This window comes from Patagioenas fasciata, chromosome 3, assembly GCF_037038585.1.
Source record: "Patagioenas fasciata isolate bPatFas1 chromosome 3, bPatFas1.hap1, whole genome shotgun sequence".
Taxonomy (NCBI): domain Eukaryota; kingdom Metazoa; phylum Chordata; class Aves; order Columbiformes; family Columbidae; genus Patagioenas; species Patagioenas fasciata.
Window position 1 is genome coordinate 8,698,417 of NC_092522.1, and position 72,089 is coordinate 8,770,505.

At 42.2% G+C, this 72,089-nt stretch overlaps 1 long non-coding RNA gene across 9 annotated transcripts; it reads left to right on the forward strand.

Annotated features, from left to right (window-relative positions):
• Nucleotides 1–13,925: 13,925 nt before the first annotated feature.
• Nucleotides 13,926–57,000, forward strand: LOC136100209 (uncharacterized). Of its 9 annotated transcripts, XR_011738104.1 has the most exons (11): nucleotides 13,926–14,037; nucleotides 21,900–22,025; nucleotides 33,482–33,628; nucleotides 37,701–37,961; nucleotides 38,603–38,787; nucleotides 40,106–44,085; nucleotides 44,758–44,926; nucleotides 47,427–48,244; nucleotides 48,758–48,871; nucleotides 49,821–50,265; nucleotides 56,872–57,000. It is a non-coding gene; the product is annotated as an uncharacterized lncRNA (long non-coding RNA). The 9 variants fall into 9 exon arrangements; XR_011738107.1 differs by lacking the exons at nucleotides 48,758–48,871; nucleotides 49,821–50,265; nucleotides 56,872–57,000 and having other exon boundaries at nucleotides 40,106–43,327; nucleotides 43,745–44,085; nucleotides 47,427–48,627; XR_011738106.1 differs by lacking the exons at nucleotides 48,758–48,871; nucleotides 49,821–50,265; nucleotides 56,872–57,000 and having other exon boundaries at nucleotides 40,106–42,035; nucleotides 43,161–44,085; nucleotides 47,427–48,627.
• The last annotated feature ends 15,089 nt before the right edge of the window (nucleotides 57,001–72,089 follow it).

A 72,089-nucleotide genomic window follows, 5' to 3' on the forward strand; every position in this document is an offset into this window, starting at 1 on the left:
TTTTTTTTAATGTGGTCTTATGCTTAAAAGACATTTATCTGCTTGTCGATGTCCTGCCTTGGGAGTTTTTGAGCGCTTTGTCTTTCCACGTGACAGTCACCTGCCACTTACCCGAATTACCCACAGATAATCAGGAGGGAAGTGGGACTCTAACTTAGCTGACAGTATAGATATAGCCTGTATTTATCTTGTGGATGAGCTTCACTGGGGGATGAAATATCCTCAGCACCAAGCAGGATGATGCTCGTGGGTGCTGAACTACTGTATGAGCCACTGAAAAGGAAAGAAGGTCCTGAGGAAACAGGAAATGTGGATGTTTGTGTCATATAGAGAGAATTGAACCTGGCCTGCGTGCCAGATGATATCCTTCCATCTGGAGAAGCTGAAGATGCTGAGAGCAAGGATGGAAGGAAGGGGACCATACCCCAGTTAGATCTAGGCACAATATGTAGCCGAATGAAATAAAATATTTCTTGAAAAATGATTGATGAAGACTAGAGCTCATAACTCCTGGGGTAATTTTGTCACTTTTATCTTCAGGGTGGAGATCACTACATGCCAGGCTGCATTCCTTCATAGCATCTGAATCATTCTTATTGTCTCCACAAGCTGAAAATGAGAAACAGACTGGCAGGAAAGTTAAAATTTTCAAGGTGGAAAGAGCAGGGAATAGCCTGATTTTTATTTTTTTTTTTAAGCTTGAAAGTTCCTCTTGCATTTTTGCAGACAGTAATAGATTAGATTTTATGAATCCTCTATTTAAAACAAGACTAGAGTTTTGTGTATTTTGAAGAGAAATAAGAGCACCTGAAAAAAGGGCTTGGTCCGGTGCCGTCTCTAGCCAGCCTGGCTTTCTGTGAGCTGTGCAGGGAAGAAATATTTCCAAGGCACCAGTCGTTGCCATATCCTGTATGCAAAAGATTCCATAAATGTCTGAAAACAGATGGAATGCAACTTTGGAGGAATAAATGGATTTTTAATTTTCTGAACATTTTGGATTCCATCTGGTTGAAGTAACTAAGTGACCTAGTAGAATACTTTTACCTTTCCTGTATAATAGATAGAAACACAGCTTGCATTGCTATTCACTGACACGTTCCCTGTTAATACACGGGCTTTACTTGCTCATACTTTTGCTTACTTTTAACTCTTCTGATTGCGTGTCAAGGGACACCTGATGCATCTCTTCTTGCCTGTCAGATCCAAATGTTGGCCCTCCCTCAATTCATGATTTAGCCTGGCAGCTTGCGCTCTGACCCACCTGCCTGAGCCCCCTGACATTAGCAGGAGCCTAAACAGATAACATACCTTAGATTTATGTCCTTTTATTTTGTTGTTGTTGTTGCAAGCATTGGCACATGTTGAAAAAAAATGTTGATTTTCTGTCCTATTTAAAGGCAGGGAATGAGGAGTAGAGTCTTTATGTACAGGTATTATACCAATAACATGGATTATGACTGTTTACTGCTCTTTTGGTTACTGCCATTTAGAATGCCATTAAACAAATAAGAATAAATACGTGTGTGTTTTCAAACAGGAAGTATTTCTCTATGAATACAGAATACATGCAACTTGAACTTACAAGAAAGAAGTCATAAAGTATACTACTCTACATAAAAAATGAGAGACCTAGGTTTATGGAAAATACACTGTTTTTGTGCCTACCTCAGAGACAGCTGAAAACCGATTTATTTGCCCTCCTTGAGAGAGAAGGTGGGTCTTTTGAATCACTAATATTAAGCCTCTACTTACTAGCTGAACTATTTATGGAGCTGATTATTTATGATTGCCGTTTAGAAAGTTCTACCGAGAATAACGATTTCCATACTGTTAAGTTCATAAACAACAGCTAGTAGGATATTGACAATGTTTGGTATTAGTTTTCATACTTTTTGGCACTTTGGAACATTTCTCAGGGCTCTTGCTATGCATATAGGTGAAACAAAGGATGGGGAATAAGAGCTTGTGTTTTTGTTTTTTGGGGTTTCTTTGGTGTTTTTTTAAGGGACATTAGTGAGACTGTTTTCCACTTCTGGAAGTAAATATATTTGCATTTCATTAAAAGCCCTTGCATTTGAGGACCACAAGTTTCAGTCTAACACAAAGCCTGAAATCACTGAAAGATTTCACTTTCGCCTGGCACATTAATGCTATGTAAAATGTGTGTTTGCTCAGTCCTTAATAGGACAAAATGTAGCATTTCCACTGCAAATAACTTTTATATAGATGTCTGGTCACTGTAACCCCGTAATTCAAACTAAGCTTGTTTCTTTTCCCTGAAATTTGTGATGATGAACTTCTGAGGGCTGGCAGGAGCACACACTGACACTGCCAGCAAAACTCTGGACGTGGTGCAGTCATGTTTTGAGTCTCTTTTGCTGGGATCCTGTAATGATCTTGCCTTGTATGGCATCGAGACAATTGAATTATCTTTTGCATTACACACTTGCGTTACTGTCTCTGAAGCCTTTTTGTCCCCATAAATGATTACAACTGTAGTTACACACATTTGGATTGGAGAGACATATTTAAACCTCCTTATACAGAATGCAAGTGGCTGAAAGACTCACCGGCTGCAAGCATGGAGGATTTGCTGGTTTTTGATTTTTTGAGAGTTTAGAGTTTCATAAAAGAGAAGTCTGTATGCTACTAATAGTACTGATCACATGTTCTCTCATTTGTATAATTGAGAAAATTACCAACATAATGAAAACAGCTCCATCTAAGTAAGTTTTCTATCCACAGTTAATAAAATATTATCTACCCTCAGAGACCTGGAGTTTCTCTGCAAACGCTTTTAGTTAAACAAAGCATTTTGTGTACCTACAGTAAATGTGATATTTATTTTTTCATTATTCATGAAACAACTTTAATGTCACTGCTGATTTTCCTGGTAGGATGTTCAGCTCCAGCATACCGGAGCTCATGCTGAGTTGTAGCTGAAGATGTCATTCACAATAAACATGAGCTGCTGTGACAATACGATGGCAGAAGGTGAAGAATCTCTTTTCTTGTGCAAGGGCGTGCATGTGTCTCTCTCTGTGTGCGGGAGGGAGAGAAAGAGAGAGGCTTGATTGTGTTTACAAGATTCATTCGCAGCACAGCAGGCAGTAGTCACATTGTAATATTCACCTTAACACAGATAATTTGATTTTCAACCTGGTTATCATGCATTTAGACATAACGATACATGAAAATATATGCTTCAGCCATGCATTTTAAACAAGGTTGCACACTTTAAGTCGGAATATATTAGAGGTGAGCGTTGATTTTTGCAATTGCAGAAGTCCTGGAAAGCACCGTTCAGCCTATGTTACAAAATCTCTGAAAAGAAAGTGAATTCTAACGGCTAAGTCTCAGGCACTGCTACCATTTTTGAGCTGATCTCAACAGGATGGGATTCCCCGAATTTGACTGTTTAAAGGTGTACGATTTTTTCCCATTTGAGAGCCTCAGGCACTAGTGAAATTTCTTTTTCTGAGTCCCAGGTTGTCTCCTGACTGGTAAATGAAGAGTCAAAAAGTCCCACGGCCTTTCTGCCCTTTACGCTGGATGGAAAATGAACTGCCCAGTCATAGGAGGAGCGTTGTCTTGGGTCACCATCAAGATCCTGACCTGCCTAAGTGATGGGGAAAGAGGTATGCTGATGCTCGTCAAGAGCAGAGCCTTCTTACTGCATCCTGGAGTGCCCTGAGAGATAAGGGGATCTATCAGCAATTTAATTATGATCATAATGCACTAGCCTGAATGCAAGTCAAAAAGAAATGTGCTGCTTGCACTGTGAGATTTCAAGCTCGACTTAAATCTGAAGAGAATGGATGTGGTTGGGCGTGATTTTGCAAATCACCTACAGCACATTTGCAGCAAACAAAAGTAGGCATAATTCTCCTGAAGTCGACAGAGTTAGGCATGTTTCTATGAATGGGGTGTTTGGCCCAAATCCAGTTGCAGTCTTTGCAGTATCACACCTCTAAATCTTCAGAGGTTTTCTTAGAGTCAGTAATATTGAGGCTGTATGGTACCCAAGGTAATTATCCATTACTGCTTGGGCCTGGCCCAGGAATTATTCCGCAACATGTTGCCTCATTAGTATAATATAATGGAAAAAACCCAGAATCAAGCTAGAAACGAGGAAAATAAGGGTGCTAAAAGGAGAGGAGTGTGAAGAAAATAAACACAGCAGGGTGAGGTCCTCTGATGGTGTAAATCAGTATCACCTTCCGTGAGGCATTGCCAGTTTACACCGTGTGATGCTCTGGCCCATGATTATTAGGGAAGTATGTTGTTGATATGCTCTATAATGGCTTCCATTACCAGCCCATGCTAAAAGAAGCAGCTGGTGAAAGTTATGTTTATGTTCCACAGATGGGTCGGCAATGGCAGACACATAGCTCTGTGTCTGGTAAACAGGTGTTTGACTTTATATTTGCTAGCTAGCCAGAAGAAGTCAGATTCTTGGTGAGGGGTATAGGTAAAGATTGAATTTAATTGTTGAAAAGGAAGAAACAATTATTTTTGGTTGCACTTCTTTACCATCTTTTTAAATGACGAGTAGTGTCTTGAAATGAATCCTGCCTCTTATCAACATAGTCTAAGTGTTTGGGAAGAAAAAGGAGAGGGGCAAAAATCCCCAGACTGATGTGGATATTCAGATTATACTGCTGCATCTCCTTTCTTTCTTGCCCATTTTCAGTGGGAGAAGGAAGCACTTTGGCTTCAGACAAAGTGAAAGGTGCATATAATGGGGTCAACACTTCCCATGCCAGAGGAGCAACTTCACCAGTTGCTGCAGCGCAGAACAGGACTAGTTGAAATTACAGCAGAGTTTAGCTATGCCTTTGCTGGGAAGTGGAAATATAATCCCCTTTTTAATAAGAAATGTTTCGCGAACCAGCTCCAACACCTGTAAATTTAATACTTATGGGTGCAAAGCCAGTGCAGAAGGGCAACAATTGCTTTTCAGCTTACTCAAAATAAACCATTTATTTTGACTGTTTATTCATTTCTGATTGCTCAGAAAAACAAAAAGCAGCTGGGATTTTTTTCTGGTCTCTGGCTGACAAATACTGCGAGATGCAAGAATGACAACATGTAAACTCCTGGGTGAATATCATTCAGACTAAATTTCCTTAACTCTGAGGGTTTGGAAGCATTTTCATGGATACCCAGCAGTAGACTGAATCCTCATTAATAACTAATATTATGACTCTGTGAATCATAGTCATCCAGATTCAGCACTTCTAGTTGCAAATCAGGTTATTATTTTACTCTTTGACCGGCTCTAGGGAAAGCTCCTTAATATGTAATGCAAAGAATTAGCTGAAGGGAATAGAGCATGTTGGCAGCCTTGGCCTAAAACTTTCCCACACTGCTATCTGGTGTTGATCCTTCTAGCAGAAGGTTAAATGCATCCTGTCAAGTCCTTGAAACCAGTAGCCAAGGTGACCACAGGTGGTTCTTCAAGACAAGAGATGACCCAGGGAGCAGGAGGACCAGCTGGGATGGCTGGAGAACCCCAGGAGAAGTTCACTCTCAGCATAGTTAACTCGTTATCACGCGTGTTTTATTGAAACCAAACAGCTCTAAGGGGCAGCTTTGGAATCGTTACACTACGTCAGGAAGGTGGCTGTTTAAATGAAGTGTGAGCAGTGCATGTTTTTGAGCTTCTGTTGTAGATGTAATATATAAAGGAATAGCGAGAGCAGCAGGTGTTGTGGAAATTTATGGAGGAGCAGCAAGCCCAGGCGGCAGCCCCACAGGAGGAGCAGCGACAGTTACCGCAGCAGATGGTCTCAAGAATTATGGATGTGGGACCTAACCCCAGCCGCCCCTGTAACTGCGTCCTTCTTGAGCAGGAACCAACGAGATGTTGACTCCAGGCCTACATGGTCAACTTCAGCAGCAAGGCTGGTGGTGGTCAGGCCAACCAGCCCCTTTAGATCCGTGCTGAACAAGCCTGACCCAAGCTGTGCAGATCAATCTCTGAGCAGCGGTACTGCTGCCGACGAGGAGAGGTACATCTTGAACCAGTTGGGAATCCCAGAATAGAAGTACTGATAAAGGCTCATGGAGGAATTTAACTACCCAGACATCTGTTGAGTAACAAATACAGCTGAACATGCATCATCGCAGAGGTTCCTAAATTATAGTGAAGACAACTTTATGATCCAGAAAGTAGAGACTCCTGAGGAGAAGCCATCCTGGATCTACAGGAGTATATTAATGAAATTTGCAGATGAAACTTTGCAAGTGCATTAAAAATACAGCAACACTGTGTTTTAGGATTGACTTTAGCAGAGTATGGTATGTGTTTAGAGTGGACCATCTTCCTCATCCGTTTATTAATTCTTGCTGTTTCACAAGCAAATGAAAGCTCAAGCTTACCCTCTCCTGTCTCTAAACCTGTTTGCATCATCCTTGCATGCCAGACATTTGAGATCTGCAGGCTCTTAGCTAATATACTTTGCCAACATCTCTCTTGGACAACACATAGCACATAACGGAGACCAAGACAATTAGAAAAATGGATAGATAACAGCACCATGCCAGTTACCTTCAAAAATGCAAGTCCATACCTTTGCAGAAAAAAAATCATTTGAAACAAATGTTGAAGAGAATGAGGAATCTTAAGAAGCAGAAATACTGAGATGATAATGATGAACAGCAAATAAGGCATGAGTTTTCAATAAGGCGCAATAGCAAAGGAGGCCTATAAAATTTTGGAGTACAAACAAAGAGATATTACATCACAGAGTAGAGTTCAAATAGGGCTTTTTTTCCCCTCTTGTTGGTTTCAGGAGATAGTGAACTGAAATGAGCAACAAGAAGGTTACACTGATTATAATGATGAACTTCTGACGTTAAGTCTTACGAATTTTTGTAAAATCTTCTGGAAGTTTTGATTTATAATAACACTGAGCAGTAAAAAAGAAAACTGAACAAAAAGCCCACAAAACTTGGGTTTTATCCTGAAACACAGAAATCTGTGAAATCTTAGGGGAAAAATTATCTTAAAAATTCTCACATAAATCAGCTAATCTTCGCCATCCTCAAAGAAATAGCAGCAGTGAACAAATCCTGCTTCATTCCTCAGATTCAATACAGGAATAATGCCAGGTTTACTCTCTAATGATTCATTTCCTTACATCTGGAGAATGTGTCTTTTGAAAATTTAGGTGGAAAAAACACAAAGATTTTTTTTTTTTCTTTTTTGGCAAGTTTTAATTTGATGCATTCATTTCTCTATTACCTTTCTGTCCCAAAGTTTATTGTCTCAAACACTACGCAGCAAAATCTTTTTTCTCATCGCTTCAGGAAGGTAGCGTTTCAATTTACATTTGTAATAGCAAGGTATGGTCATCTCAGCAGGATGGTTATCTTAGTAATCTTCCTGCAAAACCTGTTCATTAGCTTTATAATAAAATATGCCCGTGTTATAAATATTTCCAGAAAAGAACAAAACTTTTCCCCTGTCTAAATGAATCCTGACATCTGCTATAGGTTGCACAGAGAAAGAAATCTACCTCCAAAAGTGATTCCAATTCAGCGTTGTATTAAGACTGTTATCAAATAATTCCACTCCACCTGATCAAAGGCTTTTTCAGCATCTAATGCTAATACCATTAATGGTCTTGAAGCTTTGCTTTTTGGAAGATTTTAGACTCCCCAAAGTATCACCTAAAAGGTCACTGAGGGGTCAGGGAGTGTTCAGCTCTTTGATGAGAAAGAGCCAAGAGCTCATTTTAATCTTGATATTCAACTTCAGTGTACACGCACACAAAAGAATAAATAATCTCAGGAAGACTGATCTCAGTCCAGACACAAGCAATAATAGAAGACTTTTTTTGTCAAAGGTGCAATCTAAGAACTACCTTTGCAAGCAAGGAATTTGGAAGGAGATGAAAAAATGCATGAGAATCCCTCTCTGGTTATTATTTCTGTCTGAATTCTAGTTCGAATTGGACTCAGACAAGGAAGATTGGAGACAAGCATGCTATGAACAAGATAGCAGCAGCGATACACAAACCTCCACTAATGAACTCCCTTTATTGTGCCCAGGGAGCCCTTCTAAAGAAAGTCTCCAAACATCCGCCTGAATGCTCTTCTTGCTTCAGGCTGGATGGATTTGCTTGCTGTTTTTGCTCAAAGTTAATTTGTAATCTACAAAACCAGTCTCCTATTAAAAGACAGAAACAAAACCTAAAGGTATAAAAAATGGCGACAGAACCTATATCAACCTGAAGCTTCAATTTTTCTGTCGGCTGCACCTGAACAGGAATATGCAGTCACTGAACTGAGACTCTTCAAGGTTTCAGCACTGCAGGGGAAGCAAAAGATGGTAAGAAAAGTCACTGTGGATCCCAGTTTCTGTGAGGGAAGGTGTAAAAGGCTCTGAACTGTCCCTGAGCGAGGTTATTAACTTGAAAATTACTTAGCTGAAACTCTTTCCTGGTACATTGACTCATGCCCTCCACTTCAGCAAAGCCAGATTACAGTGATTTGCCAACGATTTTGTGGCTGCAAAATGCAGGAAGGTATTTTAATTGCATTTTCCCCTGTGATCAGTTCTGTTTCCATATTCTGTGGTTGAAATCTTATTGGAATGCTTTAAATAGAACAAAGACTTGGTCGGCTGTTCTGCCCTGTCACCCTTCCTCTTCCCCACCCAAACTGGGCCAGGTTGTTTGGATGGAAATGCTACTTTTACTTAAAAAGCTTTTTGCCTGGAAAGTGACTACAGATGAACAGTGCCGACAGGAATTCTTCATTATCTCTAGCTGGGCTTTTCTCGCCCAATGTACATTTTCTGGAGGAAACACACTGAAAAATTTGTATCAAGTTTTGAAATGGAGAGGTGTGAACTGACTGAGAACCATGAATATGCTGATCTACCCCAGCCGAGGTTCCTGAGCTGCACAAAAAAAAATCCCTTATGTTATATGTGAATCAGCTGTTTAATAATCAGCGGGATCCAAATTCTGATGGTTTTCCTTCGACAAAAAGCAGGAAAAAGGATCTTTATCACATTTTGACTTGTGATCAGCTCTGAAGCCTTACCAGTGGATGAAGTTTCAAGTCGATCGTATTTGCATTAACACAAAGATGGTTAAACTATTTGCTGCCTTCTTGCTCTTCACCTGTATATACTTACCTTGAGTAGGATCTATAACTTGCTTCATCCACCTTAATGGCCCATTTGATGGGTTGCAGAGATGATGATCCTCAGGTCCCTGAACAGCTCCGAAAAAAGACGTGGCCTCTTCACATACATCTCCCGAATTGCCTGATGGAGCAGCTTACCTCTTTCTGTCAAATATAAGATGGGCACTTCTGTTACCTGCCTGAGGTTGACACCACTCCTGCAAAGCCACAAAGAAGTATTTAGTATCAGACACCAGTTCTCATGAAATGTTTGTGTGGAAGCAGGACTTGGCTTTGTGCTGAGAAGGTGGAAGCACAGGTTGATTAGGTCCCCTTGGTTAGATTGGATCTAGTTCCTATCTAATCCACCCCAGACTCCTGGCGGCAAGATCCAAAGCAGCATAAAGCAGATAACAGGAGAAGGTGGAGGGGGCTGGTCAGGGGTGTTTGTAAATAAATCTGGAACCTGGGATCTGCAGCCTGCTTGGTTATGGTTTTGTGAAAACACAATTACAGCATAAAATGAAAGCAGGCTGTGCAATGAAAACAAGAGGAATGCCATCACCTAGGTTGGCTTGTACTGCAAACCACCCTGGTCAATCATCTGAGATGAATGGAGGTATCCGCTGAATAACCTCACTTTGCAACTTTTATGTGAAGGCTTGATAAATGAAGTCAGGGAGAGGTACAAGAAAGTGATTAAAACCAGCCTGCGCAAAAGGCAATGATAACCTCCCTGAGCTTGAAACTTTTTTTCCTCTTCTGCCTGAGTTTGTTGGATAATTAACCCTTTCGGCCTTCAGTGTCTGTGCACAAACATTTGTATATTCGTACAAAGCAGCTGCCTCCTGACAGTCGATTTGTCACTGGTAATAAATTGGACCCAGTGGCAAGACCAGCTGCTTCCAGCGGGGATGGTTGCAGCCAGGTACCGTGATCTGGAGTTTCTGCATGGCCTTGCTGTAGCAGAAGACCTTTTCCAAAGCTTAGCTGCTCATTTCTTGCCTCTGGGCTCTCTAAGCTTCCCAGTATCTCACTTAGACACCTCCTTTTAGGTGCCTCCCTGGAAGAACCTGCCCCAGGCCATACTGGCCAAAGAGTTTTAGGGGATGCCAGTCTGTTGTTGTAGTGAGCTTGAATGGGATATAATTATCACTAAGGCAAAAGGCAGTTCTGGCATTATTGTCAGGCAGGGGCCAGGATATCTCTGTGGACCTGGAACCATCATCTGTCATCTCTTGCAATAAAATTAGTTAATTGGAGGATGATTTGAGCATGCAGAAAAGCATCTTACCCACATACACCATAGTTGGATATCAAGAGCTTTCCCATTCCTAAGTAAACTCTGTTGCGCTCCCAGGTGCATGCTGGGGTTAAAAAGAAAGGGACTAGCACAGGGGTCTCACAAGCAGACCCCTGCCCAAATGTGGCCAGAGGCAGCTGCTTATAGTTTGATTGCTTCGTTTTGGGTCTGCTCAACTGCATTAGGAGACTGAAACAGGCGCTTATGGAAAACCAGCTGTTGAGAGTCTGAGTCTGCCATGAGCTCTCAGGGAAGATCTAGAAGTCAGCATTAACAAAATACACAGAAGCTTTCTTGCATGTAAGAGAAATAATCTTTTCTAGGGGGAACCCCCCCGCCAGACTTAACCCAAAGAATGGCAGCAGCACCACTGCCTGTATTGAACAAAGCTCTTTAAACCCTTACCAAGAAGCAAAATCTCGGCTGAGAAATGTCAACAGAGCTTTTACGACAGCCTGAAAATTAATTGTCCTCTGAAATGGCAGTCCTCAATTTAGACTTAATCTCTCTTGCATTACTCAGGTAGCTATTGTGAAGTATCACCCCGCTTGCTGCTCTCGCTGACAGTTTCTATATCCCTTCACCACGCCCACTGGAAGGAAAACAATCACATAAATCCCTCTTGCAGGGCATGCTCAAACTCGTTTCTTATTGTGGGGCAAATTTATGGTCGCATTTAGTATGTAATCTTTAAAGGGGACTGGCTGGTGGTTGAAGGTCTAAAATTACAGATGACCTGGCTGTAAGCAAAAGTGGATTTGTTAAAAAAATCTGTATTTAAGGGAAGAGGGAAGGGGGTGAGAGAGGAGAGCTAGATATTCCCTGTGTAGTTTATGACCTTTCCTAAAAAAATAAGGAAAAAAAAAAACTTCAAGAAAGGTAGAAAAGCAATTTTCATTCTGTGGCTCTAAATACGTGTTTATCCCACTGCCATGATGTGAGCATGCCCAGTTGGGATGATTTAGCACTCCGCTGATGACTACCAACGCGAGGACTTCATGTGAAAAGGTAGTCTGCCACGGCTAATGGGCTCTTGTTTCAAAGGGATGCTGTGTGTACATTACTAGTGTATGGAGAAGGTGCAGAAAGGCCTCGGCAGACATTAGGAATGGAGTGTTGTTGATGATGAAAAGGCACTTTGCTGTTGAGGGAATGGTGGGAGAGAAAAGGCGTATCTGTCTTTTTGATTAGAAATGCATGCTTCCTTTCATCATCTGAGCTGAAAAATTGGCTTCTGCTCTTGGTTTATGAAACCATTTTTCTTTTCCCTTCCTTCCCAGGTTTGCAAACTCTTTAATAAATTAGTTACTGTGAGGTGCATGGGTGCAACAATCACCTTAGAGGCTTTTCCCAAATGCATCTTTAATATTTTATAAGTATTTAAATAGATTTATTCAATGTGAACAGCCTGATTTATTAACACTGGCACTTTGGCATGGAAAGGGGGTTCAATACAAATTATGTTGTGTCAGAAATTTTTAGCAGCTAGATCTCAATTTACCAATGGATTCTTGGAAGTCAGGAAATAATAGGACCCACCTCATGTTAATATTTAATCAGGCTTTAGTGCCAGATAGGAGAAGCTGTCGAATGAACAAGACGCAGCAAGGGGAGCCCTGTATTACATTAAAACGTACAGCATGTGTATTCACTTCTTAGATGCAGGGGGAGAGGTGGGTCAGTTATTATGGCAAGTGAGAGGCTCAGACCTGCTGCTGAATAAAGATGATTTGTCAGGCTCCGAGAGCCGACCAGATGAAGTTAAAGTCTCTTTGGGAAACCTGAGTGACCAGGTGTGACACTTGTTTCCCTTTTGATGTCCCAGGTCCAAGAGATACCTTTCCATGTACATATTCAGCAAATAATGTAATAACACCAAGAATACTGAACCTGACATAGTAGCAGAGCTGCTTTGTAAAACAGTTTGTAGTGATGCAATGAGAAGGGTGCTACCCAACTTAATATTGTCCTAGATAACTAGCTCACCAAGAGGCAGGGGAAAGGTGAGTTTACTGGTTCTCTGTAGGTCAGTACCCTGTAGGTTGCTGTTTTGAATTACCCAAAATTCATTTTCACTCTGAAGTGCCAGGTAAGATTATTTTTATTTAGCCCGGTACATTACCCTCATAAAAACAAATTGGTTTTATTCATGTATGGAAACACCAAACCACTTTCTCAACACAGATTTTGGGTATAAATTTCAAATGCAAGGACGCTCAGAAGCAAGGTTTTTCTCAGCAGTGTTCACTCACTTGAATGGAACAGATGAACGTAAGGGCACAATTGCGAAATAGCTCTGCACATCAGCAGTGCTTTCCTAAATCACTGCACCCAAGTGTGGAGCAATTCAGATGAGTTAGGAGTCTGCTTAAAAACTGGCAACATGTCCTTTCTGCTGAATATCACTGACACAGGCTCCCCAGGCCACCCTGCAGGCAGGACCTGTGCACATGAATGAAGAGCAAAGACAAAATCTTCAGCCAGCTGCAGCGGGACCGATAGTGGATGAAGAGGAGCAAAGAGGACACCTCACATGCCACAGATCTTTTCCTGGAATATCTCAGCATGACCCAGCAGTGAAGAAACCCTGCGGTGGTCGAGACTGCCTGGCCATAATTGTATGGTCATGTGCAAGGGTTGAGTTTTTCAGAGGGTGTGAACTAGAGTGGTGTGGTTGAAGTGCCTGGAATAACACTGGTGGGCACTGGCTGAAATTTTGGCCTGTAGCTGGAGTCCTGGTGATAGTGAGCTAGTCTTCTGGTAGGAACTTTATTCCTTTCCATCTCTCTATTATGTTTAGTTTCCCTGTGTGCTTGCTTCATGTAGAGAAGAGTTGAACTGCTAGTCTGTTGTAATGTTAATATTAAGAAAATCAGATGATGCGTCAGTAAGATGACTGTGTCAAGACAAAAGGCTAGTCCATACTTCTGGTTCTGCCAGTGTTTGGTTGGAATAATTTGTTGTAAGGTTAGATTATCAGGGAAGAACCCCTTAGTTTGTGCTGTGATAGTTGTCTGTTCCTGCTGGTATAAGGATCTCAGTTCTTTAAAGTGAATGTTTGGAGGGAGAAGATAAATGGAGGAGTGGAACAGAATGCTGTGTGTGATTTCTTAATGCTGTTTGCGCTTAAGTTGAATTTATTTTTTGGAGTGTATACCTGAGAATGTTTTGACAAAATGGTAGTAGATCCAGAGCAAGGTCAACTCTATGTCACTGCTTACAGATCTCCACCTGATCTGCCACAAGGCAGGCTGGCTGCTTAGGGTGGGATTGTTGGCTGCTTCCACATGGTAGTAGTTTTAGGTATTATTAATATATTCTCATACAGTTCCTTAAGAATAAACGGAGATATTATTATCTACTTCATATGAAAGAGTAACATACAGAGTTGCACTGACATCAGCTGTGAGAACATATTTCAGAAAATAATACATTTTTTTTTTTCCGTTCCAGGGAGGGAGCGTGTCCCTTGGCATGCAGGATTATATGGTTACAGGTTTTGGGGACAACAGGTCCAGATTTCTGCTTGAAATTCAGCCATGCTTTCCTGCCTCTGGGCAGCAGCTGTTTAGGAGTTACCTGCACTTTGATGGGTAGGGAGACGTCTTTCTGCCTTATCCTATTAAGCCAATCAACACTTTAGGCTACCATTTACCTCTAATGTAGTGCAAAAAAATGCATGCCACAAAATCAACTTCTAAATTCACTGTTCTTCTTTTTTAAACTACTGCAATTTTTAGCATCTAATCTCAATGTTCTTAGTTAATGACAGATTAAGTCGTCATTGTGGCACATTATGTCCAAGTGAGGTGATCTCTTTGGTAGGCATTTTGATACTGTCACAAGCAAAGAAGACTATTACTTTTATCTCAGGAAAAAAATACCATCCTCTACTCCAAACTCAAATACGTATGAATAGCTTTTCCCTAAAGTTTTTTCAGGTTTGTGCTAGATGGGAAAGAAGTAGAGGAGAAAACATCAGAGGGGATAGGTACATTTCACAATGCAAATATATGAAGCTTAACTATATTGGTATTAGGAAAAATACTGTAAAAACTACGGTTAGAAAAGCGTTGTAGGAAGTTAGTGATACGGGTTTTCAGCTAAGTCTCACAGTTCAGAAGTTCATCTGAACTTTTTTTACTGCTGAAGAATTCGACCAGCTAGAAATGTGCCTGAAAGCATCAAAATTTCAGCCCCCTTCTTCCCAAAGGATTGAAACAGAGGGACAGCTTCTGCAGCCTTCCGCTGATCAGGGCCTTTCTTGGGGAAATGGCTTTGCTCTGGTCTTTAGGACAGTTAGAAGTTACTTTCTGCACCAGTGAGGCCAAAGTAGTTATCTCAGAAATCTGAATGTGATTCTAATTAGAGCTTTTATAATTGGAACAGCTGTAACCAAGATTGTAACAGTCACTTATGTATGGAGCTTTATTGGCAAAGGGTGTTTAACATTAAACAATCATTGCTAACCGTGAACATACCTGCTATAGTAATGAACGTTATTTGAAAGATCAGCATGTGATAAAGGAGTTAAATTCAGCTGTACAGTCTATAACAATAACACGAGAGGATATCCTGAATTCATTTTATTTGAAAACAGAAAACTCTGAATGTTGTTAGATTATCTTTTTGAGAGTATAAAGTAAATGTTTGGTAACCAGAGATTTGTATTGGTAGAGAGAATCACTTTCACTAGAGCTACAGTAACCAAATGTTTAAATGTGCAGGGCTGAACTGTCAAAGCACATAACAACATCTTTAAATACAATGAAAGCAGCTAGAGATGCCTTTATCAGTATCCTCCTCTGGCAACTGCTGAAGGTTCAATTCTGTTCCTGTTGAAGTCAGTGGAGAATCTCCTGGTAATCTGAAATGATTCATGGCATGGACCTTAGTGGGAGAAAAAGAAGTCTCAAAGCACCAAGAAAGGTGCGCTGCTGCCCCACAGTTATTTCTACCCCTGCAGAGCGATACAGCCAACCCACAGTATTCAGCATTGTGGCTCAAGCCCCTTGCAAGAGCCGTGTCGAAGATACAAGCCTTTCTCCCCCTTTGAGGAGCTTTTTTATCAGCCTTCCAGTTCTAAGTCACTGCACATCTTTGGCAGTTATAGCACCTAGGTTTTCAGCTTGACTAAAGGCTCAGAAAAGCTCTTACACTATTTTTAGTTTATTTTAATTAAAGCTGACCGTCTCTGATAACCAATCGTAGTTGCAAATCAGAAATGCTCGTGGCAAAACGTACCGTAACTCCACAGCTATGACACACTGAGGAAGTGCTGGCTGGGCCATATTCCGGATACAGCAGAATTTGGTTTGTTTTGGTTTTATTTTAACTTGATATTTGTGTCAATGGCTATGTGGGCTGTTTGACCTAAAGCGTGAGTCCCGGTGCAAGCGAAGACGACAAGCCATGTCTCTTCAGTCTCTTTTTATTCAATTCCCAGAGGCTGAACTAGGAGCCAACATTTTGAATTGGTATTTGGGCTTAGGTCTTTCTCTCAGTCCCACTCTCCTGGTTGCGGCTGTTTAGACTCAGTGGAGCAGCATTCTGCAAACAGACAGTGTCTTTATCAGCGCGCAAACTGAAATACCCCAACCAGAGCTCCCTCCTGCTTCTCAGTTTCCAAAATGCAGCCCAAATTCTTAATTGGGTAACCTGAACTTCTCTGTGATCTACGTATCAGCATGTATGGATGTAATGGACATGTCAGTGCTGTGTACACTAACACTTTTAAGTCATATAATGGGCCCGTTCACTAGAAGAATAAACACACCATGCAATTTAACTGCAAACTGGGGGGATTCAGAGGAGAATGTTCGCTAAAAGGTTATCTACAGTGCCAAAGCAGTTATTTTCCTTTTGCAGATTTTGAGGGTGATCTGCAGTGGTATTCGCCCTAATTTTGAGAACTGATTGTCTAATCCTGTCCTTTGAAGGGGAGGGGGGAAGAGGAAAGAGGAAGGAGATAATTTCTTCTTGCAAGCACTTTTTGGGTCTTAAGAGGCTTTTGTGTCACCTCTGCAAGCCTACAATTGGCTATTGCAGAATACAGTACTTTTATGCAGAGAAAAGGATTAGGAAAAAAACCCCAAAGGTGTGAAGTATAACAAAAAGCAATATTTGGCATTGCGCTTTTAGGAGACACAGCTGAAGTCAATGGGAGTTTGATCCATGGAAGCACAGCAGGAACACGCCATATATAGGAAAACACAATCTGTCAAAATTAAGTGTGTAGTTTATGGTATGCTTTTTGTTTGAAATAACATATTACCTCCTATTTATAGTAAAGCAGACTAAACAGTTCTATATGTCTGCATGTAAGGTTTTCAGACAGAGAGTAAGGATACCTTTTACCTGGGAATTGTAGAGTCAGAGCTCAAAATTGTTAGCGGTGATATAAATGAATACCTGTGATTTTACAGGCATATAAATCTCAAGCTTCTGCTTACATAGCCACACTCTGTCTGCAGTATTGGCTGGATCTGAAAATCGCTGCTGGAGGACTACTAGGAAACAAATGAACTTGCAATGCATAGTATCTTAAAGGAAACTATAAATGGGATAGGTCAAGGACTAGGCATGTAAGCGACAGGAAAAAATCTTCCTTTTAGTTTATACAACTCCCGCTTCCATGTCTGTACAGATTCCTAATAAGGAATAGTAACTTTTCGAGGCACTAGGCCTGTACATATTTCCTGACCTTATAATTCTCACAGTTCTAGACATTCCAAGGTAGGGGGTCATTCAGACAGAGTTGTAATTTCTTGTGCATATTTATTTCCAAAGTATCTTTTGCATAGTTTCCCAGTGAAATCATGTGCTGGGGCTGGGGAATGCTAAATAGGTTATTTTTCAAGCTTGCCTGTCAAAGTGGACTGTTTTGGACTTATCAAGTAAGAGTGGTGGAGCCAAACCATGATGTTTGTAGCCTGTCCTTCCCGACCCCGCTATGAGCTGGGCTCCCAACCTTCCAACGGGAGGTGGCGTAAGGAGGTTAAGGGGCTCTGTTTTTGGTATCGGTGAGGATTTTAGCGGTGATAAAAGTCTTGAAAGCGTACATTGTCCCAAGAGGAGTGTGACCTGAGCCTTCCCCCCAGAATGACATTTTCTTAACCTTTTGGTGATAGATTTGTGTTCCTTTTCCTTTGCATTCTGTAAATAAATACACAACAAATTTTAGGGCGAAAAGGTTTGTAGAAGGCCAGCCTCTCTGCACATAGCCTTAACTGGTTGTGAAAGCACATTTTGAATTCATTTTCCCAGTCCTTCAAGACACATACCTTTTTTGGAAGCAATTATATTTATCTGATGGAAGAATTAAAATACATCACAGACCAGCCAAGACATTGTGATTTTTGAATATTCATTTCTCAAAATCCATCAGCCAAGCACCAACTAGAAGTTACCTACTGTCTGAAAGAGGTTTACGCAAAGTATTTGTCTGGCCATTTTGAAAAACAAACAAACAAAAATCTCTGCTAAAAATCCTGCAGATAATATTGCACTTACATTGAATATATATTCATCAAGGAGAAGCTAAACTTGAGAAGGAGTTTGCCCTTAATGCTGTGTATGCCCTGCTCAAAGCAGCAGTAAGGAAGGTTGGTCAGACCTCAGCTTTTATCAAGATGTGTCTACCTAATCTAAATTGAAATGTGGGCACTTCTTTCTGAACTCCAGAAGTATGTAATACAGTCAGGACTTCAGTTTTCAAGCTCTCATTGAAAAGTAAGTGTAGATGTTCTTCTTGCAAAAATTACTCTAACCTTTTTCTAAGTGTTTGAAAAGAATGGCAAGGGGAAGATCCCGTGGAAATTGGGAGTGTTTTCACAGATTGCTGGTGACAGTAAGTATCATTTTATAAAACACCAGTTAGGCTTCATATGACATATGGAGACAATTTCTGCCTCAGCTATATTTACCTTTCCCTTTGATCTAGTGGGAACAGCTCATGTATATCGGGGCAGAGCTTGGTCTACAGTATCCTGTTTGGTTTGTGTATTGGAAGAAGTTCAGAATAGCTAAGTTGACACGTGCTGTTGCAACTAAGAGGGCAAGATAGTGCAGTAAGCCTGATTTAGTCATGTGGAGGGACAGTTACGAGGTGATATGAGTGAAATGCATTAAGTGCTGCCTTTTTCCTTTATCATTAGAGAATCACTGAAATGTAAGACTGGAAGGAAACTCCATAGGCCATATATTCTCTTCTTCTGCTCGAAGGCAGGATCAATTATACAGCCATCCCTGGCAGCCATTTAAGTAAAATATTACTGGAGTGAAGAGATATTCTTTATATTTAGAAGGGGGAATACTGCCAGCACAGTTAGTTACTTACCTTCTGGAAAAAAAGAAGAAGAAAAAAAAAACACATAAAAGAGAGGTTATTCCAGCTCTCTAAGACTTATAATTCAAATTAGTTTGATGATTTGCTTGGGATCATTGAAGAAGCCTGACTAGAAGATATAAGTGAAACATAAGACAGGGTATGTGGAAGTGAAAAATAAGGAGGCAGGATCGTAGAAAGGCAAGGTAACAGGTTGAACAGGCTTCCAGTTGAGGTGGTGAGCTCCAAAGGCAGTAGTGTATTTAGGCAACAACTGAATGAGCATGTGGAATTCAGAAATACAAAGACCTGTGGCTGTATTTTTGAGCTTTGAATTACCTGGTGACTGTTGCACTTCTAAAGTGAATTTTTTCTTGGCTTTCCCCCTTAATTATTATCGGAGAACTGTGTGTGTACGTGTGTGTGCTTACACAGCACTGGTTTCCTTCCTCCTGAGCAAAAAGGCACGGTAATTTTAAGATTCTTTCAGAAAGAAAATGTTTTTAAGTTACTTAAAGCAGTGCAGGAGGGAGAAGAATGAACAGCATTGAACTTGGATCCGCATGGGTCCTGCTCACCTCTGCTGTAGTCGTATCACTACAGGGCTCCCTGCCTGATTATTGCAAGTTCTTTTTGAAAGCCAGACCATTTCATTTGACTTTTGTCACAGCTGCAGCTTTCTCTGCTCTACTTCTAAGTGTAAACACTACAATTATTTGCAGAGTGTTATTGGTCATTTATTTTATCAATTTAATATTCTTATATCATGCATCTTAATACCACTATTAACTGGTTTGGGTCATTTCTTACTTGTATACCAGAAAACTGCTTCTAGTGTTATTACTTATTGGTCATAATCAATTAGGGAAGTTTTTAGACTATGGCAGCCTTATATAAATACACTGGCAAAGTTCACCTCCTATGATTTCTGACAATTAAATTGTTCTGTCACTTTGGGACCTTCATTAATCTCAACTTGTCATCCTTGTTTATGCAGGTTATAATGGCCTGTGTGTGTAAGTGAAATGAGATGCTAAAAGCCCTTGGCTGTTTAACTCTTTGATGAAAGTCAAGCAGAAATATGTTGTTGAAGGGAAAATTTGATTTTATTTTTTTTTTTTTAATGCCCCAAAATAGCACCATGGAAATTATTGCACTGTTTAATGGCGAGCTATGAAATAAGCCAAGGAAAAGTTTTACAGAGGTGAAGAAAACCAAGTTGATGGTACTCTTATCATACTCCTTTGTGTGTGTGCATGAGTGCACACAGAAATAAAGACGTGGCAATGTAGATTGTTTTCTCTTCCAGGAAAGTGATATGAAGACATCATGTTCCAGCAGAGGAAACTAGCGGCCAGAGATTTTCAGATAACATTGTAGGATCGGTGTAACGCCGGTGGAGGACATGCCTAAAAGTCTTTTGAAACTTTGAGATGCGAATCTGTCAGTAGGCCCTTTGCTTTGAGTAATTCTGACAGACTGATTCTTGAGACTACTGCAGAAACACTTTTGAGGACTTTGGGAAGTAAAAGTCCATTTACAGAATTGAATTTAGTATTTACGTTCCGGGAGGAGTTTATCAGTTTCTTCTTAACTTATTTCCTAAAATTCAAAGACCTGCTTTCTGACATCTCCAAATTCAGATGGTGTTTGTTATCCTCTGCTCTTTTCTCCATCTTTTAGGAGGGTCTTAAAAGGATTTCTAGGGCGGTCATTCTGCAGCACCAACAGTGTTCCTCGTATCAGCCTCAGGCAGAGCTCCTCACTGATCCTTCCTCCTAGAGTGGCCTCTCACTTTACAGCCCTCTGAACTATCAGCAGATCTTCACCTGGCACCGTGCACCTAAAGCACAGGTTCTTTTTGTTCCATGCAACTCATCAAACCTTGTATTTCGTCTTGGGCAAATGCCTGTTAAAATTGAAACCCAGCCTAACAGATCTTTATTCTCATTTGCAACTGGAAATGAGGGGCCAGGTTAAAGCAAGCAGCACTCTGTCCCATGCTGGCAAAGCTGGAGGTGGAGCACAGATCTCCTGACCTACTCAGAGCCTCCATCCATACACAGCTGGCCAAGGTTAAAAAATAGGAATAGCCTTATCCATCTCAAATCTAAAAGGAGTGTAATGATACGCTATTCTCTGCACCCTGAGAAACACACGAGTGACATCCTCTCTCTGAGCACTAATTACCATAATTCTTAGACCAGAGAGAGATCCAGAACACTGCACAAATTATCACCCAATATCTTTAATAAATGTGGATGGTAAGTTACTTGCAAAGGTGCTGGTTAATAATCTGGAACACATATTCCCAGACCTAATTCATTTCAGTCAGGTGGGATTTATTAGGAATTGGGCTGTCATGCAGTAGTATGAGGCAACTCTTCAGTACAGTAAGTTCACACAGAAGCAAAGGAGAAAGTTGGTGCGTCTCGTGGTAATATAAATGACTTAGATCATACAGAGACAGACTATTTCTGACTTTTCTAAATATTCAGATATGGACAACTCTTTGACACTGTACAGTAAACACCAGTAGCACCCATCAATCTGCTGTAAAAATGCTGATGCCGGTGGGTTAACAGCTAGGCTTCCTAAGTTACAGAAAGGAGACATGGCAGAGCTGCTCTCTCATTTCTACTTGATCCAGAGTTCACATCATAACTGTGTTTCTTTTTTCTTTTATGAGATTAATTTATAAAGAAAACCAAATCCCATGTGCCTCAGGGATGCCCATTTTGGCTGTGGTTGCCTTTCTTTCTTGCCTAGGGAAGAAACAAAGTGATGGACTCCCACCAAAGATGCCTCAGTGTGTGTGCCTGAAGTTCAGTAGGATAAATACAAGTCTCGGAGGCAAACTGCCAGATGTTATTTGTCGAAGCTGCCTCTAGGCTGCTCTGAAGCATACCAACACATGTGTCAGGGCAGAATGAGAGTCAGGGCAACTTTCCAATTTTTCTTGCTCCCAGAGGCTCTCCGGGGGAAGCTGAGTTTAGGAATAGAGAAACAAAGACCATGAAAATGGGTGATTGGTGTATTTTAGGATCTAATGCTGACACAAATGTAAAGCATCATATATATAATTTCACCTTAAATTTTGAACACAAAACAATGTACTTGTCTTTCTAGGTACTTCAGTGTGTGGCGAGTTGCATAAATCAGATGTAAAGGCTAGTGATTCCTCCTGAAGCTGTGGGGCCAGCATTACTACTTCTGCTTTGACAATGCCGCCTGATCATATACTTTGGGAATGAGGTAAAGCTTTAATGGGCCTTTTGAAACAGACTTTTTAAAAGCCACGTTGGATTTTACTCAAGATCACACTAAGAAAACCTTTGGTTTAGCCAATTCATTTCTTCCCACTGCCTTCATACATAAAGATAAAATAAACAAACCAAAACATTTGTAGTATTAGTTGCAAAATAAGTGATTCATCCTCCAAAAGAGAAAAGCGCTTGCCCAAATAAACATAACATAGTGCTGAAGCACTGTTCATGAAGTAACAACCCCACAAAGATGCTGTTGCTTATATTCTTCTACATTATCATCTTTCCCTGAACAGGCAGTTTACTTAGACTCTTAGCTATGGGGAAAGTCTATTTTTAGCATGTGTTTGTACATTGGCCAGTGTAGCCAGATGCTTATGTCTAATACTTTCCTACTGAAAGTGAAAAGACAGAATTGAATGTAGTTTAAGAGAACTCTCCAAAAAATTTACTGTACAATGCAAAGGATGGATGCTCAGTTCTTAACTTCCTTTTCTTTGAAATTAGATATAGCATTAAAGAGATGACATTGATATATTTGTTATCCAACCTGATAGACAGTTTTCAATTTTTTCACCCCTTAGTGCCATTCTCCATCATAATGTTTGCATCAGGTACTTTCGGTACTGTGTAAATTGCATTTAATACGTAATTATGCACAACGTCTAGGTTGCATAAATAAATTCTCATCAGCTTTGCATGTGAACCTCGAAATGAGTACACCTGTACTGGCTCAAGACCTGTAAACTGATTAATTGCACCAGTACCACGTAGCTCAGGTGGGATTCTGCAGTGAGCCCTTCCACTTCCAGGACCTGGTCTCTCGTGTCTGGACGAGATTGTGTCATCTGATAGATGTAGATGGGCACATAGCAGAAAAAATTACCCTCCCTTCAAAAGCAGTTGCAGGGAGTGGAGCGCAGGAAGTGGGGTCAGCTGAAGATGGACAGTTGAGACTTTCACTCAATTTGCAGTTCTTTATGAGACTCAGGAATTCACTTGACGAGATTATTTTTAAAACCTTGTTGAAGGCAGTGTTCAAAATTGTACATTTATGAACAATGGCTTTGATGAAACAAATGGAAATTTTCCTGTTTAGTTTCCTAAGAAGCAGTTTTCCAATTTTATTTTAGCACTTTTGAGTGAAAATTCCCATGTTTTTAATGAATTTCTGGGGCATTTCGGAGATTAACTTGGAGAAAAGAAGGATTAAATGTAACTTGCAAGTCATTTATTTCTCGATTACAGCCATCTAATATCCTCCATGTGTATAAATCAGTTCAGTTTAGCGATACCAATTAACCAAAATGTGGTTTTAAAATCTCACAGTATATTGAAATGAAATTAAATATTTAATTTTTTTAAATGAGCAATCTCACATAATTAATTAGTTACAAGTTTTCCATAATCACTGAAATACAGGGACATAGGCTGGCTAACACGGATGTAAAAATGAGTTTGCGTGTGTGTGGGCACTCACACATCTATGTGTACACAACACACACTTTGTATCCCCACATGCAAAACCACACATGCACGTGTAGATATATATACATATATACATACACATGTGTATATATATATTTATTATAAACATGCATAAAATCACTGATGAAACTACTGGTGGCTACCTCTCCAGGCAAATAAGGCTCATAAATTGACACATTTTGCTTAATCTGTATGTAAAGCGTGTTACACATCACTGTTATAATGCAGGCATCTTAACTTTAAATGAGACGAAAACAAACATAAAATTAGCACTTTAGGGAACCCCCTGCCACTCAATTTGTGTTGGGCTTAACACCTTCTTATTTTATATACCCTTCTACATAAACAGTTTTATATCAGCCCTTGATATGGTGCCTTCAAAGAATTAAATGTTGAGCTGTTTAAAAGCACTAATTAGCAGCTTTAATACAAAGGGGAGCGTAGTTATTAGTAAAATCTTGTAAACCTAGAATACCCTTCGGGCCCAGTCATTTGTGTGTGAAATAACTCAATAAAAATATTATATTGTTAATCACAAAAACCTTCAAGGGAAATGCTAAATCTAGGAAGGAATATAAACTGTACCTTTCCAAACAAAGGAGGAACAGTGACCGTCCACATTAAAGCAAAGCCATAAAACCCCAAGAAGAATATATTCATTGATAAAATGCAGCTTGTTTCCTAGTAAGGGGTTTTCCAATCGGTAACCTTATGCACATACAACAACAAACATACATTAGTGGTGTTTAGTTTGAACACAGCTAGCGACATATTTGTTAAATTAGCACTTCATTCCTTTCAATAATGTGCAGCAATGGCAAGGCTTTTTGGTAGTGGAATGATAATATTTAAATCTGTACGGTTATTTTTGTACAATGCAAGTTGTGTACACACACATATATATATGTATGTACCATTAGAGATGTTTATAAAGGCATTGGGATCAGTCCCATCTAGACTTTCTTTCTAAAAAACTGTGTATGTACACTTAATCTTGTTTGATAAATTTAAGTTGATGTTTGACAGTCTGAGGTCTACTTCTTTCAGTACATCACACGTTTTATGTTAATAGTCAATATCTGTGATGCAGGTAAATAATTATGTCCTTTAAATTTACACTAATTCCAGCATTATAAAGGAAGTAGCATTTCTAATTTATACAATGTGGTATAGCAGGGTGGCACTAGATAGCAGAAGAAACATACATAAGTATGGAGAAAATATTTTGGCTGAAAACTAATGCTTAAAAATAATGATCTCAGAATTTACAGATGTTAAAAAATCCATATGACATAGCTTTTATAGTTCGAGTGATTTCATGAGCTAGAACTGAAGACTTTTGCCTTAAAAAACTTTCTGCTAGTGTTTCAGTGAAAGGTGTTTGAAAAGTACTTTTAATTTAAAATTTCAGGGGAAAAATTCTGAGGCATGTTACCCTTCTGAAATTATTGTTGGTATTATTATTATGTAAGTCGCATATGTCATCATGCAGTATCATTATTTTAATCTGGTATCATTCTTCTTCTCACCTTTCCCGGGAAAAAAAAAACACTGGGCATGGATATTTTAACCATGATGATCATTTGCTCATCTTAGTGCTAGTGGATTATTTAGTTTTTTAAAGGAAAAGTAAATAAGTATACTTTCTAATATTTGAGGACATTTTAAAGTAGAAATTTCTCCATAATGAGTAATATCTATCCTTTCCAGCCACAGGCTACTATGAGAAACAGATTTATTCAAAGCCCCAATATATTTGCTGTGAATATATTTTTAATGTATTTCTTTAACATGAAAGAGCTGGCCAGAGCTTAAACTTTTTTTTTTTGTATGTCATGATTTGCTTTTTACGGTGTTTTATGTTACAGCCTAATTAGTATCTTACAGTGCCCTTACATGTACTTAGGGTGTAGGGTTTCACTAAATACACTGAACATTTTATTTTGGGGGACCTCCGTGACACACTCTAAGCAGTTTTAAGCAGGCTAAGAATATGTTTCCAGTCAATCAAGCCTCTAGAGATAGGTTATCCACCTCTGGCTAATGCACTGCTATAAAACCTTCACCGTTCCTGACTGCGCGATACTGTCTGTTATTAAACCCCTAACCGTGCAGGATTCTGAAGCGGGGGAGGGAGACCATTATTTCCAGTACTTCATAAAGCCCACTTTAACAAATTATATGAAGATTAACTAATGGCAGCCTCAGTGTTGGATAGCTAGCCAAATTAGGTCTGACTTATCAGAGCGGTGCTTTGTCGGTGGCTCTTTTGAGCCTGCCTTTGCAGAGGAGGTCTTGGCTGGCAGCCGGTCCAATAGATGATGAACCAGGCCCGAGATTCGGTCTGCGCCGCAACAATAGAGAGGTGAAGCAAGCGGCGCTTTGAGCTCCTCTGAAAACTGGTTTGGAAAGCCAGCGAGGTCTCCGACTGTCGGCAGTTTTCCTGCTGAGGATTAAATGTGCCTGCACAAAGCCGGCTCGTCCCACACGTTAAAAGCACCGTGCGTGGAGAAGGAGCAAGCGGTGGGAAGCGCGGTCCGGAGTGCCGTGATGGATTAGGGAGAGGGGCCTTGTGAAGGCTCCGTTTTCTGAAGGGGAGATAATCTGTCAATCTCAACAGGGCAATCCTGTCAAGAGTGCCCCATGCTGGGGTCCCCTGCATCCTTTTCGGTTTTTTATCTGTCCTGTGGAGGGCACCAGCATTCAATGGCAGTCGCTGCTCCAGACATTTAATGAGGGGCTGAGAAGAGATATTTGGGCACATTTAGGATAGGGACTGTCTTTTCTCTCTCTGCAAAATGGCTGTATTATCTTCCAGCTTTGGAGAGCTGAGGAGAAGGCAGCCCACGATGTTTTGGAAAGGCGAAGACCACTCTAGCCTAGCAGAAATAAAATCCAAGATAAATTGCTCATCTTTAAAACATCTTAAGATTCAAACGAAGCAAGCTTGGTCCAATACCATGCAGGTAGAGCACTTGCTGAGGTAGGAGGGCTTCCCAAGATGAAAACTGAGGAGAACTCTTGGCTTAAAGAGAGTTTATGTTTAACCATGAAGGGATCGCCGGGCTCTCCCTACAAAGACCTTTCATTTCCATCTGGAATGAGTATACGATAACCTAGTCAGACCAGCCTCTCGGTCACCAATCAAAACACTGACTCTTAACATTTGCCTAATTATCTGTTCTCATCATCAGTCATCTCTTGAAGTCTGTGCTTCATTCAGATGCCAGGTATTTCCGAAATTAATCATGTCATTGAAAGCGGCATCTTTTCATGTAAATGGACTTTATTATCTGGATCGAAAAGCTCCCCCCCCTCCTCCTTTGAGCTGCAAAAGCCCATTTGTAGGGAAAGTGTCTGAAATCTGACATGCCGCCTTCTCAAGAAAGATTCGTAGTGGTGACCTCCCAGCAAGAGCTAAGCATCCGTCACTGGGAGTGCGTGTGTGTGCTGCTTGCACCCTTGGGCTGGACGCATGCTAATTTGCCCCATTGTTTCGGGGTGAGTGGCTTTCCAGCACTTCCAAACAAAGCCTTTTTGCATAAGCTTCTGTGTGTACAATTATTTTATGTTCACATCATTCCATCATCTTATTTCCATTCCTGATATAAGAGGGGATGGAAGTGTCTTTGTTTTCTTGTTATACTGGGGATTTCAGGCTGGATTTAGCATGTTAGCAAGGGCACTCCTCTTTCATTAAATCTCATTTGACAAATGTTTGGGACCATAGGCGTGATCAGCCCATTGCACAGCTCATCCTAGCTTTAACTTTCAAAGGACCACTATCTCCAAAACATGTTGATTCAACAAGGAACCAATCCACAGTAATTTACTGTGCATGCAAAGTGTTGCAGGGGTGAATGAAGAGGTAAACAGGAGAGGCATAGTCCCCGGAACTTTATTAAAACCTTGGTAGAAGAATGTGTTCATTTTGCTCATTAGACTTGTACTCTAATGAATTATATGATGAGCAGGATTGAGAGTATATCAGCACTGATAATGCAGTTTTGCGTTTTGCAGAGTTCACTTTTAAAGTTTGTGGTGGCACATTTACAAACTGCGTTCAAAAACACCCGGTTATTTTATACCCACTGAGATTCCCCCAGGACCATTTGAGGACAACAGTATTAATTGCTGGCAAGCTCTGTGCTCAAATTACAAGTGAAACTTGGGCATCATCTGACTAAAAGGGAGAAGTGGAATGAGTCACTGGCCTTCTGTGCTTACACTGTTAAGTACTAAAATATTAAGATCATTCTTCTCAGCATCATCAAACCAGGCTTGATCTGAAAGGAAGCAACAAGTATGCAAGAAAGTTTTCAGCATCATGTGTATTGTGTGAGAGTCTTGTTCTGTATTCCCTGGTAACGGTTTAATAGTATGAACAGAACAAAAGTGGATTTTCAATAACAGGCACCCTGTTACACATCATGAAGATAGCTTTGAATGTTTAGACGTAAAGCATGGATTATAAATCATTGGATGCTCGAGACAAAAAGAAGCAATGCCATTATGTAGTTTGCCTTTCTGCCTAGGAAAGGCCACAGGACTCCTTGAAGGTTTTATATGATGCTACATCTTTTAGCAGACATTCCAGAGTTGATGCTAAAATATCATGGTGGAGAAGCCACCCCAGTGTTCAGTTAACTGCTCCCATTCCTAAGTGCTCTTGTGGTTAAAAAAAATCCCCTTAATTTCTGGTGTGAATTCATCTAACTTCAACCTCCAGACTTTAGATCTTGTTTTACGTATGTCTTTGTTAAATTGAAGAGCTCTCCATCAAATTTCTGTTTCCTGTGAAGGTTCTTGTATACTGTGGGCAAGTCACTCCTTAACCTTTTCTCTATTAAGCTAAACAGTCGGAGCTTCTTGAGCCTCTCACAATTGTTTTCTAATCCTCCCAGTGTTTTCTAGTCCTTTAGCCATTCTCTTGGCTCTTCTCTCTAATTTATCAACAACCTCTTGAATCATAGGCATCAGAACTGGATTCACTGTTCCATTAGTGGTCACACCAGTGCCACAGACAAAAGATAATATTACCGTGGGCTTCTAGGCTATATCCCCCTGTTTACATATCCTTACGGCTACAGAGCTAATGTGTAGCTGAGCATCTGCCACTCTGCCATGTTCTTTCTGGAGCCATCTCTTTCCAGGAGAGAGTCCTCCCCTTCTGTAACCATTCCCTACAATCTGTTTACCCAAAGTTATCATTTTACACTTCCCCTGGCTTATTGTTTCCTTTGTGCCTCAGTGACCTGCCATCTCTATTTACCACCTTCCCAGTCTGTGTCAGCAGCAACTTCATGTTTTCTAGCAAGCATTGAAAACATTAAACAGCACCCATCCATCCAAGAAATAGTGCTCGGTTCCCAAATCCTCGATAAGGATTCCCTGTATAGAGTGAAAGATTACCAGCTGCCCTCCCCCTTCTTCCTTGCTAAGAAAATCTTGCGCTATAAAGCACGGAGAAGAGGCGATACCCTTAACTCTGCCCGGCACTTCGCATCTGTCATACCCACTTCAGCGGGGGATTTTGTTCACCCTCGTTTTTCTTTCTGTGCTGCCTTGAGAAAGGATGAATACCTGGGTTCAGAGGAGAGATACTGGGAAACCATCACCTCTACCAAGGGAGAGTTAAAGCTCTTGTCTGCCTGATAAAATGATGAGTGCTAATGCTGAGGTGTATTTCACCAGGTGAAGGCAATATCTAGGAAGAGCAATGTTCGTTTCTTCACACTTAGGTTTGTTGTTTTGCATAGCTTTGCTGCAGCATTCTGAGATTGACAGATTGTGTGGTGTCTATTATTTACCGTTAATTACTGTCTCTATTGCTGTGGTCCTAGTTTGGTACTGAAGTGATGGGCAGAACCCTTTCATACGAGTAACAGTATCAGCCTTTCCTAAGGAATTGTGTGGTTTTTTCCAAAAGTAAAAATAATTTTAAAACCCTCCCCAGTTTTAAATTATTTATCACTATGAATGCATTTAAATGGATTTCCCTGTAGTAGCCATAACATTTATTTTTTCTCAATAGTTTTCAGTAGTTCTGGGAACTGTTTTTCACAGAAATGTCTAATTATTATCACTAGCAATTAAATTTATTTATTATGTTTTGCTGTTGCTGAGCTTCTCATGCCATTGGCATGCTCCCTTGTACACTCTCACCAAAGATGAATGGAGGTATAATTAAATTGCAAAGTAAAATTGTCAATGTTGACATTGTTTCTCTTTCATGGGGCAGTTTGTAACCATCTATGCTTTTTTCCAGGTTTAAATTATTTTGTTTGTTTTCCGTTTTGTAGGTTTTGAACGTACACTTTTTTTGCCTTAGTCTCTCTGGGGTTTTGGTTGGTTGGTTTTGTGTTTTGGTTTGGTTTTTCCCTTCCTTCCCATCCATGAAATGTTGTTTGTATTCTGATAACTTTTCAAGAAATTTAGCAGAGCATCAGCTACGGACTTGGTCCGAGCCACTTTAGTCAGAATTTATCCTTTCTCTGTGGCAATCTGGAAAAGTTGGTGCAGTGGAAAAAGAGAAAGGAAAATGAACAAATGGAAAAGAACTCTCCACCCCAAAGAAAACATTAAACTTTATCCTTTCAGTAGCAAAATATGAAGAGAATTTTTAAAAAGGGGAAGGAAAGGGAATTTTGAAATTTTCAGTTCTGATGGAAAAAAAAAATGAGAAGTTTTGAACAACCAGAAGCATCTTTACAAAGTAAAGTTCGGGTTCTGAGATGGATAGGAAAAAGCAAATGCATGGGTTTTTTGGAAGGAAAAGAAAAGCTTTAAATGGCCTTTTTTTTTTTGTCTAACACTTGCTTTCCACCGTTCTTTCCTAGAGCATTAGGACACACAAGGGGTTAAAGGTCCAGGAAGAGAGCTAGGGAAGAAAAATCCCTCTGTTAATTGATCTGCCTGTCTGGTGACGAGGGCCAGCTGAAGCTTGTCAGGAACTGTATGAGCTGAATCAAGCTTGGGGCCCTAAGTAAAATACAGACACCTGGAGCGAGGAGGGGCCGGCTTGCTCTGTGTGCAGCTATTTAGTTGTTCTTTTAATGTAGGCAGGGAAGGGAAAGGGTCAAACAGTGCTGAGCCTGGGCTTGAGGGATGTCAAATAGTTTTTCCACTGAAAAGAAACAAGGTTAAAGCCTGTTAATGGCATCTAATGCTATTATTGTGCAAGTCTGTGTGTACTTGTGGGCTTGCTGGTGTAGGTTGGAGGCAGGTTTTGGTGACTGAGGAGGTGTTGTTGTGTGATGGTGTTGCCCATAGGCACGTCACTGGGCAAGGAGCAGTGGAAACCTTAGCGAAATGTGCACAACTCGATTTTGATTCACGCTGTTCAGGGCAACGTGCTCAGAGGGGATCCTTTACCTTCTGCCCTCCCCTTGCCGAAGGATGAAGCGATCCAGAGTACATCCTAAAAAAGCATTTTTCTTTCTCCTTGTTCTTCAGCACTGCCTCCAGACCGCTCCACCGATGCAATCTGGCTATGATTCTGCATGCCACTTTGTTTGACCCTGATGACATAAGTTGACGCATGTACTTTTGAACCTTCCCAAGAATGAATAATATCCCTGCAATAAAATGAAATCCTAGCATTTTTAACCCGACAAGCCCCTGTGATTGTTGAGGCCAGGCATGTCAGATGGTGGCTCAGCCGATGGACGCCTGAAATGGAAGTGGATAGATTTCAGCCCCCAAACAAACAAGCCATTGAGAGCTGGCACTGGTCCGCTTTTCTCGTGATACCTGTGATGAGTACGTTTGAAACACTGAAGGCTTTTTTCATGGGTAGTGGGAGGAGGGACAGAGGACTAAAGGACGTGCAAAAGAGTAGAGAGACTTTCGGCTTCAGACTTTTATGGTTGCAAGTAGCTGAGGAAAGCTCAGGGGCTGGGGGAGGCTCACTGGCTCTAAAACTGTCTCTGATTCTCATGGGTTTGGTATAAGTTGACATAGGTCTTTCCCTCCCCTTTGTGCCGAGTTCCCAAAATACTACACTTAAATTAAAGATGGGCCTCAAGGTTACACGAAGTTCAAACTTCCGCCAAATTTAGAGAGGTCAAACCCAGGACTTTATTTGGGGATTTCTATGCTTTTTGAAGACTTGCATACACCTGGCTGAGCCCAGGCCTTATAAATGAGGACTGAGACACAAATGAACTGCATCATCATTATTAACATTAGATCCTAAGCCTTAGCAATTCCATCCGGGCAGCTTTCCTGTTTGTTGCCCAGACATGCCAAGAGCAGACCAGAAGTGTGACATGAGCAGAGTCCTCTTCTCCAAGAGAGGCTGCCAAGTCCTCAAACCCTGACAAGGCATTGTGAAATACTGAAATCAACCGTGCTGAAGGAGAGCTGTGCTTAAATCAGGATGCAGGAGTTTGTGTTTGGCTGAATTAGTGTGGTGACTGTGCATAACTGAAATAGAAACTTCCAGTATTTGCATGTGTGTGTTATTTGTTGGATGAGATGAATCCTTTTCCGCTGGACCTCTAGTACTGTGACATATGAGTGGAGCAGGAGGTTTGCCTAACTGTGATAAATTTACGTATTTATATCTGAATATTGCATTGAAAGCAGCAGGAACAAATAAATGTGTATTGGAAGAAGATTAGGTCTCTGTTAGATAAGGTCATTGTCTTCATATAAAAGAAGTCAGGTTTCACTTTTTTCATTCAGTTAAAATGATAAGACTACCTTGAAAGTGTCTTTCACACTTCAATTTTGTTTTGTTTCTTCAAGAGAGGCACTGAGGAGAACTGATTGCAGTTACTCTTGACATTTTAAATGGCCATCCCTTTCCTCTTGGATATGGTACCCAGATGTATAGTTAGTAAGTTAAAGTGGCTCCGCTAAAGATAAGGATGCTGTGAGCTTCGGTTTTACAACTCCTGCCTTGGCCTCCCAGCACAGCTGATTTAGTAGGAATGAGCTTTCTCTGCTCAGAGAAATTCAATGGGGAGGGGGAATAGGGGGTGAGAAAAATAACAATACTCCACAGGCTTCCCCTCTAAAGGTAGAAAAGCTGCTTGACTGGGATGTTGGGAGTGATCCCCTAAAGCGGGGGGCCGGGGGAGCTGCCCATACAGGGAACCCACGTTCAGCCAGGGCAGGGCCAGGAGCTGGGCTTGCCTGCTTTGAGAAATGCAGGAGGTGGAAAGATAATAAAAGGAAAGTGTGGTGAACAGATTGCTTGAGCAGAATATTTTAGCCTAAAAAAATAATACTAAAAGAAATCCACAGACAACCCCCCGGCCATAAGCCTACAGTCCCTTGTATGAGGCTGATGAAATTTATAGGAGAGAGAGACATAACAAAAGAAATTGTTTATTTGTTTGTTTGCCTTTATAAAACCCATTTGGGAGGAACATCAACGAATATACCATACATCAGTTATCTGCCTTATACCAGTTACACTGATGCTGGAGACGTCCTTTGTTAGAAATTAATGTATGTAATAAAGTTTTACATTTTTCATATGTTTTGAAGTATGTGGCCCATAATTCTTTTGACTGCATAATTACTTTTTGTACACAAGAAAAATGAGGTGCTTAGGCCTAAGTAAATAACCTCAAAACAAACCAAGAAAAACAGTTGCATCTTTTTTATCTTCTGTGTTTTGCACAATAAATATTTTGTTAGAAACTTTAAAAAAGAAAAAAAAATTATATATCCTCAATATCATTTTACTTTAAAAAACAAACAAAAAAAAACCCAAGCCCCTCTAGGATCACACTGAAAAAGACACTGAAGTTACTGAGAAAAATACATGTTATTTTGTGAAATTTTTAGGTGCAGATGAAAATAGTAGTTTCCGAAAGGTTTTTGCCTGGTTAATCATTTTCTTCCCTCTCTTCACTTCTGGACCATTGAAAAGCTCTACTAAATGAATTTCAGTAGATCCAAGATCATTTAGTGCTCTCTCTTTTCTGCCACCATTCCCTTTAGCTGAGCCTCAAGTCATGACTGAAGAGCCAGAGCGATGAGCAGCTATGGGAGAAGAGCAGCCCAGTTGAACCAGCCAGCAATGGAGAAGCTCTCGCTGCAAATCAAACCGTCTTTCTTCTGGTCGCTAATGGCAAACACTGGAAAATGGTGAGGTCACCTCCCAAAAGTTTGGTTGCTGGCTTATATATCATGCCAACATGAGAGAAGGGTTTGTGTTGTGTTTTTTTTTCCAAAATTCAGGAAATTTGTCAGTCTGGTTTTCTGAGCTTTCTGGATGGTGTTAGTTTGGGTTTGTGTGGAATGCTCTTTTTATTTTATATTTCGAGGTGCTGAAGCTTTTTAGAAGACTTTTAAGGGAAAGAAAACAGGATTTGCAGGGATGGCAACAGGATCTTAGGTTCCCCATCCTGTAAGTTGTATTTAGGGGGTGCAAGTGGTTGCCCTGGCCATGGCAGAAGCTCAGTCCCTCAAGTAAAGGAGCCCTGGAAAAGGTCACAGCCGGTTTACCTCTTCTGATCCTCAAGCAGTGAACTAATGTCAGCTGAGGGTCACGTAAGTACAGATATAGGAAAAGGGGAGGAAGGAATACTTTGGAAAAAAAAAAAAAAATGAGATACTCTTTTTTGAACTAAACTGAAATAATCTACTCTACGGCAGAAATTAGGGAGTCACACCGGGTTTGGCACTAGCTTAAATAAATCAATTAAAGTACTGATTTAAGTTAAACCAATATGCTAGCAAGGCCTTAGGTTTTCATCTTCCAAAGACTTATGTGCATGCTTGGCTGAACAGTGGGAGTGATTATCTGTATAATTCACGGTAGGAATACGGCCTTATTATTTAAGAATTCAGCTTTATAATATATACTGTATTTGCAGATCATTGCTTCCATACAGGGTTTCTGTGGATTTGGAGCCACTTGTTCTGGGTAAAATCTATTTCCAGCTCCTCCACCCACCCCATACACTGTCACGGTCAGGACTGTCGGCTCTCCCTCCTCATCCCCATGAACTGCGCTGGTGGTGCTGGTGAGGGACTTGCCACTTCTGCGGAGCCAGGCCATTTTTTATAAATATGTAAATAAAATTTACCTCCTTTTGCTGACCTCTCGAAGGGCCATTTTTGGCCTGCAGCAAATATTTATGTGTGAGCTGTAAACCCCTGAAACTGAGGGGTTATAGTGGAAATGCTGACAGAGTATTAAGAGACCTTTAACCCTTGGTTTAGCTGGCCCTGCTATAATTACAGGTCTGTCTGTTATTTTCAATAGCACTCGTCATGACCTTGCCTCTATTTTTTAATTATAGCAGAACTTGTGAAGGGAATTATTACTAAGTTGGGGGTTCCCCCCTCTCTCTAAATTCAATCTTTATTAAACATGTAAACCGCTGAAGAGGCAAGATTGGGCTAATAGCCTTTTCCCTCCCTTCCCCTCCCTCCTTTCGGGACTGCGATTCAAGTTGTGCCTAAGCCCCGAGTAAAATGAATGCTGTGATTTGAGCCTCCTGAGTCCCCTGTGAGCACTGAAACTGGCTGTACAATAAGCATCAAAGGTTAATGAACAAGGGAAAAAAAGTTGACATTTTATTTGGTAATGGTTCTGGTGGCTGAAATCCGAATGGAAAAGACGAGATCTAGGAGGAAATTGCCTTTGCTTTTCTCCTTCCCTTTCTTTTTTATTTTTTTAAACATCCACGTCTGGAGGAGGCAGGTCCTATTGGACCCCAGAAATGCCTCTTCAAAAACGTTTGTGATCTCAAACAACTGGGCCATAGCTTGCAGTTTAAGGAGAGCAGCTGGAATACATTTTTCAAGCAACACTGTCAGTCCTCGTGCTGCCTTCTTTGTGCTCTGCCTTAATTCAGGGAGAGACGGAGGGAGCTGGGGCAATGGTATCCAGCCCCTTTCGCTGCTGACCCAGAGCAGTTCGGCGAGCTGCCAGCGCTCAAGGTGGAAAAATGCCCCGTTCTCATCAGCTGTGTGACGTCCTGTTGGGTTTTCCCATCTGGCCCCTGCAGAGGTTTCTTCAGCCCCAGTTGCCCAAGCTTAATGAGGCTGAAGTCGCCCACCGAGTCTGCAGCATGCGAGGAATCCCCCGGGTATCGGGTTATTTTACAGCTCGGTGTCCTTTAGCAATGCTAAAGGGTTGATAGAGGGACTTCCCCAGCTGGTGAGCAACTCCCTGCAGCCCAAGAGTGACCTGCTTATCTCTGTCTTCTGGTGGAGGAGAGAGCAGCAAACACCTCCAGACACCACCACAGGGCAATCCTACATGTTTAGAGCAGTGAAGGGGCAATGCGCAGCCTGCAGGAATGGGGGTCCTCCATCCTGAAGTTATACATTGTGGGAGAGACACTTGGGTTGTGCATGGACTTTTCCTATCACAGAACATACATAAGCTCTGGATCTTGCATATGCGAGCTTCTCAGCGCTGAGGGAAGGCCAGCAGAGAAAGAAGTCCCAGTATGGAAGAGCACAGCGGTCCCTTGCATAGCAACACTGGCATGTTAAAAAGAAGGGGATGACAAGAGCTGTGCTTCAAGGCAGGAATTTTCCTGGGATCCTCTGGCTTCCTGCTCAGATCCTCAAAACAAGTGCCAGGAAGGGTATGGGCTTTTTGTTGGCTCTCGTCCCCTTGGGGAAGGAGGACCTTGGCAGTTCTTTCAGTATCTCCCCATCAGATCCACAAACTGAACCTTTGGAGCAGTTGGGGTATTTTCTTTTTTAATGTCAGTGATGGATTGGCCTTCAGTGGCTGAATGACCTTTCTGTTCCAGTCTAGACAGCTGCGGAGGGTTTGAGAAGCATGACTGGATCAGGCCCTTAGGAAATGCTTTCACTAAAGCACTTTATGCACATTCGGAGAGCTCGTGAATCACTGCACTTTGCAGATAACTCTACCCTTAAAATATAGTAGATTATATTCATTTTAATATTTACCCAGGTAGGATGCAAAGCGTGTGGCCATGAGGCGTAGCACGGCGTTGAGCGATGGCTTGTCTGCATTGTTTATAGATGAGTAATTAGGGTTGCTGCACTGAGGCTGTGGGATGGGGACCAAACTGCCTGGATATTTATTTACATGACTCAGTGAATGAAACGGAGTTGGAAGCATAACTTATAGGTGTTATTCTTTGTCCCTTACCCACTCTCCTGCCCCAAAAATGCAATTTCAGAGTATCCATACCTTCTTTACCCTGTATCTTGACACTGCTTATTTTGAACGCCATCTTCTTTTACTGAGGTGTAAGGAAAATGAATTAGCGCAAGCCAGCGCGGGTAATTAATATTGTGTGGGCGAGAGAGGGAGAAGACTTTTTAAATGGCTTGCAGTACATTTATAAATCTGTCCTACGGTGTTCACTGCTTGTAGTTATGGCTAAGGATGCTCTGCTGCCCCTCATCTACCACCTCATACCGCTGGCTGCGTTCTCCCATTTGACGATGCCATCACTGCAGAGTATTTTACCTGCTGTAAATAATGTGTGAGCTTTTGTCCAGGGAAGCTGAGCATTTGGATAGACAAAATTTTACAGTGGAATCACCTCTGTAGGTTGAACCAATCTTATCACTGCTTTCCGCAGAATATTTTATCTTGTTTTAAAGTACAGGTTGTTATGGAAATGATTACTGAAAGCAGAACTGGAAGTAAGGCATTCTTAAGAAAAAAAAAATATGTAGGCATGTAGATTTTAAACTACTGAAAAATGTGTAAAGTGTATGAAAAAGTAGACCCTTTGCTCCAAAACGAAAATAACATTTCTATTCCCAGTTTGATCAGAAGAGTGGGTTTCCACTTTTCCATCCGCTTTAATTAAATTGGTAACTAGTCTGTACACAATAATTTTAGCTTATAAAGTGCAAAGCATCTTAAGGGAAGTGTGACATAAAAAGATTACGCCACTTACACAAGGTGGCACAAAAGGAAAAGACTGAACTGGGACCAGAGTCTGACCAAGCATCGGGTTGTTTAGGTTTATGTTCCTCTACATACGTAGTTCTGCTTGTGAGAACTAAAATGCTGATTAGGAGGTTGTTATTTTTATATATTTGTGTCCAAAACACATGGACTTGTGTCTACAAGTTAATCACAAGTATGACTATACTATAAGTCAGTGTTTATTTCCTAGGTAATTGTATAGGTGGACCCCATTGCTATATGCTATGAATATCCCCTGTCTATCTTTATTTCTAAAATGTATATTGGCTTTATTTTAAGGATCTTCACGAAGAGAACCAAGCAGGGGAACGTGTGAGCTGACCAGGAGAAGTGTTTTCTTAGGTAGCTGCCCTGTGATGGGGTGACCAGGGCGTGACGTAGCCAGGCCATTCGCTCTCCGTGTCCTACTGCTTTGCTCACCTAGGCCGTTCTTCTTCCTTCTGCACGTCCCATAACATACCAGCACTGGCGTGGATACATTTTGACTGTCATGTATATGTACACAGAAGCAATATTGGGCCGGATACTCCAATCTCCTTTGTAAGTCTACCAAAACCCCAACCAAGACCAGTGGTACTGACACGTGGGATCTGCCTTTCCTTCTTTCTTTCCTGTGGTATCTGTAGTTAGTGAACATGGCACTGACTGTTGTTGAAGGCAGCTTTTTTTTTTTTTTATAAAACACTCAGAAGCAGTTATTTCCTTCCTGGGGGCATTTATTTACTCTTCTGTAATAATTTGTATATTCCCTAAATGCCAAAGGGATATTCTTCTTGCTAACTCCGGCTAAAATAAAATATAATGGAGGAAACCACTGGCTGTATGTTAGGGCAGGTCAGGAAAGGGGCAAGTTGATTTATGCTTCCAGATGACCCTATGCCATGAAGCTTTTAAAGGCACGCTCACTTGCAAGCACATGGGGAGTCCCTGGTTGCCACCGCCACGCACGGCGGAGCAGCAGCCCCCACACCAGCCCCAGGAGGAGGGTACCAGTCACTGCCCGCACCAAGCTGGATAGAGATGCTTCTGATCCCACCTCTGCCCAATGCGAAAGCCAAGAATCAGGGAAACTTGTGCTCTTGAGTCATTTAGGTGCTTCTCGAAATCCAGCGTGATTTACCAAAGTGCCAAAGTAAATGAACAAATCACATTTTTAATGTTTTGCTCATTTCATTTGACAGATTGCCAAGTGAGACATTTCAGGAGGTCTACAAGTCGCTCAGGTGAAAGAGTGACTTTCTGCTGTATTTTTTATGTGAGTAAAATGCCGATCTGTAAAGGATTAGGAGCCTTTCTTCAGAGTTTGAACTTTAACATTCTTCAAGGCTCGAATTTTTAATCTTCAAAAGAAAATAGTCATTTCATGGTGAGTTATGAAACGTGAATTATTTATTCCACCAGTAAATATGTAATTAGGCATATTTTGAAAATCTGTAATTAATCCCTCACCCTTTAAACCCATAAGAAATGCTAATATGCCTCTGAGGTAAGGCAGGTTTCTATAAAGGGCATTATGTAAGCTGTTCTGATCTGTTGTGTAATTATGTTTGCTGTCTGTAGTGGAAAAAAAAAAAAACCCTAGTGAGAATTTGTTGTGGAGGAGAGGGAAGAAAGGGAAGAAAAAACCTCGTTCCTCACTGAGCAGGAGACGATTTTTAAATGGCAGTATAGCCAAAGCTTTTCATTTGTTTGGGTTGGGTTTCAAAGTGTGCAGTGCGTGGATGGGGCAAGAAAATCAAAGCTGGTTATTTTGTTCCTACTCGATGCAGCAGACTATGAACCCCACCTCAATAACTCCATAGCCAAGAGCTTGGCACAATTGTTCCCCTCTTATCCTCTTGCTCCAGCAGCTCCCCCAGTGGACTTTTCCTGATAAAACAGGGAGATCTTGAATCCGAGTAGTACTTTTTGAACCATTTCATGTTCATTCTCTCATCCTTCTTCCCGATAACACAGTATAAAGAAATATGACCAAAAAGAAATACGTATTTTATATAAATATATATATATATATACACATACATATATATCACAAGAAGACTTTCCAGCTGGAAAGTCTTTTGAAGTAAGGAAATCTGTTGAGAAGCAAAATATAGTTGATCTGACTGATTTTACCGTTGTGGAAAGCCCAAAAGCAGATTGCTGACCTCAAAACTGGTTTTAGTTTGGAACAACTGGGCATATTTTAAGAGCCTTTCACTAACAGCAACTACCAGAGCTCTGTCACTTCACTGTAAGAGTCTCTTGTTGTCATTTTAACTTCATTAAGAGGACAAGTGCACCCTACTGATTGCACCGATGAAAACAAGGAGAGGTTTAAAGGTGAATGAATGCCATTTTGGTCAAAATTTGGCACATTGTCACTTAGGATGGGATGTAGAGGGGCCAGCAACATTGTACTCACCACCAAATATGATATAAATTGGCTTGAAAAGCAAGCAGATGAGTTCATGCAGATATGTTCATTGGTGATTAGTAAATATAGCAACTTGACTATAACCTCAGAAGCAGCAGGTTGCTCTTTTCCAAAGCAGAATAATAGGGGAAAGGTTTTTCCGTGTGGTGTGCCCAGTTTCCTTCACTCAGCCATTATCAGACTCATAATTATTGAGCTTAGTTAATTATTTCCTCGGCTCCCACCAGCAGAGCTAGATGGGAACCATATCTTCTTTTTCTCCATACAGCTTTTTACTGTTGTCCCAAGGGAAGGACCTTGGCTCAAACCTGTGACCTCAAAATTATCTGGCCTCAGAAACCCTCTAAAAGAGACACCTTTAAATGTTACGCTGAGCTCGCCCGCTGCACTCGGGAGCAGGCAGCAAATGCTGACTCCGTACTTCACGAAGAAAGGCTCGCTCCCAGAAGTCAGCCAAAAGGTTGGGCATCAATCAAGCAGATGTACAGCCTGTTCTCTTCCGAAATGTAGGCAGCTTCAGGTTAGAAAAGTTGTAGCTCCTAAAACTCTGCAGTAAGAAGAAGATGCCTTTAGAAGCAGAAAAATACCCATCAGGCTACTCCTGAACAGGAACATATCCCTGGGTCAATGACATCTGCCAAGTGCTTACAGCACCATTGACATGAACGTGGGGGTTTTACTCCAAAGCAATCAGAAATACAGCTTCCTGTAGAAGTTGTGAACCTGCTGGTGAATTCGTCGTGGGTATTTTGATGTTTGTCGTCTTTATTAAAGGCCTTGGAGGTGTGAGCTGATGTGAGGATCTCAGCTTTTGCCCAAGTCAAGGAGGCATCCCCACAGAGAGGATGCTGCTTCACTGGGGAGGAGGTCTATGAAAATAAAACCTGCTCCATTATGATTTATTGTTCTGAAAGCCTTTAATTCCTAGGCAATCTCTTAGGAGAAAGAAAGACGTTTCCAGGGAATCACTTATGCCACCTTAAATAGATGTGTTGGCTTTTCCACACCCGTTAGCCCACGACAGATGGACAAGACATCTAATTTTCTGGTGCATGAATAGTTGACTGAGGTGAGCAGAAGCCCAACTCAGGCTCTCAGAGAATCCAGCCCAGATGGCAATTATGAAGAGCTGCGTATGCATCGCTGAAATTTTGTTATTTTTAAGCCCAGATGATAATTTCTGGGGTCCTAACTGATGAGTACTCAGTACTGGCATTTGGCAAAGCTGCGTCTGCTTATTTTTATTTCAGTTACACATAAGTAAAAAATAGTCTTGTTTTTATTTTAAGGGACAGTAAAAAGGGAATATAAATTCCTGTAATGTGAGCTTTTCAATGAGGTTGCATTTCAGTTTTCAGTTCATTTTGTAAAGTGAATTTACAATAGAAATGCTGTCAGTGGACATTTTAGCTGAAAGTATGCTGGTTTCAGCGATGGAGAGATAAACCTCTTCTCAGACTGTGCTTTTGGTGCAAAGAGGTATCTGTGTCAACAAAACAATCCTCAAAAATGTGAAAGACTGCTGCAAAGAGGAAAGGAATAATCAGTTCTCCACGCCTCTTGCAGATAGAACAAGAAGTAATGGGCTTAAATTGCAGTAAGAAAGATTCAGGTTAAAACCTTTTTGTGATAAGGACAGCAAAGCACTGCAGGACACTGCCTGGGGAGGTGACAGTGTCTCCAGGACTGAAGGCCTTAAAAACCCCAAGATAAGGATCTGTCAGGAGTGACACAGGTGCCATGGGCCAGGGAAGAGACTGGTGACCTCTGGAAATCCACTTCAGCCCTTTGAGGCGGTGACTGGGGGGGATGCACTCCAGGGAGGTCTTGTTGTTGGTTGTCATCTGTGACAGGGGCTCCACGTCTTAGGTCTGGGAGCAGCAGGAGTGGGACTGGAGCTCTGAAGGTGGATAACCGAGTTTGAAAATAGGCAAATTGGGCAGAATGAGTTCCAAGTCTTTCAGTGGACCCTCTTCTTGTTTTTCTGATGATCTCTCAGAGTCCATCACTGCCCAGCTTTCTGGCTGCCACAGTTATTGCTGAGTGAAAAAATAGGAGAGGTTGGAGTGTTTCATTTGCACCATTTAGCTGCGTGAGAGATTGCCAGACCCTAGAGGAGACGTAAAAAGGGATTGGCATGGGGGGAAATGCTGTGGAGAGAGAAAGGACTCTGAAGTACGAGGAGCCTTTAGAGGGCAGTAAGTATCCTTGGAGGGGAGAAAAAGAGAAAAAATGAAGAACGTGGTAGGTGAGAGATGGCACTGGGTGTTCAAGTGGGAGCCAGAAGGGTATAATGAATATGTTTCTGCTTGGCCCCTGCCCAGAAACTAGTGGAAGTTTGGTGTTATTTGTCTTTGAAACTCAGGGTGGTGTGATTAGCGGTTTGGAATAAAAGTAAGGAATCAGTAAAACAAATAAAACCTGAAAACCTTGAAATGCCACCATGTGCTTTCCTGCACCATTAAATGGTGCAGGAAAAGAAACAGTTTCTTGGTCCCGATATATAAATACGTGTATGTGTGCGTCCGTTGTTCATGCATTGTGCAAGCATCGTGCCTGGCGTGCTCCTAACCCAGAGGGAATTGGAAGCAATTGCCGGCTGCTGTTATGGCCACAGTCACTGCTGCAGTCCTGATCGCAGTGATTCCCTTCTTCTGAAAACTTTGACTCCCAGACAAGCCAGGCTGAAACTGATCTACAAATCCCGGACATGGTTCTGACCTTATTTACTCCAGACGAACAAATCGTGTCTGAATTCCGTCTTGTAGCACCGTGAGGAAAATGGCACATTTCGCTTGCCAGGTGTTTCTCAAGGAAATAGGAGTCTGTGCACCTTGTGTGTTATCTATAACGTACGGCAGGTCAGGGACCCTTAGTGTCCTGTGCTTCACACATACAGTTATGATTGTATCAATGACATCAGGTATTTTGCATGATACGGGATATTTAGTTAAAATATTCCTTACCGTATCAGAAGATGCTCTGTCGTTCGTAAAACATTTACTGTATGATAACTACAATGTGTCATTGCATTCCTGTTTTCTGGTTGTAGTTTCTCATAGTAAAGTTGCTCTTGCACTACAATGACTGCAGAATACAGAATAACGTACTGCTGCACATAAATGCTTGTCTTGCCAACTGGTTAGTTGATTTGAGTGAAAAACCATGGGAGAAATTTGAAGTGAGACAGTATACAAATCTAAAACCAGGATCTATCATGCCATAGCTGCTTTGCTAGCTTATCCATGGGTCTATACTTCCAGAGTATGTTTCATATAATTACTACATTACATTTTTAATCATGTTTGTTTTCTTCCTTGCAGTGCCCGTTTCTTACGTTTCTTCTTCAATGTATATAGTACTCCAGCAACATCCACATTTATAATTACAGAAGATAAAGCTATAATATTCCTGAGGCAAAACTGCATTTTAACAACTGTGCTAATGTGGAAAACAACTTGTGCAGAATAAATATGCCCTACAATTAGTGGTACGCCGACATTTTTCATGGTTACCTTACATATAAATAAACTCAAGCCACTGACATTTTTCCCGAGGGCTTTTATCTCTGCAGCCCCGAAACTGCAGGCAGATTTGTTGTAAGTAACACTATCACCATAATAAGTTTGAAAACCCTTTTTTTTTTAAAATTTCATCTGCTTTTGCATCTGCATAGCTCGGGGCTGGGCCCGCAGGTCCGATATTGTCTGTCTGATGAACTGTCGCCGCGTCCCGCGCTCCCCGAAGCCTATCATTTGGCTGAGGCTAACAGGAGGTGACTGGGCAAAGCCGTTTCACCTGAGGGTGGGCCAGGTCACAGGTCACTTGTAATAGCTTCTCCATGCATCTCCAGACCTGTAAATGAGACCAGAGCCCGACTCACTCCACTACACTTCCTTTGTCTTAGACGGATGCTCTAATCAAACAAATTACCGAGCCCGTGATCACAGCCACTGAGCCAGAGATGGTTTTGCAGACGCTTGTCTGGAGCCCTCCAAGCCCCCTCGACCATGCAGCGCTGCTTAAAAGAAAGGGCTAATATTTTCCACCAAAGGTAATAAGAAGATGTGCGGTCACTTGGCTAAGCTGAAATCCCTGGGAGACACCGCAGGACACGTTTTGACAGCCACAGCACAGCTTTCTTGGGTGAAGGGCATGTATATGAAATGAGGAAGGGGGTGTGCACACGGTGATCCTCCACCGACCCAACGCGTCCTGGTAGAGCCCAGATGCCACATCAGTAAGAGCGTAGGTGTACCTTACTTCTGGGCAAAGCTAAATCCTGCTTAGCTTTTGATTTTGTTTGTAAAAAGCGGAGAAAATCGAGATGGGCAAAAACTACATGTGTTGGGGAAAAGGTGAGTCCAACCATAAATAAGTGGACTCATCCAGCACCGATAGAGAAAAGCATACAGGCGTGGTTTGTTTATTGTAAAATTCAGCCTTAGGCAGAGGATTTAAAACTGATCAGCCTGCTACAAACACATAATATTAGTCTTGTATTTATTTATTGCACAGTCCTTTAGTTTTATTTATTAACTGTCATTCCCTGCTGTACTGCAAGCAATGCTGTCACTGTATTTTCTTAAAACTTACACAATAAATTTGTAAACATAAAAAAAATTTCCAGCTATCCCATATTTTTCTCCCGCATTTTCCAGACACTTTGGACTTTGTTGAAATAATGTTGATTACTTGATTCTGACTCTGAAAAAACCAAAACAAAACAAAACCAAACAACTAGGTACTTTCTGGCCTCAGATGTTCTGTGTGATTGTAAAAGAGAAAGAAACCAGTTTTGACTCAGAGAATGAGCTACTGCAAACAATCTGTTGCTAATATAGTCTAATTGCTAGTGATATTTTGAGAAAACAATTAAATTGGAAGTGGGGTTACTTTGGTGTTTATTGTCTGTGACAGCTTCTTTTGGAAACAGGCTCGAAGAGCTGCCGAACTGAGCCTGCAATGATGTGCAAATGATACTTATCATGAATACAGAGCCAACCAGCGGAGAAGGGAATTATAAAATTGGGGCGAACTCACCTGTTAGACATGTCAAGATGGGCAGCGAGATGTGACATGGTCAGAGGTGAGTCCTTCCACTTACTTGTATTTACACCTTGCAGCATCACTGTCCATCTTTTATTGCACTAGGACCATGAGGACGCTTAGATGCCTGCTGGGTATGAGCTAAAAAATCTGCATTAATTTTGTCATTGGAGGGAAAGGTACGATGTACTGGAAGAAATACATTTGAACCACAAGTGTAACAGCTCAAGGGAAAAGTCTGGGCAAAATTCCCATGGATTTCCCTGCATCCAGGTTTTCACTGCTGGTTGTCACTGTGATTAGTTCAAGGTATAAACAGACATGCCCTGTGCAGGCAGCTGTGCTGAATGAGGAGCTTGCCACCTACCACCAGATCTCCTGCTTGTTCTTTAACACCCTCATCTGGAAAGTGCCATCTCCTCCTCACCACCAGCAAAGCTGCTTGCCTGGGTCCGACCAGCCCCGTTTTGAGCACTTCCAGACCGTGCTCCAAAAACCTCCTGCTGAGATGAGGCCGTTCCTATGCAAACCTCTGCCTGATGGGCTGCAGCCATTGGAAGGAAGCTGAGCAGGGATATAAAGGTTGGCCTGAGGATACCAAAAACGCTGCGAGGACTTGGTGTAAGCCAGTCATATGGTTGAGTCAGGAGTATTTCAGTGAATTATGGTCAGGCCATCACATACAAGCTGCAGCAGAAATAGCATTGAAGGTAGAAGAGGCTGCAGTAGTTAGACAATAATTTTCAGTACAAAGAGGCCAGATTGTTGGAAGTATGTGACCAGCCATACCTGAACCAGCCTCAGAGGCCACTGTGAGGGAGCAGATGTAGACCTGATGCTGGTTACTGAACTTGGTACCACTGGGAGAGGTCAGCACCAGCCCCAGCCCAAACCATCCTGGCCTTCAGCAAGTGCTGAGTGTATGTTGCTCCTCCTCAGGTGTCAAGAAGTCCAAGTGTGGCAGAGAAAACTTATTTAAACCCATCTGTATTTTGGTTGTTGAGTTGCAGAGTTTGCATTCTCAAGCTTTTCTATTCTGGCAGCAAGTCTAGAAAATACTCCTTTATATCTCCTGTGAGAACACTGATGCTCACAGTATCTTCTGGCTCCAAAAGCTGGAGGTTTAGGAAAAGAATCTATTGCCATCTAAGTAGGAACAAAATCAAGTGAAGAGTTTTGATGGTGAGAGACAGTGTCTCAGGAGCTCTCTCATTTTTGCCCACTATGCAGAACTGTTTGCATCAAGACCTTAAACCCCCTCTGTAAAAGCTGTTTGCATGCAAGCAGATGGTATTTCATTGTCTTTTGCTACTGATCTTGAATTATCAGCCTTTATAATGAAAATGCCGATTCAGCCTTGACTGTTCTGCTATAACTCTACCAGGACCGCTATAAGGCACACACCATATATACTGAATATTTATTATGGTACTGTGCATATTATTTATTGTATATGCAACATATTTTGTAGGTGAAAAATGATACCTTATCTGAGTCAATGAGCATAACCAGGAAAAATATGGCAGAGTAATCATGTGATTCATAATTGACATCTGCTCTCCAAAGACTTGGACAGAATCTGAATTTTCAGCGTACACTGGAAATGCTCTTCTGTTTGCTGGCCTGGGCATAACTGTGCCACTGCTCTCTCCGGCAGCTCCATCAGTCTTCCGTATTTCCATAATTCCCTGGGTGCAGAGGAAGGCTGGGCCAGCACATGCTGAAAATATTTCAAGAAGTTGCAAAAAAGCGGCGATGTTTTTCAGTGTCCAGAAACAAGACAAGGAAGCGTTGGTTTTGGTTTTTTCTATCCAAATGCTAATTAAGACCAGCCCGTGTGCATCCTTAGGGTTTTTGTAGATTTACAATGGGTTTTTATACGTGTGTTTGTGTTCATGTATATAAGAATATATATGTACCATTTTTTGGGAAGCATCATCTGCTCTGATTTCACTACTTGCTGATATCCACTGCGCAGCCTGGATGTGACCAGACCAGCGACACCTCTGCAGCCTCACCCCCTCCAGCATTGACTCTTTGGTTCAATCCCACCCTAAGCTCCCACTTCATAAATGTGCCTTTTTCTGACACAGCATACAGGTTCCTTGCACTTATTTGGAGCAACATATGGTCAAATTGCTGAGAAAAGAGAATTTGGAGGATGGAGGTCATTGGCTTTTATTACTTCTGCTCCTGCTGGTCATGAGAAGCTCATGGTGCAGTGGGCAAAGTGGCTGCACTCAGATCCTTTCAATAGGTTGTCTTATCAGCCTAATTATTGACCAGATTTCCAGCAGATGTAATACATTAATGGGATACACAAACATCCGTGAGCAACTCCCCAGAAGAGAGCAGGACTGCAAAAAAAATTGCAGAAATTACATTGTAGGTGAAGTCATATCTGGTCGACAGAAAGGAAAATAGAAGGGAGAGGAAGGTGGAATTTGAAGAAGTGGAGCTGAGTGAAGCTGCTCAGTTCAACAAGCACGGTGGCTGGGGAAGTTTTCCTTTCACCGACTTAATTTTTCTTGCTTTTGTAGATTCTTCAGTGTATACGACCATGGTTGGGAGAAATACAGAGCCGTCTCAGCCCGTCGCAACCTGGCTGCAATATGGTGTCCTCGCAGGCGTGGGAGGGAGGACGAGGGCAGAGAGGAGGGGACGGTGAAGGGTTTATTGGTGTAAACAGCAACAGGCATGGAGCGAGAGTTTTCGAACAACAGTCCAAATCACGTTATCGACAGCATCTAGAGACCAGCCCACATCTTTATTGGCGTTGCTCTCACTGCAGGAACGTGGCCAAGTTTGTCTCGGCATCTGAGCTAGTCTTCCTTGTCAAAGACTCTTTTTCTTTTTTCTGGACAGATAAGGCTCTGTTTATAGCACAGTTAAAAGCAACAGCTGAAGAAAACAGGCTTCACCACTTTGATATGCAAAAGACAACAAATTTTATGTATGTATGAGGGGAGCAAATCCTGCTCTTGCTGGAGCCTTTTGGAAGACTCCCAGTGACTTTGCAGAGAATTTGAATTACAGCCAGCTTTTGCTTTGCTTTTTTTTCCCCCCAATATTTTTTTACTTCTTCCCCTCTCGCAAAATGTCAGGACTAAATATTTTGATTCCAAATAGCACTGCGATGTTTGCAATGTGCCTGCTAGAGAAAAAGACATTGAAAGTCATTTCAGGTGTATTTTTAAAAATATTTCAGGTCTCCTGGGTGTGCCAGCTCAATACTAATAAAACCAGCAAAAAGTGCTTTGTCACAACTAAGAAAAGGCGGTTTGGTGATGCTGTCCTTTCCTTGGGAGAAGGCAGAGAGGAGCATCTCTGTTCTGTGAGCAGGAGTGGAACTGGGCTGGTGAGTAGTGGCTGCAAGAAAAGCCTCTTGAAAGAAGTGTTGAATTTTAATGAAAGCAGCTCATAATGCATAAGAGGGTGAACACTGTTATGCCTAAGTGGGCTTGCTTACATGTCTGGCCCGGGAGCTGTTGTGAAGCCTTGTAGTTGTTATCATAGAGCTCAGTGGGCCTTGGAACAGTTTTCTGGTAGTCAGTTGTCTCTATACACCCAGCATGTAGACAGATACACATACATACATATATGCGTGTGTGTATGTAAATCTGTATGTACATATATGCATATATCTACAAATATATAGACACACTGCATCTTATTGAATATACATGCTATACCTATGTATGCATACATATGTGTGTATGCTTAGGCTTCTATACATTTTTGAGAGACTGAATAATTAAGAAAAAAGAAATATCTATCTAATGTATAATAGATACATATCAAAATATAATAAATATACATATTTAACTAAATTTTGAGGTTTTGCATATATACTAATTTATATATGAAAAAGTTTTCTAGGTATCGTGCCATTTCAGATAATGTAGGATGAAGCAGATTATGTAATGTTCATAGTGTATAACTGCTACAAAGGAAATCAGAGCAACCAAGTTATCCTCTTATACGGGTGAGTTTAAGGAGACTGCCTCAGTGGTGGTATAACCAGCTTCCCCAAGGGGATTTCTGCAAGTGGTGCTTGGAAATGTCCTTGGATTGATGTTCTTGGGCTTTAAAAAGCGGCCAGGCTGCCTGGGTTGGGTGGAAGGGTCTGTTGGGAGCAGCCCTGGGGGTGCAGCCAGCACCCGACACCCACAGCATCACACACCTGACAGCTCTGACAGCAAGCAGGGTTTTGACATTTGAACATCAGCTTTAAGTACATTTGAAAGTTTAAAAATGAATCATCGTTTGCTAATAGTCCTATCTCCTAAATGCTGCTAATGCACTTATTATCACATCATTTAAGCATCCCGAGTGATATTAGGAAACATCAGTCTCCTGCCAAAAGAATCTGAAGTGCATTTTCTGGCTGCAGCATTAGGTTGCTTCCTGGGGCTACTAAGCCTTGATGACTGTCTTCCAGGTAAAACACAAAGAGATTGCCTCCTCCCGCCAAAAGGGGTAGTGCTGTATTTGTCCTGATTTCTGCTGGCAATCGTGTGAATGCTGCTTGGAGAGTCTGGTGTCCCCGCTCCTCTGAATCTCACTCAAGAAGAGGAACATGATATTGGGGGTGGGGAAAATCATGAGAAAATGGATAGTGCTTCTAAAAATCAAATGGGCATCTCTGACTTTGGCTGTGTTACCTGCCTAATGCTGAAGGCCGATGCTGAGCTTGGTTTTTAATGGGGATAAACCCAAACCGTCAAACAAGGCTGATGCAAGCAAGTCACAGTGATAGCCCGGGCAGAGCCCACCAAGGCAGCAGGTTTTGCCAAAACCCAGCTCAGACAGATGCTCCGTTCTCTCCCTCCTCTGAAAAATGAAAAGCAGAGGTCTCTTCTTGTGTCTTATGAGCTCAAATGAATGGAGAGGGGAAGCTGATGCTGCTGTTTCTGTGCTTCATGTTCATACAGGCCAAAATCATGCTGGGCTTCTCAGGAAAACCACATAATGCTCCTTCCCCATGGTACCTGGCTCCTCAGGCATATACCCACAGGTGCAGTGAGCTGTGGGGTCTCAGTTGAGATGCTTCCTTCACTGGAGGAGCTCTCCTGGACCTGTGCAGTGAAGGAAATGCCTTTTCTCCTCAGTTCCTGGTGTTTGAAGTCTTAATTTGTCAAGCCCTTGGTTTGGGGGAGGAAAGCACAACCCTGTGAGCGTGATGCGGGATGCCCGCCCCTGCGGACAGGACCAGGGAGGGAGCAGCGGGCTGTTTCCCAGCACTTTTCAGATGCCCTCATTGAACGAGAGGCGGAAAAAAAAAACTGGAGATGTCAGAAGTGCCAACACTGAAGGAAAGAAAAAACAAAGGAAAAAGCACACACACATCTGCAGCTGATTTAACTGTATAAATAAATGGTAGGTTCCTTTGGCACTCCCAGCACAAATAATTAAATGGTGCATTTGTGTTGTAGGACACCATTGACCAAAAATATACATAGATATGAGAGAGTGTGTGTGTGTCTGTGTTCATGACATTTGTCCTGAATCATGTGTTTATCTTTTCCCCCAATGCAATTACAAATTCATTAATAACTGTGCGTCTGAAATGAAACCAGGGAGGGAGGCTGGACGGGGCCGTGCGTCAGACTGTGCGCGCAGGGAGCTGGGGGCTGCTGTGCTCGGAGTGAGGCCGGGGGTCTGGTTTTATTTAGGGCCACGCCTCGGCAGTTTTAAGACAACACAATGCAATTACCCTGACCACAAAATGTTCTGCAAGAGCCCAATGGTCCCCGATGCCACCAGGAAGGGGGATGCCGGGAGTGGGCCAGCCCTGGCCAAAGCCTCCCCGGTAGGGCTGTGAGTAGTCATCTCCCTTCCCACGCAGCCCCTAGATGTTAAGGTGGGCTTAACTCCATATATATATCTGCCAGACCTGGGGATTCATCTCCCATAACTACCTGTTCCTCTCCGCTGGAGGTGCACAGCTGAGGATGGATACTGGCATCCCAAGCTTGAAAAATGTCCTTTCTTCCTTTAAAAAATCCTTGCCGATGCTGGGAACCTGCTGCCTGTATTCAGGCGAAGCTCCCTTGGCAATTTTTCTGAGAAGCAATGAAGACATCAGGCCTTATATGGATTCCATTATTATTTTGTTTTATTGTGTTGTTGTTTTATGAGGGACCCAAGGCCCACAGGGAGCAGGAAGGCGCTACCATCTAAACCGGGGCGGGGAGCGGAGGAGGCACGTCAAGGCTGCCTGGTATCGGGGAATGATTTCATCCTGAGCCCTACTGTGGCAGGGAAACTGCTATTGTGCTGCTGGTGCCAGAGGAAATCTGCGGCTGAGCCGGGTTGCACAATTGCCAGCGTGGTCCGTGCCAGAACCCTTGGCTCCGTGAAGCTGGGACAGCGGGCAGGGCTGGGATGGCGCATGAGTACCAACACACCTTGGTGAGGCAGCCTGACCCCAACCACACAGCCTCAGGCTGTTATTATTTTGCTGTGAGCATGAGGGGACTGATCTGTGCTGAAATACACATTAGTTTGGGGTCCCTGAGCAAATGTGAAATGGCCATACAAGCAGTGGCATGATTACTGCACGGGGCGCAAGCAAGAAGAGGGCGACTGGGCTCATACCACCCTTTTATTACTTTTTAAGCGGGACTCCATGTAGATAATGTTAATACCAAACCAGAGAGGGATTTGTGGGTTAAGATGTTAAGTGGTGTTATAGAGTTTCAGTCTGTTCATCTCTTTCCCAGATTCCATCCAGAATTTAGGTCATCTCGGTGCAAACACTGGCACCTCAAACTTCATCTTCTTCCCTCTTCTTCTCAGTTCACCCAATTCACTTTTACAATGAGCGTTCAATTTTAACCTGTGGACTAGGGACAGAGCAGCTTTGCAGGGAATATAAAGCAAGGCAATGCTAATCATGGCGGCACTCCATACAAGGGAGTTTGGATGTACCTCATCAGTCATTTGTGCACCCAAACTCCACTACCAGCATCTCTGAACAGAATCCTCAAAACCCTCTTAGCCAGATATGCTGTGTGTCCGGACAAGAAATCTGCAGCCAGTGCCCATCTCCAAGAGGACATGGGGTCCCAGATAGTCAGAGAAGGCTGGAGGGTCAATGAACTCCTTGGTGGCCCCACACAGCCCAGCTGCACATTGTTTGTGGGGCTGTGGCAGCCCCTGAGCACTCCAGGCTGTGTTTAAAGAGGGACATCGGCATAACCTTTAATGTGACAGATGTGTCCATGCTCACATGGCTGGAGTTCATGCAGCTGCACATGAGCTAACTTCACTTGAAGTGGTTTGGGTGCTGCTAGCAATGCAAATCCTGTCTAGAGCAGCCTGTGGCAGTGATCTAGGATCTACGTGCATCTCAGGAAGGTTTCATTGCCCACCCCGAGCTCTCACAGCTTGGAGCTGGTGCAGATATGTTCCCAACTGCACAGCAGCTTCTCCAGCTCCTCCAGCACATAGATCTGTTTGCTTTTCATCCTTCACCTTCATTACCCACTCCTGATGGTGATCCTGGTCTGCCCCAGAAGTTCTGGAAGAAGACAAATGACCTGATTTTCCACATCTCCTTTGAAAAGATGAAAACAAAGCTACACACGAGCTCATCTGGCCTGCGGCAATACTGACCAACACATCTTTTCCCAACCTCTTAGGACTTCTCCTTATGCAAAGAGAATGAGACAACCCTGGGAGGACAAAACAGTCCAAAATGTTTTTAATTTACCTACCAGTGGCAGGGCCTTGGAGCAGCCTCCAAGCCTTATCGTTGTCTTTCTATAAAGGCATTTATTGCAGTGCCCCATCCAAACAGAGTGACACTGTCTTCTGTGGTCTCATGCCAAAATTTCTGAAAATGCCACATGATTGATGCACATGCGCAACCTTGTATTTTGTTGTGCGGTTGCTTTGGGTTTTTTGGTTTGGTTTGGTTTTTTGTCATAGGCTGCTGGCAGATCTGGTACTATTCCCTCAGCCTGTTACGAGTGTACACTGAGCCATTCCCAGCCAGTTGGAGCTTTTCCACAAGATGGTACTCAGCCCAGTCTATAATTGAAACAGGGCACGGATGCTCCTGGGGAAGGCAGACGTCAGCCAAAAAAACAGGCCACGATAGTCAGATATATTTAATATACAAATAAGAAGTTGTTTCATAAATATCTTATAAAAACTGTAATTTACTTCCCAATATTTTAGCAGATTATCTTTGTGCAAACAGCAGATGTATTTTGGAACAACGAGACAAATGTTTAGCAAAATTAAAGTTATTCATGTGCAGTCACACAGGGAATATTTGCATGATATTTTACTAATTGCTCAAAAATCTGACTTGTAGCAAATAAACAAACAGGGGGAAAAAATAAACCAGCAGAAAGATTAGCCCCAGGCCTCTCTTTTTAAGTTCTCTGAGTCTTTTTTCAACCACTCAACTTCTTCTCTGGCAGCCTGGGGTTCTGTCCCAGTCTCCCCATTGCTCTTCTCAGGCCCGTTATCCTCTTGCAGACTCCTTCTTTTCCCCTGGTAACCAGATTTCTTCCAAAAGGGGCTTGATTTTCTTTTTCCCTTGGAGTCCAAGTGTCCTTCCTTGGTCTGCAATTCTGCCTGCTCCAGTTTATTATTGCTGGGCTGTAGTCAGTGAGGCCAATTTCCAATTGTCAATTTTCCTGAAACATTTTGGAGAAATACGTTGCTATTTTAACTAACTCGGAGCTTGCCCCAGATAGGATTAGCCATACAGAAAACCCCAACACAATAGGAGTGAATGCTTTTTTAGTGGCCAGGAATTCAGACCGAGTTACTTTAACCTTCTCTTACAAGTTTCAAGTTACAGCAGCGAGAATCGTGTTGTAGTTGCTGATTGTTATGACATTATTTTATGTCAGGTCTATTTATTTGCCATCTTGGAAAAAAGAATTTATTTCGAGACGTCAAAATATTTTGTTCGCCTACATTTGATTGCAAGAGGAGCCTTAGGTGAGGCAAGAAAAATGTATGTTTATCAAAATTTTGGTGCTCAGTAGATGGTTACATGTTTGTTTATATTTCATACTCTCACATTGAAGGAATGCTGAGGGTGCAAAAAATCAAGTGGTGGAAAGTTGGCAAAGGTCAGAATTGAAAATCATGCATCTTCTATAGAAATCCCATTGATTGCAGGATCAAGTGAGCTGCAGCACAGGAAAGAGAAATCCTTGGTTTCACAGTACAGCTGGTTTTTTGTCCCAGATACTAGAGTATCTAGCAACAGTGTCTCTTGTCATCCTTCCGTCAGTCACTGTATGTGGATAGGAAATGCACTCTTTTTAGATGACTTCTACAAGCAAAGGGGAAGCATCTGAGCCTGTAAGGTCCCAGCTCACACTGTAAGTCATGTTGCTAATACTGAAAATATTCTCTGTTACGAGTTGGATTCTGGAGTAGAGTCTGGGAGGCTTGGAGGGAACGTGTGCCATCGCTGGGCACTTTATTGCCTCGACACCTCAGTGAGAGCTGCCAAAACTCAAGTGCTTACTCACTGGCGATGCAAACGGCTGCTCTCTTCCAGTGCAAAGTCAAGGCAGAGGGCTGAAACCTGCAAATTAAGCTGCTGGGCTTTGCTCAGGAATTGCTGTCCATAGGGGAGCAGGGGGTACAAGCTGCTCTTCCCCACAGTTGGTGCCTCGACATCATCCTTTCTTCGTTGAGACACTCATCAAGTCCAGCTGTCCAGCCTGACGTGGGATACACACCTCCTCTTAGCTCCTCTAATGTGCATGTGCAGGATCCTGCTTTTCATGCTGCTCAGTATTTGCATTTTGACCGGTATTTTCCTTGTGGTTGTGAGGTGCAGGTGGATGGGGATGCTGAGCTAAATGCACAGGGAGGTGCTAAGGAGCCCATAAATTATAAGATCAGCTGTACATCCTGACTGGTCCTCTGAGATTTTGCTGAAGGACTTCTGTAGGATCAGCTCTTCTCACCTCATATATTTGTTGTTTTTTGTTGTTTTTTTTTTTTACTTGGAGCAACAGAAATAACACAAAAAGGTGACAGGTATATTATCTGACTGAATAGGAAAAGTGAAGGGGAGTATGGGGCGCCATAGTTATTATTCTTTTTCTTTGAAAGAGCAGGTTTCCATTCCTGAAGTTTACATTTTAAACTCACTAAAGTCTTTCTTTGGCCTCTCCCATCCGCAGGTCACCGCAGGAATATGTAAAAAGGAAATGTTTTATTTTAACAGAGTCAAACAAAGTACATGAAACACACCCTTGCTACTGCATAACATTCCTTAAGTTAAATCGCAGAACCCAGCAAAACCTTTTTTTTTTTCCTTTCCCCCCTCAGTCTTTTATTTCATTGAAAAGAGCCTGAAGTATAATATTCTTTCAGGAAGCATAAATCGTATTGCTGGAAGTAATAGCAATCACCTAAGCAAAATCCCATAGGACTCGCACCACTCTGCTTTCTCAAAAGCTGCATTCAACTACATACGGTGTTGCCTCTTTCCCGGCGGGCATCCCGAGCACTGCGCATGTGATCATGCACGGGGAGCTGCGGACGATGCCAAAGCAACTGGATCATGTTGCGTTAGGGTTTTTCTGGTGTTTTGGCCCTTACAAGAGGTCCTGAGTCTCGGGAGAAGCTGTCAGACTCCTGCCCAACCATCCTAATTTGGGTCCCTCTTCTTGCCTTTCAATCTGCATGTGTAACTCCCATGAATGTAAATAAAAGTTATGTACACGCACGGAGGGGGAAATAGATGCATTTATCTTGGCTCAAGACAAGCCGCATCTCCCCAAGGAGCTACTTAGGAGGTTATTGAGAAGCCAACAGCAAAGTGCGGTGGGCTGTACCTTCCCACATGTGTGTTGCAGAAATTATTGGCATGTCGCTGATGTTTATGGTGAACAAATAGTTTATTTCTGGGCTAAGAAAGATTCCAGTGTAAATACTCAACTGGCAGCTAGCTGGAAGTTTGCCACTTGAAGTTAAAAGGCCCGTGACCAATGGTGTCAGATTAACATTTCCAAGTTGGACAATGTACAAATGGTGTTCTTGGACTGGAATAGAAATAGATGAAAGTGGTCTACTGCAGTGCAAATAACAAACTGGCAACCAGCTGGTCATTGGAAAGAGTACATGCTATGGGAATATGCTTTCTGCAGAAATACTTTATTTTGGAGATAAGCATTAACAATAGGAAGATGAGGCTTGTTTAACAAGAACCATATGGTCTCATCCTGTTTTTATTTCACTCAATGGCAAAGCCCTGATTGTCTTTCATGGGTGCAGGATGGGGATTGCTGATAATAAATAAGTAGTACAATAAGTTGCCTGATGCACAGTTGCTCTTCAAAAGGTGTAAACAGATTATTTTTTTAACCTACGTGTTGATATTTCGGGAGACAATAACTGAAAGGAAACAGAATTAAAGGGGTTTGTTGAAAAACAACTTCTGACAAAATAAGCCAAGACAAAGATCCATTCAAGACAAAGTTATCAAACTGTGTGAAACCAATACAGCAACATTTCCAAGCTGATAAGTGGAGAAGCAGTGGATGGGTTCATTCAAAAAAGAAAAAACAAGTTTAGATATTTGTGGGGAGAAAATAGCCTGTAAAAAGTAGCTTATGTGCAGATGGGGGAATAAGGCAGGGATGTTGCTGAGATTTGAGTAACTACACACTTTATTCTGTTAGCAACATAGTTAAAGGTAACAGAATTTAGCATTGCAGTTTCGATATGGTCACAAAATTGATTTGTGCTACAAAAAGAAAATAGAAAGAAGAGTAAAAGCAAGCCAAGGGAGTTGCAGCCTCAGTGGAAAATCCTATTTTGGGAACTTTTCAAAGATGTAAAACATCATCTTGAATTGTTTACTTTTATGAGTAGGAAGTAAAAAAGAAGTGAAGTAAGAGTGGAAATGGCATTCTTACCACAGTTGGAAGGTCACAGAAAACTGATACAAGTCAGCATTGCAAACTCATTTTTAAAATTGATTTTTTTTTTCAGTGGTGACTAAGATTTGTTATTTTGGCCACAACAAGTCAGCAAGATGGAAAATCCTCTTATTGTCAAGAAAAATCAAGATTTGAATGTGAAAAAATATGCAGATCATGTTTGCAGAAGCTGGTTTTGCCTTTGGATCTAAGTACTCAATCCCATTGATTTCCAGGTATCTGAAGACAGCTTATAATAATAAAGATATCAAAATTATGTTATGTTACACATTGCGATAGATCTTATTTCTAACTCCACTGGGTTTGCTCCCAAAGTTCATTTTTCCCACTTTTTGCTTTAAAATATAGTGAATTCTGGAAGCAGGGTGAAATGATAGAGAATTTGGAGCATGTGAGGATTCAGATGTTCATTTTGACTGGCTTAGTTCATCTCCTCTTTCAATTTCAACCAACCTTCCCTGGGCCTCATTTCTGTGTTTCTTTTGGGCTTCTGGTACCCTCACAACCCCTCCATCAAAAGAACAATGAGTCCCCAGACCAAATTTCTGCCGTTTGGAAGTCCAAAACTGAAGCTGATCCCACAGTAGATGGTTGTGCTCATGATAGAAGTACAGACCAAGCGTGGTCCTGGTCCAAGGCTTTTTGAAATATTGGGAGGTTTCTCCCGTGTGGCGCAGGTCAGGCTGCACACAGGCGAGCCCTGGTGGAACAGCATCCAACTTCAGGATTCAGTTTTTCCAAGTTTCCAGCAATTCTCTAATAAAAGGGAATAAGAGGGGACTGAGGCTTGGTGTCCATTCATAGGAGCAGTATTAGTTTGGCAATATTACCAATAAATAAACAACCACGCTGCCCTGTAGTGGGACTACACCAGCCCACCATCCAGCTCCCGCAAAGCTGGGGAGAATCCTCTGGTTTTATCCTGCTTACTCCCTCACTTTTCTTCTCCCCAAGCAGCCAGGATAGCTGAAGAAGCCCGTCATAATTTTATTGCTGTTTCTAATAAACACATATGGTGATGCATCTAACAAGAACAACAGCGAGTCGCTATTGTTCAGCTCACGGCCATATGTGGGCTGTCCAGCGGCTCGGCAGCTGCATCGTGAGTGCTCAGGAATGTCGATAGCCCAGAGAGAAAGGAATGATTTTTTTTTTTTAAGGGCTCTGAGCCTCACAAATAGTGCGTCTGCTTTACATACCGCTGTTGCTAAAACAACTGCTGGCCATGGTGTGCCCAAAACATAGATGTGGCGTTACTCACTGCAGACGTTTGTAAGGTGATTAAATTGTTAGCAATTGAGATGCAGAGGCTGAGAAATTAGCCGAGACCATGTTGAAGGGAACTCTGCAAAACAAAAACCACAAAATAAATACATGAGGAAAAATATTTTGTATTGATATACATCTGTATGCGCTAGCACTTTTTTTTTTTAATATCAGAAACTCAGGCACTTGCCCATCTAGTACTTCACATAATAAAAACTTTGACCCCCAGCACTAATCGATGCTTATTTTATCCTGTTGTGCAAGGTTGAAAGGCGTGCGATTTACCAATAGTTTGTTCTCTGTTAGCTACATTTCCCTCTGGCCTCATACAGCTTCGCTTAGGCTGGGTGATACATACTTGAGTGATGCAGAGGCAGCCCAAACGTGATGGTTGGGATGCCTTGCGTACATCTGTGTTTCTAACACTCGTCTTTTCCTGATGCCATATTTACACAGCAACCTGACTGAAAATGAACAGCCCATCTGTACATCTTCATTTTTCCATCAGTGTGTTTGGGAGAGAGAGAGGCAGAGAGACTGTCATTGAGAGGGAAGAGAAATAAAGCTTAAAAGCCGGCAACATTTTTTCAAATTTGGACAAACACGGGGAAGCAACTATATTTTTATTTAAGCACTTGAATAATTTAACTGGTTGGTTTTTTGTGTGAGATGCTGAGTCTCTACTGTAAATAGAGGAGAGAGAGAAAAATTGTAAGAAATCCAAAAATCAACTGCTTGCATATGTCTCTGAGCATGGATTTTAGAAGTCTGATTTAAATATCAAAGTGGTTTTGGTCAGCGTTTGTAACACATGACGGGAAGTCCTGGGTCTTGTACTCCTTTTGCATACGTACCCCTCGAACATACCATCTTCACAGCACACAAATTACCTGTATAATGGGACATGATTTGCATAACCCATAAAGCCCGGGGAAGAACCGCATCCAGGCGCTCACAGAAACCGTAGACCAGCTCAGACTGCCAAGATCCACAACCGTTTTTGCCTGGTAAATGAAACCACAAACATTTGCACGCTCAGATATCCCAACAAAAAGTAAATATTCTGCGTGACATAAATACCATACACAGTAGCACATACAAAAAAAAAGAAGGTAAACATGTAACTTCTATTTACTTCATCTCAGGCAGGTCTTTCCAATGGGTAAAGCTGAAATGCCACACCAACTTGAAATAAAAAAGGGCCAGATTTTCCCTCTCTCACAGATGTACATGGCTCTTGCTTCCTCCCGGGGAAAAAAAGTCAGAAGTCAGAAGTCTCCAGCATCCCCCTGTTGCTGCTGACTTGCAAGCGACGTGCAGCTTGAGGTTTTGCTCGTTCCTCAGCTGAATCTTTGCAAAACTCGTGATTTCTCAGCATGAGTCAGTGTTTTATGTAACCCCAGCTTGCATTCCTCCAAACCCTTCCTGAGCTCCAAGTGCTCCTACAGCCAACCTCAGATTCTTCATCCTCGCAGCTGACAACTGGAGTACTGTGTCCAGTTCTGGGCTGCCCAGTATAAGAAGGACAAGGAATTACTGGAGGGAGTCCAGTGGTGGGCTACAAAGATGGTGAGGGGTCTGGAGCATCTTTCTTATGAGGAGAGACTGAGAGAGCTGGGGCTGTTCAGCCTGGAGAAGAGAAGCTGAGAGGGGATTTATAAATATCTCAAGGGTGGGTGTCAAGAGGATAGACCAGACTCTTTTCAGTGGTGTCCAATGATAAGATGGGGGACAATGGGCACAAATTGAAACACAGGTGGTCCCATCTAAACATGAGGAGAAACAACTTTACTTTGAGGTGCCAGAGCCCTGGAACAGGCTGCCCAGAGAGGCTGTGGAGTCTCCTTCTCTGGAGACATTCAGACCCACCTGGACACATTCCTGTGTGATCTGCTCTGGTGAACCTGCTTTAGCAGGTGGGTTGGACTGGATGATCTCCAGAGGTCCCTTCCAACCCCAAACATTCCGTAAATACTTTTATCCTCCAGCACAACAGGCTCCTGGGAGTTTCAGGACCTCAGCACAGCTCTCCCAGGCACCGTGGGGACCAAGGCTGAAGGAAAGCTGGTCTGTAGGAGGGAGCTCCACTCCTAATGGGCAAGATGTTGGGCTTTCCTGCAACAGAAATGCCCATTGCTAGTTTTGTTTGGCTGGTGTTTGTTTTCTTCCCTGCAGCAACAGCAGCAGTTTTATCCTTGCCTCTGCCAGAAAAATGTAAAAGCAGGAGGAAGGCAGGACAATCCAGTGGATTCCACTTGCTGTTGGTTCTCTGCAGGCACCTCGGATGACAGTTTCATTTCACACCCATGGCAACCTGCTTCGCCATGAAGACAGTGTCCTGAAGTTTGGCACCTAAACAAGGTGGAGATGTGGATCATTGCAGCATAATTATTTTTTTCACCATTATCTGTGAACGCACTGACATACATAAAAGCAGATAAAAACAACGGGAGAAGGTGAGAAGCTAAACCCCATTTTTGCTTCCATCCTGGCTGATGTTCCTATGAGAGGTAGAAAATCTTGATCATTGATGCTTCCTCTGGCAACTTCCCAGCATCATTTTTGAGGGGAACTCCTCACTGGTGGTATGAACCCTTCCCACCCTCCTGGCGTCAGCACAGCTCTCCTGTTCCCCTCCAGGACAGCTGGGAACCCTCCACCCATTTTGGTCAGGCACCCCATTCCCACCACAGCCAGGCAGGAGTCACTGAGAAGCACTTACAGTCCTGATGTGCAATTTCTTCTTCTCTCTCTTAGAGAAAAAAAAAGTGCCTTTCTTCATGTTGCCAGCACCTACCTTCTCTTTCCCTGCAGGTGGGAAGAATCACAGCATGGTAGAACTTAAAATGGCTCTTTTTTCCCCCAAAATATAAAGCTCCAGTTTACTGGAGAGGAGACATGGACACTGAGTTGGAGACACTGCTTTGTTGAAAATATTGGATGATGTAGGAGAGTAAAGCTTGAGGAAACATGGCGCTCAATGCAGTATGGTGGGAAGTGGGTGGGAGGGATGGAGAAGCCACGGGAAAGGCTGAGGCACCCCCAGTATTTGATGTCCAGCCATTCATTCCCCAGCCTGCATCTGCTTGCTGCTTGAAACATAGCCAGTGCATCCGTGTCACTGAAACAAATAGCTCAGAAGCACATTTGGGGGTATTTTCCAGGTGTTTTGGCCCTTTTTTTGGTACAAATGACTGATCGTTTGTCATGTGAGATCAGTACCTCAAATTCAAGCCTTAGAAAGAAAGAGAGAAAAAAATATTAAAAAATAAATAAATAAATGTTATTAAAATAAATGTCCTTAATCCCATGTCTGCAAGTGTGTACAAATACATGCACTCACAGGCAAAAATACCTCCTGATGATAAAGTAGTCCCAGACAAGAAATGTTTTGCAGTCCTTAGAGGTAGAAACCACACAGGAACATGAAGATCAAAGGAGGGAGAATGTATACCAGTCCGCTCCACTAACTAACTGCTTAAATGCAGCTTGGTAACAGCAACATAATCTGCCATCTGATGCTCTGGATGCTGCAACCATGTGCTGGCACCGTGCAGACCTTGAGTATGGAAACCTGCTCCTAGCAAAGTCACAGAGTCATAGAATCATTTTGGTTGGAGGAGACCCCGAAGATCATGGAGTCCGACCATAACCCAACACTGTCACAAAACCATGTCTCTAAGAACCTCATCTACACGTCTTTTAAATACCTCCAGGGATGGTGAGTCAGCCACTTCCCTGGGCAGCCTGTTCCAATGCCTGACAACCCTTTCTGTGTAGAAATTTTTCCTGATATCTGTGGAAAATAATGTAAAAATAATAATGAGATATTTCTTGTCCTTGTTAGGCTTGGTCTTATTGAGATCTGCAAAACCGGTCCTGGGAGTTGGGAGGAGCTGGTGGGTCCTTCAGCTTAGATGTGGCTTTCGAAGTAAGTATTGCCATTAATTATTTTAAAGTGCCTAAATTTTTAAACACATGTCTGTAGGGTCACAGACAAGTTTCACGACTGAAGAACATGAACAATGAGCACCACAATGTTGGGATTTGTCTCTTCTTCTTTGACCAGCCAACAAACCGACACCTATCCCAAGCTGAGGATGTTGACGCCTTCATTCCTCCAGGAAAGGGCTGTTTTGGCATATTTGTTTTTCCCAACTCTGTCAGTCGGCCGTATAAAATGTCTCCATATGTTTGTGCCTGATCCGTAGCAATACAGAACATTACAGCACTGGCTGTTTTGGTTCTTCTTTTCACTGCAGACCTGAAAAGCAATCGCCTCAGACATGATTACATATTTCACTGTAAGTGAAAGAGAACAAAGCAAATAAAAACACAACAAGGCTCTTCCTCCATGTTGATGCTTCCTTCAGACTTTATATTGAGGATTCCCAGCTACGTTTATGCATCATGTGGTAAGGGCTCTGAATGAATTTACCGATGGTGGCTGGAAAAAAGGGGAAAATGAACGAAATCCCTTGAGATGCAAGGGATGTCATGAACTTCCCCAAGTTATTTGCAAATGTTTCTGCCAGTATCAATAAATCCCTCAAATTTCAAGATAGGCTACATTAATTACAGGATGGCATTGTGTATTTAAAGGTTACTGAAAGTTATATCTGTGATTGGTCATGTTTGAGCTGCATGTTCACATGAAATATTTGTTATTTTAATTCGTAGGCATACACACGAGCAGCAATAGCGCCCATGATGTTTTAATAGGCTTTTATTAGTTCGTACTCTCCTTGTAATCTTGTTTTACAGTATGTGCGCTCAATGTGTCTGTGTCTATGCTCTTCATGCACACATCGCAGGATGCCAAAACATCCTTCTGCTTCCTTGTTTCCAACCACTTAGTCAGGCACTTGAATGCTTTCCAAATCTTGTTAAAAAACAGAAATAGCGCTATCACTTCTTGTCGGAGTGCACAGAAGGGGGCAGATGGAGAGGGCGGTGGAAAGGTAAAGGAGGAAGGTGAACGTCTGGGATGTGGGGAGGATCTTCATGTGTGAGCTCGGAAGAGCCTCGATGTTGTGATGCCCAGACTGCCACTGCCTCACTGTAAAAACCAGGGGGTTTAGTTCACTTTGATGGTTGGAAAAGTGCTGCAAAGATGTTCCTTGTACGTTACTTCCACTCTGAAAAGTTTATGAACCAGAAGTTCACTGGCCAAAAATCATGAAATATTTGTCTGAGCTGACGTGGGTTAATTGTATTTAAATCCTTTTTTTTTTTTTTTTTTTAAGTAACATTTAAATAGTTGAGGGTTTTTCTGGGTAAAATAGATTTTTAAATCAACTTTATTGTATTCGCTTTTTTTTTTTTTTTAACTGAACTAACTAAGCAGGCTCAACCTAGATTCAATAAATGCTTCAAATGTGTATTTCTGGTGAGCTAAAAATTACTCCTGAGACTTGTTCAAAATGTTTCAGTCAGGTGCATTCTTGCTGGGTAACACTGGGATCATGTAATGCGTGTGGTCTGGTTTCTCCAGAACATGGACTCACTGTTTTTACTTTTCTCTGGTTAGACTAGATGTTTTCTGGCATGTATCTCTTAGGCAAGGAAATATCCATTTTGGTTGGGGTCTGGAAACTGTGCTGTAATAAAAAAAGACCAGTATTTATCAGTATTAATTAACTGGGTGCTCAAAACCAGAGGGTGCAGTGGAGGGCATTTTTCCTTTGGATTGCTCTTGCAGATTTGGATTCTCCAATGCCCACAGATGATTAAGTTCATCCCATTGTCACAGTGGGAGTCAACCATGACTGCCTTGGTTCCCTGTCTCCATGAGGTGGGAACATCTGTCCTGTTTGACTGCTGTCACCCAGTGGGTTTAAAAGCATGTGTTGATGCAGGTGTGCACCCACACACCCGTACATCCATGCAGAGAGTTGAAGATATCTCTGCTCATTGCAGGGGGGTTGGACTAGATGACCTTTGAAGGTCCCTTCCAACCCAAACTATTCTATGATTCTATAAGGAGCCAGCCCCTATAGCCTTAAGAAACCCAGAAGAAAATAATGTTGCCTTGGTAAGCTTATGCTATGCATGAGGAAGATGACTGCAAGGCTCCCACTGCCTCCTGAGAGGGGTCAGCATTTTAGATTTGATGAAGGAACCTGCCAAGGAGCCATGATGCAGCCCTTGCTGGCTGTCTGTGCTACAACCCACATTTGTTCATGGTCAGCAAAATAGCTGGTCAGATAACATTTATCACATTGTTTACTTGGCATATCCCACACCCTCTGAATAACTTATTTTACAGGTGTTTTGTTTTTTCGCCTAGATGACAGGTTAGATGCAGGGCTTACTAATATAATTATCAAAAGTGTTCCTTTGACAGGTCTTGGAAGGAAGTTCGAAGTTAAGTGCCAGGCTTCTCAGCAGAGCAGCATTGGTGGCCCCAGTCAGCCATGTACTGAGGATCACACGGCCATGTGCCAAGTCTTCTGCTCGTAGTGTCTCCTTGCAGATGTGGCCTCCATGAAACATCACGGGAGGTTAGAGCTGCCCAGACCAAGTCAACTGGCAGGAGTGCAGCTGCTGGGTGTTGTGATACAGTGTCAGGCCACAGAGCCTTCCACCCTGTTACCAGACTGGCGTAAAAGATCCACTTCACCAAGAGAAAGAAGCAAGTGAAGACCTCTTATAGGATGGTCTGCCCTCCTGGAGATGCCAAGCCTCACCTGTAGCCCTCAGGACACAGAGAAGGTGAGAAACAGTGACATGTTTTTCACTTTATAAGAAGGTATGGCTGACTTGATGTCATGGGTTGAACCTTCTTGCTTCTTCAAAAACAAAGGACATGGGTAAACCTCTACTGTTATCAGCCTGTGCTCAGTGCAGCAAGAATGGAGACCAGGAAGGCTCGCATTAAACTGCACTTTTGAAATGATGTGGGTTTTTTTCAGGACAGTAATGACCCTGTTTACCTCAAGGCTGATGCCCTCTTGGAAAGTTAAATATATATGGTAAAAATGGTGGTGTTGGGAGTAAATCTCTTTCATAAGGAAAGGTGGTACAAAAGCACACAACGCGGCTCAGGATGTATCTTCATTTCACCCATGAGAAGTTTGTGCAAGTGCAGAGAAGTCCAGGTTTTTTCCCCTGCCCACCACCCCACCTCCCCCCAACAAAGAAACATAATCCAGAGTTTATATCGGATGGTTTATGGGAGTTTATTGGAATATCCAACAGAGTTCATGTAGTGTGTCATAAGGTAAAGCCTGTTCATTGGTGATTTACAAGCAGTGTGTGCCGGTGTTACTGTAATTTATAGACCACAGATGGTCGGGGGGTGCCCCTGCTGACTTGTAGCTGAATAAGAAGCTGAGCCCTGTGTGTCATCTGCTGCGGGTACCTCCGGCTCACTTCCCCGAATTAGCGCTGATTGAGATCTGCCTTCAGGTCCCAAGACCTCTACCTTGCAAGCTGGGACTGTTTTGGGAGGGGAGAGGCTGCAGATGATAAAGGCTGGGGGAAAAAAACCCCGAACGTATCGGAACGGCACCAAAGGAAAATTACTTTTTACGGTAATAACTTCCCCTCTCAAGGCTGGTACTTCACTTGGTGTTTTTTTGTCACCTGTTAAATGGAGAAAGAAGAATGTCAATCGCCCCTTTCATACACGGGTCTAAGACAAACATCTCCTCTACAAAAATGTATATATATTCATAAATCTCTCTTGTAATGACCCCTAAGATAGATCCTATCTTTGTTCTCATTATTTTACCCTTGAGGTAATTACTCTTTTACTATATTTTACTAAGACTGTCTCTCCTGTGTCAAGTTTACGTAAGTCTTTGCTTCTTTAAACCTTATTAAATAATCTCTTTGTTCCAGCATCTCTGTCTGATCCCCTGTGAATTTACTCCTGATGGATGCACGAGGCCGAGGGAGGACAGAGCTGGCAGCACGTCCCACCCAAATCTTCAGGACTGGAGCCCCTTTTTGCTTTTAATTTCTCTGGTTGACAAGGTTCAACCTTGTATTTCTCCCAGATGTGTTTTTGACTTGCCACACATGGCCTTGTTGTGGCCACAGAAATACCACGGTGGTCCCTGGCAGGACCCGGCAGCTTTCGGAGGGACGTGCTGGACCCAGGGACACCTGGCACTCGACTTACCCACTGCAACAAGGTCGTGCATTTTAACACGGCACCACCAATCCCCTTTTTAAAGGGCACTGATTATGTTTTTTTGAAATGGGCTTTGAACTCAGCTGACCCTTTGCTGATAGGACATTTTAGGTGTTTTCTTTTTTTTCTGCCTGGACCACACTTGACACCTGTTGGGCAAACATGACTGCAAATGCCACTGTGAGAAACCCATGTCCAAGCTCAAAACTAAGTGGCTTGAGTGTTTTTCCTGAGAGTAAAGACACAAGAGAATTTGGTGGCTTCTTTAGTTAATAAAATAAATAAATAAATAAATAAATAAAGAACCCACACCACAACAACAACAATCAACTTTGTTTTTCCGTATCAAGATAGGGGAAGAAACCACCCGATAGACAAAAGAAGCAGAAGGAGAGCTGTAATGGAAATAAAATTGACAGCCTCTCAAAACTCAGGTGGCACTTTCCTTTTCCAGTTAATTACAGTTTTAATTACATGGCTTCTTGTGACTCCTTGATACCTAATAAACTAGACTCTGTGGGGCGGCAAAGTTGAGTTTTGCTTGAACTGCAGGTGTAAGGCTCAGCATGAAACATAAATCAACTTCTTAAACATGTTCCCAGGGTGTGTTCAGGCTTTTTCTTCCTATTCGCTTGTAAAAATCACATCTTTTCACCATTGTTGGGTTAAAAAAAAAAAGGATTGAAACTACAATGCAGTGAGTATTACCTTTGTGGCTTTGGATATAAAAATCCCCTTTTAGTAGAGAAAAAAGGCTATTAACCTCAAATCTGATAAATTTTAAAGAGGTGATGCATTACCCGTATAGACTGTCTCTCATTGTCTTCTTTTTAGTGGGGGTGCATAAGATAGGAGAGAAGAGTACATTAACAGTGTGAAAGTGAGTGGAGGTTGGCATCTGGAAAATAAAGAGACATTCAGCCTGCAGGAGCTGCCTCTTCCGAAGGTTTCGAAAAGAGAGAGCACCTGTTTATTCTTTATGTGTTATGCCATGGAAATCTGTCCTCCAGTCAGGTTCAAGCACAGCATTAGATGTTATCTGTGAGTGAGGTAGCATGTTGGTGACCTGTTGCAGTAAAAAGCCGGAGGCAAAGATGGTCCAGAAGTTCCTGTTGGTCTCAGCCCCAGGATGGTCCTGCAGCAGGAAGCTCTACTGTCCCAACCACAGGTCACAACGATCAATGGGGATTTCAGTGGAAGATCGCCTGTCTGCCTTCTTCCCCAAACCAACCAAAATTATTAAAAAAAAAAAAAAAAATAAAAGGGAAGGAGAAAAAGAGGCAGGAGACCTTCACATATGGCGTTTGGATGTCAGTGCAAAACACGAGCAAGCAGGTTCATGTGTGGGACATGAGTGTATCAACAAGTCCTTCTTAACCTGTGAGACACAACCTTGGAAGGATTTTTTTTTCTAATGTCTTCTTATTTTTATCTTCAGCTTGTGGTTTGTCTGCCCAAGTACTGTTTTTAAATGGATGCTAAAAGAAGTGTATTAATTACGAGTGAAGAAGAACTCTGGATCATACCCACCTGGTTAGCAGCTTTCCATGCCTAATAAGGGGAAAGTGAGAGAAGTTGCAATGTCCTACTTGCCTTTCAACATGAATTTTTGGTTTCTGTTTTTTTCCCATTGCTGATTACCTGAAGTAGTGCCATGACTCTACTCCTTGGCTGGAGCAAGCACACTAAAGCCAGCTGAAGATCTTTCTTGCTCCTCCAAGAGCTTCATGACCATCCTCCCTGCTGCATACTCACCTCCCACACGGCACATCCCAGTCTCGGGCCCTCTCCCATGAACCTTCCTAACATCTTGCTGACACCCACGGTGTTCAGGGCCACCCAAGGCATGGGCAAAGGCATCTTCCTGAATAAAACTGTCATATGGCTTGGGCAGGGCAGGTGGATTTCGACTTAAACTTCAATAGAAATCTTGCCTGAGAAACGATCTCCCTGTAGACTACACTTGTCCACATCATTTCACCTTGGTGTCTTGATGAGGCTTCATGGTGGTAGCCGTGGTTGTTGTTAGCATTGTTAAACCTCATAATCTTTATTCCTTTTTAGTCTGTCTGCCCCATGTTCTTTACATCTGCATAGGTTACTTAACAATTGCATTTGCAAGTTGTAGGTTTCTCTCAGATCAATAGTGTTCAATCCCTTGGGTGTAAACATCTTGTAGCCTCGCGGGCCATTTGTGCGCAGCATTGGCGCAGCTCACAACGATGGGGAGCTGGACCATGGACTGCGATTTCAGCGTGACATTATAGACTAGCTGATGAAAATTAAACAAAACAAAACAAAAACAAGGATAGTCTTTTTTCAAGGTTAGTGTAGCTTTGGCCATGACATTGTGGTAGGGTTTAGGGAAAAGTGTGTGATATGGAAAAAGTGACAGTCCAGCAGTGTTGTGTCCTGACCTCAGCATTCTCTTGGCTTTTTAGTATCCAAAGATGCATTGTGCAGGTGCTGTGCCAGTGATAACCTCTGCTGCCTGGTGCAGGCCAGAAATTTTCCACCAGAATCATCTTTCAGCAGAGACTTTCATTCCAGTTAAACAAAAATCTCCATTAAAAGGAGACCACAGAGAAGACTAACTTTTCAAAATATAAGGGTAGCCTTGAACAGCTCAAAAAAGCATATCTTTTTCAGACCTTTTGGGTTTTTTTTAAAAAAAAAGCCAAACATTTGCACAGGCAGCTTGGATCAATGTTATATTCTTGCTGGTTTTCATCTGACTAGTTAAAAGAATTGGCCACCCGGAGTTTCCAGGCCACATGGAAGAAGGCACTACTGATGTTATATCACTGATGATGTGTGAGGATGCTCTCTGCTGCGGGACCATGACATGGTTCCTAAATCATACCTAGACTTCACAGCGAGCACCATGAAACAAAGCGCTTGTCACCCACTTGTTCCTATCTCCACCACGGGAAGCATGAAGGCACCACTTGGGCTGGACCCCACAGCTGGATGATCTTTCCTTAAAGCATTTCTGCAGATCCCGAGCAAAAACCATCACTGCTGCCCTTTGCAAAAAAGCCGACTGGATCTATGAAGCTGTTGCTCTTCTCCTCTTTAAGCCCCCACTTCAAAACTTACCCCTGCTTTGACACCTGTAGCTGATGAAATGCAAAAACTGAGGGCAAATTGAGATATTTAATGTGCAGTTTGTATGCTCACACTGTATAGTGTGTACTGGCACTTTCGTGTTGCGTGATTCACACAGGTGTCATCATGACATGGGCTTTTGTGCCAGCTGTGGACCTGAGGACCTTAGTGCTGTGGAGCCCTGATGCTTTGCAGCCTAAATCATGAAACCAGGGCAGGTACACCTCAGACATGCAACTCAGTGTGTTAAATACCAGCATTAACTCTGAAAACTAACCAGGGAAGCAAAAAACCCAGCCCTACAACCAAGCAAGAAATTGCAGGAGAAGAAAAAGAAGATATCCTCCTGCCTTCCTCCCAAATGAAGCATTTCACCATCTTTTTGATTAGTCCTGGTTATATTTTTGAAACCACACAGGCAATTGTAGAACTTCATATATGTTTTTTCCAGAGTGGGGAAGACAGATAGGGTAAAATTAAGGGAGCCAGGGAAAGGAGGGAGAGTGGGAAAGGAGAAGAACAGGAGTTTAAAAGAGAAAAGAAGTTTAAAAAAAATCTGAAACATGAATGTCTCTCATTCTAGCATTCCAAGTAGTGTTGACAAAGAGAAGAAAGAGGAAGAAAAAATGAGCATTTTTCATTCTAAAGGGAAAGTTTATCTGGAGGAAGGTGGGTGAGAGGCAGCCACCCTCAGCCCCAGCCACCTCGTTCCTGCTCCAGAGCTGGGCAGAGGAAGCGTCACAGTTGGGGGAGCGTATTTCTTCTCCAGTTGTCGCCAAGATGTTCTTTAATAACAGCATAACAAATAGTGCATGAAAGAACATGAGCTGCAAAAATGATCCTGTTGGGAAGCTTGGAAGAGGTTTTTTTTTTTCTTTCGAAGCTTGACGTCAGGTCTGGGAACCCAGCGCACATATATGCAAACCTGCCCAAGGACAGAAGGGATCGGGCACTGGAGATCTCACCTTCACTTGAGGCAGCCCCACTGAGGTGGGGTGGGCTTAGCTGGGGTAGGGGAGGTGTTTTTTTAGGGCCAGACATCTGGTATCATACTGGGCTGGGATGTGTGGGGCACTGGAACTGCAGCAGGGGACTGGGAATAAAAGGTTCCTGGCCATGGCTCTGCAAGGGGATGGACTGAAGGGAGATATGGTCATGCAAAAAACAGTGGCACCATCCACATTGAGGGGTCTGGAGCACAAGTCTGGTGAGGAGTGGGTGAGGGAACTGAGGCCGTTCAGCCTGGAGAAAAGGAGACTGAGGGGAGACCTTATCACTGTCTACAACTGCCTGAGAGGAGGTTGTAGCATGGAGGGGGTTGGTCTCTTCTCCCAAGTAGCAAGTGATAGGACAAGAGGAAATGGCCTCAGGTTCCTCCATGGGAGGTTTACATTGGTTATTAGGAAAAATTTCTTCATGGGAAGGGTTGTCAGGCATTGGAACAGGCTGCCCAGGGAAGTGATTGAATCGCCATCCCTGGAGGTGTTTTAAAGACGTGTAGATGAGGTTCTTAGGGACATGGTTTAGTGCCAGAGTTAAGTTATGGTCGGACTCAATGATCTCAAGGGTCTCTTCCAACCGAGAGAATTCTGTGATTCTACTCTTGCAGCTGCAAGAGCTGTTGGCCATGCCATGGCATGAGCAGGGTCACCAGCACCCACAGCCCTTGGCTGCTGTGCTGAGTTCCCAGACATATTGCTTGTGTCCCTCTGTCAGGCACAGGTGTGGTGGGGGGGCATGGTATGGAGGCGTCTTCTTCCCCTTAGTCCTGTTTGGGACATCATTTGTTCAAACAGTATACAGCATGAAGAAGCAGCATTGGCTTGCAACAAAAGCTGATGAGATCCAAAAGGCATTGAATAAAATGGCCAGCAAAAAAAAAAAAATCTGCTTACACAATATTTTGCTTGTAAAATTTTATGACTAATTGCAAGGTGAAATGTGCAACTACAAGACAGGCATCAAGGGTTTCTTAAAAGTCACCTTTGTTTGTTTGTTTGTTTGTTTCTTCCCTCTAGATTCTGCTCCTTTCTTCTAGATTTCTTCTAGATTCCTTCTAGATTCCTGCTCCTTTAATCTTGTAATTAAATCCTAAAAATTAAAAAAACAAAGTGGAATGACATACCCCCAAAGATGACCTGAATCTTGCTCTTCTTTAATCTCATGCATTTGTAGAGGATTGGAGATCTCATCTCATGGCCTGTTTAAAGCTGAGCTGGAGGAGGCATCATAGCAATGGAAAAATGCTCTGAATGATGGTTGTGTACCCACCTCAGAGCAACTAAAGAGCACAAAGAGAATAACAGACCATGCAGCACTCTTCCTACCCGTGGTAAATGCTACAAATCTAATGCCTTAGGGGATCTATTATTTTCTGGTTAAACAAGTCTATCTATTGTTTTAACCAGCTTAGCTTTTTTTTTTTTTAAGCCAGTCCTTCACAAACTCAATCTGAGCTCACCTGAACAATCCTGTTTTTTAACTTTTAGAGAGAATGTGACTTACGATTTACTAGATAGCTATGGCTAGCCTAATGTAATGAAAGGCTGACCTATGTGATGTGTATGGGCTACTGTGTTATAAATATTTAATAAGTTATATGGAAAAAAATAAAGTATAGGAGTTACAGAAATCATATTAAAGTAACTAAGTAAATATAAAAAAGGTTAAAGTGTCTAATTCTATATGGTATAAAGGCTAAAGCAAACCAGATCTCTTCTAGATACTTTTTCCATGTACAGCAGTAACCAGGCTTC